The 64,838-nt window shown below is 36.4% G+C and overlaps 3 protein-coding genes and 1 non-coding gene across 8 annotated transcripts; all 4 read right to left on the minus strand.

Moving 5' to 3' along the window:
- Nucleotides 1-10,346: 10,346 nt before the first annotated feature.
- LOC131165321 (uncharacterized) lies at nucleotides 10,347-13,808 on the minus strand. Of its 2 annotated transcripts, XM_058122992.1 has the most exons (9): nucleotides 13,714-13,808; nucleotides 13,400-13,516; nucleotides 12,966-13,299; nucleotides 12,366-12,798; nucleotides 12,183-12,282; nucleotides 12,026-12,085; nucleotides 11,715-11,798; nucleotides 11,142-11,249; nucleotides 10,362-11,055 (listed from the first exon to the last, which is right to left on the minus strand). In XM_058122992.1, exons 1-9 carry the CDS (start codon nucleotides 13,780-13,782, stop codon nucleotides 10,747-10,749), a joined length of 1,614 nt encoding a protein of 537 aa, XP_057978975.1. In that variant the 5' UTR covers nucleotides 13,783-13,808; the 3' UTR covers nucleotides 10,362-10,746. The 2 variants fall into 2 exon arrangements, with proteins under 2 accessions (XP_057978976.1, XP_057978975.1); XM_058122993.1 differs by lacking the exon at nucleotides 11,715-11,798 and having other exon boundaries at nucleotides 10,347-11,055.
- Nucleotides 13,809-14,233: 425 nt separating this feature from the next.
- On the minus strand, nucleotides 14,234-14,306 carry TRNAK-UUU (transfer RNA lysine (anticodon UUU)). Its single transcript has one exon. It is a non-coding gene; the product is annotated as a tRNA-Lys (tRNA).
- Nucleotides 14,307-16,232: 1,926 nt separating this feature from the next.
- Nucleotides 16,233-23,014, minus strand: LOC131165322 (serine/arginine-rich SC35-like splicing factor SCL30). 3 transcript variants are annotated; one of them, XM_058122996.1, is made up of 9 exons: nucleotides 22,822-22,958; nucleotides 22,109-22,271; nucleotides 21,867-21,944; nucleotides 20,115-20,279; nucleotides 19,946-19,986; nucleotides 17,427-17,505; nucleotides 16,921-17,112; nucleotides 16,520-16,645; nucleotides 16,295-16,409 (listed from the first exon to the last, which is right to left on the minus strand). In XM_058122996.1, exons 2-8 carry the CDS (start codon nucleotides 22,261-22,263, stop codon nucleotides 16,528-16,530), a joined length of 828 nt encoding a protein of 275 aa, XP_057978979.1. In that variant the 5' UTR covers nucleotides 22,264-22,271; nucleotides 22,822-22,958; the 3' UTR covers nucleotides 16,295-16,409; nucleotides 16,520-16,527. The 3 variants fall into 3 exon arrangements, with proteins under 3 accessions (XP_057978978.1, XP_057978977.1, XP_057978979.1); XM_058122995.1 differs by having other exon boundaries at nucleotides 16,233-16,645; nucleotides 22,876-23,014; XM_058122994.1 differs by having other exon boundaries at nucleotides 16,233-16,645.
- Nucleotides 23,015-41,667: 18,653 nt separating this feature from the next.
- Nucleotides 41,668-54,716, minus strand: LOC131165324 (uncharacterized). 2 transcript variants are annotated; one of them, XR_009139538.1, is made up of 11 exons: nucleotides 54,447-54,679; nucleotides 54,256-54,331; nucleotides 54,013-54,110; nucleotides 53,002-53,103; nucleotides 52,742-52,828; nucleotides 47,602-47,718; nucleotides 44,687-44,790; nucleotides 42,935-43,074; nucleotides 42,654-42,790; nucleotides 42,175-42,532; nucleotides 41,668-42,053 (listed from the first exon to the last, which is right to left on the minus strand). XR_009139538.1 is itself a non-coding variant. In XM_058122997.1 (10 exons), the coding sequence occupies exons 1-10, from the start codon at nucleotides 54,630-54,632 to the stop codon at nucleotides 42,356-42,358; spliced, it is 1,224 nt and encodes a 407-aa protein (XP_057978980.1). In that variant the 5' UTR covers nucleotides 54,633-54,716; the 3' UTR covers nucleotides 41,668-42,355. The 2 variants fall into 2 exon arrangements, 1 of the variants encoding a protein (XP_057978980.1); XM_058122997.1 differs by having other exon boundaries at nucleotides 41,668-42,532; nucleotides 54,447-54,716.
- Nucleotides 54,717-64,838: the final 10,122 nt, after the last annotated feature.

Here is a 64,838-nt window from a genome sequence, read left to right on the forward strand (position 1 = left end):
TCTGGACACCCCCTCGCCTCGTTATGTCTCTTCCGTGCCAATTCGACAAGCCCACACCTCTCAGTCTAAGGCGGCAGAGATGTTTTCGCTACAGTAATGGCCTTCTGCGTCATGTGGTGCCACATCTCCTCTTTGGCTTGGCTATGCCCCCCTTTTATAAAAAAAAAAAAAAATTCTGTAAACCCTAAAAAAAACTTCCTTTTGATTTTATTTTTCTTTTTATTTTCTTTTTTTTGCTTTTACTATTATGGTAATAATGAAAATAGTAATAGTAATAATAATTATAATATAATAATAATATAATAAGAATAAAATCAATAAGGTAATAATAATATATAATAATAATAAATAATTGTAGTAAAAGTAAAAATAATAAAGATACTATCAATAAAATAATAATAATAAGACTAGTAATAATAATAATACTAATAGTAATAGTAAAAATGACAATAATAAAATAATAATAATAATAATTATAGCAAAAAATAAAAATAAAAATAAAAATTAAGTAATAATAACAATGTAAATAATAATAATAATAATAATAATAATAATAATAATAATAATAATAATAATAATAATAATCATAATAATCTTATCGGGCCTGGGTAAAAATGGGGTGTCTACAGTTGGCATGCGGAGGTTTTTATATTGCCTAAATGTAAATCATGATATGACGTTGGCAGGTCGAGGAGCTTGTTCTACTAATGTATGACAGGTAGGTCATGGGGATTGGATACTGGTGAATAATGGTGCCTGTGTGGGTCATGTTATATACACTGTGTGGGTAGTGGTGCCTGTGTGGGCCACGTTATATCCTGTGTGGATAATGGCGTCTGTGTGAGCCATATTATATACCCTATGTAGGTAGTGGTGCCTGTGTGGGTCACGTTATATCCTGTGTGGATAATGGCGCCTGTGTGGGCCATGTTATGTACCCTATGTCGGTAATGGTGCCTATGTGGGCCACATGTAGATAAGAAGTACGTAGGTGCCTGTGTGGGCCACGTACTGACATGTACGCAATTGCTCTGTGTGGGCCACGTACTAAGGACATTGGAAGATGAAGTATGAGATGCATGATTCCTGTGTGGATGTGTTGTGCGCATGTGAATTTAATTATAGCATAAAAATAATGGCATAACATATTGTGAATGCATGTGTGTGCATGCGGCGAGGTAAACATACCACCGGGGGCTTGCTGAGAAAGGTAAGTACTCTGCTAGGTAGTTTCTTGGTATCGGTGCAAAGGGATGCTACTTGTATGGGCGGGTAGACATCTTGATCCTCGGAAACCTTCGCCTTTAAAATAATAAAGATGTGTGTACTTGCGGCGAGGTAATACTTCACCTAAGGGCTTACTGAGTAAAGTGAGTGCTTTGGTAGGTAGTTTTTAGTACCAGAGCAGAGGAAAGTTACTTGTATAGGCGGGTAATCTTCCTTATCCTTGGGGACTTTCGCCTGCATAAAAATTATGTACTTGTGCATATTGAATGTGTGTGTGATATTGGATGTCGGGAATGTTATTAATGGTACATTTTCTCAGTTGTTATTGATGTTATATGAGAATAAGTTTATTTTGAGATATAAATATTAAAACTCATTTGTTACACACTGTTATAATTTATTCCACCCTTACTGAGAGGTGTCTCACCCTAGTGGATTAACAATTTTTCAGGTTCTTCTGGAGACTGGGTTTGAAGGCCTAGGCTGGGATTGTTTGTGATAGTTTCTTTTTGGGGTATTGTGAGATACTAATATATGTATAAATATATTTGTACGGAATTACGTTTTAAATGCTGGTTGTGGATACAGATATTTGGATGTTGTAGTGTTGGTTTTTGGTTGTTATATAGAACTCTGGTATTTATTTGAGGTTATTTATTCATGCGTCGCTGCGTGTATGTTAATTATGGTATCAAATACAAGTGATTGGAACACATGGCACTCAGGCCCCACTTGGCGGGTCGGGGTGTCACACATTGCATGGACAAATTGCTTCAATTTAGGGCTCGACCCAGTATAGAAATAGTTGACCAATCACCATGATTAAAATCCATGATAAGGACACATGTTAACCAGTTCTGTAAATCTCTCCCAGCTTGCATGAAATGTCTCATCAACTCTCTGCATGAATTGACTAATTTGTTCCTTCAAAAATTGAGTTCTCTGTAAGGGAAAAAATTTATACAAAAATTCTTTTTGCATGTCAAACCAGCTAGCAATAGAATTTGGCCTAAGAGAGTTAAACCATGTCTTAACTTTTTATTTCAATAAAAAAGGAAACAAACGCAATCTAATTGTCTCATTAGTCACAGCCCTATCCATGAATGTAGTACATGCAAATTTAAAATCAGTTAAATGCTGATATGAATTTTCAAATTTTATCCCATAAAACTGAGGTATCACAAATATCATTACATGCTTGATATTAAAATTATGTACATTCTCAGGTAATATGGTGCAAGATGGTTGTGTGGTTCAGTGTGGGATGCAAATAATCCTTAAGTGTCCTAAGAACTTGTTCAGTTATGTTATCGGTAGGAAAAGGATTTTCTAAACCAATCTCAGAAACCATGATCAAAGTTAAAATCCAATTCAACTTCTTTTGATGATGTTAAATAGCTTCTTGACAATGTTAATGTGGGATATGGGAAGAGCTTCCTTATTTAAATATCATGTGGCACTTCGTTATTTAGCTTAATAGATGGGATGCATAGTGCCTGTGATGCTGAATTTGGGGATTTTAGAGCAAGTTCCCCAAAACTAAATGTTGAATTATATAGTACAGGTTGGCTTTGATGTGGTGGTGCTGCTTTTCTTTTTATATTGGAATATCGTGCATTGAAATCAATGAGGGGCCGTTGTCTAAGCTTCCAGCAATGTGTTTGCTATCTTCTACTTTTGACCAAAGTGTTTTGTCAAACACTATAGTTAAATTTTGATGGTTACGTTGGTTGGGTCATTGTTCCTTGTGAGTTTTTACTCTGGAGCATCTCCAAAAGGTTAAGATTTTAGATTTGAATTTTTAGGTTTTGAATTTTGGTTTGCCCATAGAATAACCGGTGGTGGCACTTGTACAAACCATAGAATAACCAGTGGTGGCACCTGTACTGCATTGAGGCAAAAAATGGAGCAGAGGGTGAAACAGAGTGCTGGAAGAAAAAATGAGACTCAAGCAAGAAAATGAGAATACTTCTTCTTATTCCACACATAAATACAATGCTATAAATGCTGTATTTATAACCAGATAAAAAAGAAAGATCAAGAAGAAAAATAGAAGAAGAAAGAAAAGAAGAAACAGAAAGATAAACAGAAAAACAGAATATAGCAAACTAACTAAAAAACTAAGGTTCTGTAATAGTCCCCCTCAAGATGATGTGTAGATATTCTGCACATTCATCTTGGATAAAAGTACTTCAAAAATCTTAGAGCCTAAAGGCTTGGTCATCAAATCTGCAACCTGATAAGCAGAAGGAACATGTAGAGTGGTAATAAGACCTTTTTGTAATTTCTCATGAACCAAATGACAGTCAATTTCAATATGTTTCGTACGTTCATGATAGACTGGATTGGCTGCTATATGAAGAGCTGCTTGGTTATCACAGAATAAAAGAGCTGGTTGATGATGTTGGTGATGCAAGTCAACAAGTAAAGCTTTGATCCAGATGATTTCGCAGACTGTAAATGCCACGGATCTATATTCAGTCTCTGCTGAAGATCGTGAGATTGTGTGTTGCTTCTTAGATTTCCAAGATACAAGAGAATCCCCAATAAAAATGCAATAGCCACTTATTGATCTTCGAGTATCAAGACAACTTGCCCAGTCTGAATCTGAAAAAGCTTTAATATGAACCTTTGATGAAGAAGGAAAAAATAAACCTTGTCCAGGAGCTAATTTAAGATATCTCAAAATTCTCATAGCAGCTTGTAAATGGGGCAATCGAGGGTTATCTAGAAATTGACTAAGATGATTGACAGCAAAAGTAATGTCAGGTCTGGTGTGAGTCAAATACAATAATCTGCCAATGAGTCTTCTATAAGCAGAAACATCATCTATTAATTCACCATCATCTTTAGATAACTTTGTATGAGTATCCATAGGAAATAGAACTGGTTTAGCAGCAAGTAAACCAGACTCTGAAATGAGTTCCAAGGAATATTTTCTTTGAGATAAAGAAATACCCTTATGTGATCTAACTATTTCCAAACCAAGAAAAAACTTTAATGGCCCCAAATCCTTCAACTTGAACTCAGCACTCAGAGAACTTTTAACCTTCTCAAGAGCAACTGTATCACTACCAGCAAGTAGGATATCATCAACATAAAGCAACAAGACAACAAAAGAACCTCCTTCTTGCTTGGTAAACAAAGAATAATCAGCCTTTGATTGTGAGAAACCTATTGTAAACAACACAGGAGTGAATTTGGAGTTCCATTGTCTTGAAACTTGCTTCAAGCCATATAAAGATCTTTGCAATTTACATACCCTTTTGTCCCCCTTGCTGAGATAACCTGGAGGAGGCTTCATAAAAACTTCCTCATCTAATTCCCCATATAGGAATGCATTATTAACATCTAGATGAAAGATATGCCAATTATATATTGCAGCAAGTGATAAAACACATCTCACAGTGACCATCTTTGCAACAGGTGAGAAAGTCTCAAAATAATCTAAGCCTTCCATTTGAGTATAACCTTTGGCAACAAGTTGTGCCTTGTGTCTCTCTATTGAACCATCAGAGTTATATTTAGTTTTATATACCCACTTACAACCTATAGGAGTTTTATTAGGTGGCAGTGTAGTAAGAACCCAAGTGTTATTCATTTCTAAAGCAGATAATTCTGCAGACATAGCAGCTTTCCAATGAGCATGTTGAATAGCTTGGTGATAAAATGAAGGTTTAAAATCAAAAGAAATAGCAATAGAAAAAACTCTATGTGAATCAGATAATTTAGAGTAAGAAAGGACATCAGATATACTATGTTTATTACCTGAAACAGGAGTAGGATCTCTGGTAAAGGATTGAGAAGTAGAAGTAGCTAGGTTGCAATGATAGGATTGCAGATAACCAGGCATTCTGTGCTGTCGAGTTGATTTTCTCAAAGGTGGAAATTGATTTTCATCATGTAAAAAATCTATATTAAGTGGAACAACTGGAAAAGGAGGAGAAATTACTGAATGCAATGGTTCAGAATGAGTTATATTCTCACTATAATCTGAAACTGGTTTTGGAAGAACTAAAGAACTTTCTGAAGTGATATTTGACTGAGAAGAAATGTCATGTCCAAAAAACTTATTGAAACCATATACAAAAGGAAATATTGATTCATGAAAAATGACATCTCTAGAAACAAAGAATGTTTGCTGTTCCAAATCATAAAGTTTGTAGCCATTTATGCCAAATGGGTATCCTATAAACATACATCTTCTTGCCCTTGGAGAAAATTTTGATCTGTTTTTGGTAAATGTTGATGCATAACATAAGCAACCAAAAACTTTTAAATGATTATATGCTGGAACTGAGTTGTATAAAATTTCATGCGGAGATTTGTTATTCAAAATGAAAGATGGAATTCTATTAATAAGATAAGTTGCAGTAAGTACACATTCTCCCCAGAAAATTAAAGGTATGTTTGATTGAAATTTTAATGCTCTTGCTACATTTAATATATGCTGATGTTTTCTCTCAACTATAGAATTTTGTTGAGGGGTTTCTACACATGATGCTTGATGTAAAATTCCTTTTAATTGAAAAAAATTTGTCATTTTGAATTCTAAACCATTGTCAGATCTTACATATCTAATTTTTATCTGAAATTGTGTTTCAACTTGATTGTAAAAAGCAATAAAAATATGTTGAACTTCAGATTTTGTTTTCATTAAGTAGATCCAAGTAAATCTAGAATGATCATCCACTAAGGTAAGAAAATATCTAGAACCATTATGAGTTGGAACAGGAAAAGACCCCCATATATCAGCATGCACAAGATTGAAAGAAAAACTTTTATTATATGAATGAATCTCAAAAGGAAGCCTTTTCTATTTGGCTAGAGGACAAACTGTACAATGATCAACAAGTTTGTCTGAAAAACTAATATCTGATACATTTCTTGAAAGAAAAAACAATCGAGACATAGAAGGATGTCCTAATCTACTATGCCAGATTTTAGAATTTGTGACAGAATTCACAATCTTTGATTTTGGTGAAAACTCAACAGCATGAACACTTGATTGCTGTAATATGTATAACCCAACAGATTTCCTAGCAATCCCAATCATCTTCCATGGGGTAAATTCCTGAATAAAACAAACATCAGGTAAGAAAATAACAGTGCATTTCTGAGATAGAACAAGCTTGCTAACCGAAAGCAAATTATAAGAGAAAGATGGTACACAAAGTACATCTTTGAAGATTAAATTTTCAGATAATTTGACTATACCAAGATGAGTGACTGGTACAGTATTTCCATTTGGAAGTATAAAAGTGGTATTTAAAGATTTTGTTATGGAAGTAAAAAAATTAATGGAATGAACAATGTGATCTGTAACACCAGTGTCTACAATCCAATGATTCTGAGATATTGATGAATAACTTGAAGAAAAACTTGAAAGAACCATACCTTGAGTGTTGTTTTGTGAAGGAATATTAGAAACAACATTGGCTGCTTGATGATGGATGATTTCATTAGATTGTGAGTGGATTAAGGCTAACAATTTCTGACAATCCTCTTGAGAGAAAGGCAACTTATTATGAGATTCAAAGGTTGTATCAATAGATTGGCTTGTGGCTTGATTAATTTATGGAGACTTTCCTTTCTGCCGAGAAGTAAATTTAAATCCTGGAGGATAGCCATGTATCTTGTAACATGTTGACTTGATTGGTCACACCCAGTTTTGATTATGACAAATACTCTTGGTACTAATGGTTGTACTGAGAATTGTATGCAGGATCACCTTGTGCGCGCTTTGGGACTAAAAGACTTATTATGATGGCGTGCGGTGTTCGTGCCGATGAATGAAGAATCTTGTGCTACATTTGTATTTATTTTTCAGTTTCTTCATTCTGGGATGTAATTTTATTATGGACTGTGCACTCATATGGCTTGTAATAATTTGCATCATGCATGATAAGTAGGTATGCTCAAATTGACCTTAGATTGACCATAGGACCTCCAAATAACATGAAAAACCTTTTTCATAAAATTCCTAACTTATACAAAGGTTTTTAAATGGTTTTAAAGTTAAAAGAAGGCAAACACTAATTTTTTTCAAAGGGGTCGGTCAACCGGCCAATCCACCAAATGTTAGAAATGAGAAATTTTCTCACTCGATTGGATCTCATATCAAACCATGTTCAAAATGAAAATTGTGAAATTTTACCATAGCTTGAGTTTGATACCAAGAACGTCCAAATTGGAGTTACATAGAAAAAGTTATAGCCAAAACACTGAAACGTGTCCGTAAGAGAAAAACTCCCTTCATGTTTCTTTCGTCTCATTGATGGACATTTTTCTCAATCCAAAAGTCATTATCTTAAAATATGTTCAACATAAAAGTTGTGGAATTTTATCTTACCTTTCTATTGGTATCAATAACATCTAATTTGGAGTTGTATAGGAAAAGTTATAACCAAAACACTGAAGAGTGTCTGTGTAGAAAAGTAGAGGCCGGTCGACCGAGCCCTTACAGTTCATTTGTCCCCGGTCAACCGAACCACCTGGGAGTCAATATTTTGACCTCCCAGTCGACCAATCCTTCACTACGGTCGACCGAAACTCGCTGATTTGAGCCCCGGTCGACCGAGCCTTCACTACGGTCGACCGAAACTACTTTTGGTCAACATTTTAACTACCCGGTCGATCGAAACTTGTAGTTCAAAAGGCCCTGGTCTACCGAAACCCTCCTGAGTCAACATTTGACCATCTGGTCGACCGACAACCTTTGTACTACAACTACCTGGTCGACCGAAGGGTCCTTAGGAGAATTTTCAGCGGTCTGGTCGACCGAGCCAAACAGTTCAAAATGTCCTGGTCGACCGAAACTCGGAAAATTGGCAAATCGCCCTCTCCGGTCGACCGAGCCTTTCAGTTCAAAAGTTCCCTGGTCGACCGAGCCAATTGAGTCCTGGTCGACCGAAACATTTTTGGTCGACCGGACCTCTCGGGTTGCCTTGATTTTTTACCGCAGTTAATATTTTTTAAACAGGGTTAAAATGCTTTAAACATCATTAATCTTTCTTAATAATGCCCAATAGGTCCCCAACGGTCAAAAATACCTCCTTGCCTATATATACCCATTCATTTATCATTATTAGTAGGGATTAGCAAACTTGATTAGGGCAAAACTCTCTCAACTCTTAAAACCCTATATTAGCCAAAAACTTCTTGCAAACACTCACATACTGTTCAATCTTTATTTCTCTAAGCATTGTGAGTATTTCTATAAGGCTGTTGTGCGTAATCTTTCTAACTAATACTCTCTTTTGGTATAAAGGTTGATTGATTTTATTTGAGAGTATAGCCTAAAATTCTTCCACGGATTTAATTTGATAAATCTTGTGTGGGAAGACTTTGAGGGTTGTGGTTCTTGCATTGTTGTTGCAAGATACCTAAACCTAGATTTTGTGTGAAAAATCCTTTTGTGAAAAGCTAATCTTTCAAACAACTCCATTGTGCTTTAGAAATTGAAATATCATATTGAGTTTGTTTGATTTATCTTGCTTAGCATATTTGAAACCCAAATATGATTTTGTGATATTCGAATATTGAGTTTCAAATCTTGCTTAGATACACACTCTAGATCTTGATTGATTATCATACTTGATTGAGTGTTTAGCACACATTAGAGCACTGAGCATATCTACATATCATTCGTGCTTGCTTTATTGATTGAGCTGTATTGGTGCACACATCTGCTTTTCTAGAAGCATATTTCCGTGTACAAATTTTATACACTTTGGTTGTATTTCCAAGCACGGGCCTGAAGAGGGAGACTAGCCCTGGAATAGTCCCGGATTGGCTTAGACCCGGTTAGGAAAGCTAGGTGCGTCGTCCTGTTAAGGCGTGTAGGTTGAGGTCAGCCCCGCTAATTGACCTGGTTAAGGTTGAGGTCAGCCCTGTGTTAATTTGACCTGATTGTAAACGGTGCCGCTCCACCCTTAAGTGAGCTGTTAGTGGAATCCTCCTGCTTGCGAGCTAGAGGCGGGGACGTAGGCACAGTTGGCCGAACCCTGATAATATATCGTGCATGTTCTTTACATTTCCGCAATTTACTTACTGCACGTGTATGTTATATTGTAAATGATTAGATTTACATTTGCATAGACAGACCCTAGGTTAAGTAATACTGCTTATCTGGTTTAACCTAGGTGATAATTTTTAAATACCCAATTCACCCCTCCTCTTGGCATTGCACCAAAGCTAACATAACACTTATCAACCGTATGATTGTTCAATCCACAATGAGTGCAAAATAATTTGGCTCTCCTTTGCTGCTGATTTCCAGGAACAAATTTGTAACCTGATGAATTTGCTTCTTGCATTTTACTCATGAAAGCAACATTGTCAATTACTCCAGTTTTGCTGATTTCTCTTTATTTCTCTTCTTAAACCATTAAGGAAAAAACTTTGTCTATTCCTGGTAAAGGTTCCATCATCAAAATCTGCCCTCTAACATGAGAAAAAACTTCATTCAATCCCATCAAGAACTGAATAACATGTTGTTTATCTTGATATTTCAAAAACTCCCAAATAGCATCACAAGTACAGGTTCTTAAAACACCATAAGAACAAGTGGGAATTTAGTTATAATCAGCCAATTCATCTCATAAAGACTTGAATTTTGTATAGTAATCTCTTACCGACATATCTTCTTGAGTTAGTATTGATAAATCTTTCTAAAGTTAGAAAATTCTTGGCCCATTTCCCTGTGTAAATCTGTTCTTGAGATCTTGCCACATATCTTTGGCTGTTCTGGAGCAAATGATGCTGGCTCCAATTTCTCTTGACACTGAGCTGATGATTCAAGAAGACACCATATTATTGCATCTTTCCCATAAAGCAATCAAAGCATCTGCTATTGATGGTTGAGTTATTGTACCATTCACAAACCCAATTTTATTCTTTGCCTTCAAAGCCATCATCATGGATCTGCTCCATGTATGATAATTCTCCCCAATAAGGACATTTGAAACTAGCATTGTACCTGGAGAATCACTGCAAGTGGTACGGATTTTTTTCAATTGTATTATTCATTGAAATAGAAGAAGTGGACATGGCCGTGGCTCTTTTCAGTTTTCTTGCTCTGATACCATGAAACAGAGTGCTGGAAGAAAAAATGAGACTCAAGCAAGAAAATGAGAATACTTCTTCTTATTCCACACGTAAATACAATGCTATACATGTTGTATTTATAACCAGATAAAAAAGAAAGATCAAGAAGAAAAATAGAAGAAGAAAGAAAAGAAGAAACAGAAAGATAAACAGAAAAACAGAATATAGCAAACTAACTAAAAAACTAAGGTTCTGTAATAGAGGGTAAAGATGTGTTGTTGAGTTTATAATACAGTGGTGTATCAACAGTTGAGTAGATTCTGGCCTCATGAGAACTTTATTGGCACAATAATATCGCAGATTGCATCACCATGTCGTTGCAGTTTCGACGAGTACTTAGTTCCCAGGTTTCAGGAGATTCTTTATGTCAACAATTGTGTTTCAGTATGTTCTTGTCTCCCTTTATTTTACTTACGAGGGCAGCAAATAGCGGAATTCGGACTCATAAGGCTGAATTTCTACCATTTTTGATATAGAAGATTTAATTCCTCCATTGAGGCACTCCACCATTAGTCTTTTTAGTGAACCAGAATGTGGCAATTGGCTGTAAATCCACTCCAGTAGAGATTCCATGCCATCCGCAAAGTCGTGCATGTGCCACTGTAGAAGTTTGGGCACTAGAATCTTTTTCTTGCTTGTAACCCCTACTGAAGCTTCCAGGTACTCCACTTTTGCTCTTTCGAGTTCATTCACCACTTCGTCCGGAGTGTAAACCCTCAACTACACATCACTTAGTTAAGCTTACTTTAGGAATGGGTGGGACTAAATGAAATAGTGACTTTCAATTACAAGAGCAATACACTTACTGCTGGCGAAGACCGGCTGCCTCGACAAAGCGCAAATGTCACATTTGGTTCTGGATATCCCAGTCCGAAGGTGTGTCTCAGCAGCATTTCCTTCTCATCCAAAGGGCCCTAGGAAGTTAGACGCTCATTTGTTAGTTCAACTGAAATGAGAGCTACGGTTGTACCAGACATTTGCATAACAGCATGTTAACCTAGATTTGTGCCTTAGATTTCATTTTATAGAATTTATCCCAGTTATTTATCCCGGTTGAAATCAAGATAAGATCTGCAATTTATAAAATGCCTTTTTCCAAAATTATGTTCGAGTACTATATAATATATTTGTATAGATGTATTTTGATATTTTGTTCTAATAAGCTGCATCTTCTCAAACAAAAGGGCAAAAATAAAAGATCTTGTAAAGCCAAGGACGCGGCATGAAAAAAAGAAAAGAAAAAGCGTGTGTGGGTGTGTGTGAGAGAGAGAGATTTTATTTTGTTGGAAGTCCAAAGATTTTTAATTTTGTTGGGGAGTCGCAACCTAGGTGCATGCAAAGAGATGTAACACATCTGGTTGGAAATCCTTGTAGCTCACATGGTTTGAATCACATGGATGCCGGAGAATGAAATGCTCGATAGCCAGAACATTCAATACTACGCCACCAACATTCAATACAGCCTGAGTCAAGAGTCACGATAGTGCCATTAGTAGAGTCAAACTGGAAAAGGCTTTATATGATATCAGTAGAGTCAGTTCAGACCTGCAAATGCATGTCAAAGGATGGTATTCCAATGGTGGGCAAAAAAGTATGAAGTTCTGGAGTTAGTTTTGTTCTTATTTCTTCCCATGATTCCTTAAATCATTATTTTGAATTACAGGAAACTCTGTGCCAGCCACTGACATACCTTGTTCATGAGAACTAGCAGTTTCTCTTCCGTGGCAGGCTGCCCATGTTGTAGAAATGCCTGAAATTCAATAACAAGTTTACACAGTTGAAAGTGCCATAAATACATAGTATATTCCCATTTTTCACTTAAATGTGGCTTAGACATCTTACAGTACATGCATTATGCAAGCATTGTATATGTTGATCCAAAATGCCAGCTTCTGCTTGTAGGTCAGGAAAGTCAAATCCACATTGCAGAGTTTAAGCATCAACTCCCTGTTGAAAATATCATTTAGGAACTCCCACCCCAGGTTTAGCTGTGAAAAATATTTGCTTTTGATTGGGAACCAGACAGCTACCTCAATTTTTCGATTGCTGGAAAACATTCGGAAATACTGGCATCGTCCAGTGAGCAGCTTCTTGTGATCTGGACAAAGTTCTTATATGGGCCAATGTCCCTGACAGCACCCTCCAAGTACGAAAATATGCCATAGGGGTCAAGATTGGATGCATTGCTATCCACGTGAAATGCAGGTGCTTTACGGTTGGTTGAGGTCTTTGACCTGAGCCCCCTTGATTTCATGCAGGAGAGGGTGTGCTTTGAACCATTCATTGCTCCTTCGTTCTCTGGTAATGCCTGCGGGTTGAGTCTTAGAAATATGGCTATTAAGCTTTTGATGAGTTCTTCTGAGAGGTGATTTGGTTTCTGAGCACTCCTTTCCTCGTCAAAATAACTCTGGTTTCCGTGGCTTCTGCTGCAGTTGTATTTCCTTGCTTTTCCAGCCATGTCTTCTGTTCGCCACACCACAAATCGAGGAACAACACAATTAGATGAAGAGCACTTTGGATATGACATTTGTAAGATAGCTCATTTTATCAGCAAAAGTTTTTGAAGGACAATAGAATACGGAAAGAAAGCAAAAGCAGGTACTTCCTGGAGACGGGTGGGGGATTCACACCATTAGATGTTATGGAACACATCATTTGGAATTCTGATGGAGAAGGCAGAGGGGCTTTCCCTTCCCTTTTCACTTTGTACTTTCTGAATTCTTCATGCAATACTGAATCCAAATGCTGTTTGATTTTTTCATTCGGCTCATCTGTTTGGTTTTGGAGTTGGCGTAGCAAGTGTCTTTCTTCTTGCTGTACTGTATGCTGCTGCTGCTGCTGGGCTTCCCACAGTTTGGTGTGTTTCTTCTGTTGGTATAAGCCCAATTTGAGCTTCTCCACTTTTGACTCCAGCCAAACTATCTCTTCCTCCACCATTGCCAGCTCTGTGAGAAGCACCTGAACCTGCATCGCATACAGTTTTTGTGATCAATGCTATTAAAGAACATGCATGTGCATATACATGCACATAAGTAGGAGCAGGCACGCGTCTGTGATGTATCACCTGGAGTGGAAGAAAAGAAGAAAGACAAGGTTGACATAGAAAGGGGCCATGCAGGGCACAATGCAAAACCCTGTTCAGTTTCTGCTGCTCTTCTAATTCTGCTTGCAGTTTCGCCACCTGAAAAATTATATAATAAAAAACAGTGTGAAGGCAAAACTATATACATGCATAATTCTGTGGCATTCCCCATGTCCTGAAGATACGTTTTTAACTGGCAAAGTGAAGATAAAAAGTAAAAACTCATTCAGAAACGGAATGAGGAAATTAAGGATGGATGAGCAAATGCATAATAGGGGTGCTATAATTTTACTCACCTCTTCCTGGAGGTTGAGTGTTTTCTTGTGCTCTTCAGTGGGTTGCATCAGAAAGTCTTCGAACTTCATTATTTTTCAGAAAGAAGAGGAAGCATAAAAAATGCATGCACTGATTCTTCAATTTAATAAGTCTCTCATAACAATGCAATGCATGGTCATTAATAGAGAATGCATTGCACCGGGAACATTAATTGTCTTTATTAATTGAGAGAGAGAGAGAGAGAGGGGCGGGGGCGGTGGCGGTGGCGGTGGGCATTGGGATGGTCATATCACATGAAGTCAGAACTCAGCAGCAGCTAGTGGTGGGTTGGCGAAGGCGGGTAGCACATGAACCGTGAAAATAGCCCAAAAACTTTCAAGGGAAGGAAAGATGAGAGGCTTAATAATGCTCCCCTGCAACATGTTAAGGTTTATATCAATCACGGGTCCAACCGAACCCATCTTCTCAAATATACTTATTATTTTATAAAGAAAAGAGGGAAAAACCACAAGATGAAAAGAATTCTTATACGGATGCGAACGCCGTCTGTGGGAATCGAACCCACGACCACGTGGTTAAAAGCCACGCGCTCTACCGGCTGAGCTAAGACGGCTTAATATCTATAATAACTTAAAAAGGAGGATTTTTGGAGCATTTCCATCTGTCCATATATATATATTATATTTTTTTATTTAATTGACTCATTGAATATTTTCCCTTTATCTCTCTCTTCGTTCATGTAACCAAAGCCTTTTCATTTCTCAAGATGAGCCTTCTCCACTTTCCCACACCAGTTTTTCCAATTCCACCATGAAATTCTCCCCAACAACTCTTTTCATTTCCCAACAAATTCACATTTCTATCTATAAATAGCTTTCCGTTCTCACCCTTCCGGCATCATGATTTCTCAAATGAATTTGATTAAAAATATTGCCACCAAATGAAGTTGTCATTATCAATTGTTAAATATTTGCTTGACCATTGTTAGTTGAGATGTCTTGAACATCTTACTGAGTTCTATAATTAAGTAAAAAAACTATTAACGATGAAAATGAACATTTTTTTAATTTAATTTTTAATTTATGTTAGTTTTATAGATGTAGAGGTTGCTGTTTTATAATTTTCAGTTTCTATTTCTAATTTTTGTTTTAATTACTCTAATTTTTGAGAGTGATAACCAAATGGCCCTTGAGTTATTTAGATGAGATTTAAATTCATTATTAAAATTCTATACATTTTCTACACTCCTAATAGTAGGCGTAATGACCATAAAATTAAGATAAAATACACTAATATTTTATGAGGTATGTAAAAAAAATTCATATGCCATGTTTGGTTTGTTAATGGAATGAGAGTATTAAAAAGAATAGAATGAAAATTTGAATAAAAAAAATAACAAAATCAAGTCATAGTGTTCATTCTATTTTTTTGTGTCAAAAATATAGTTTAAAGTTTGAAGACCACCTCATATTCATATTTGTATAATAACACTTCCATCCCTTATGTTAATCTTTTCTTACGAAAATAATCAACTAAATATAAAATAAGAGACTAAGACATAAATTCAACAGCAAATTACTTCTTTTCCCAGGCATACATGTTCCTTTCAATTTTTAAGGAGGCTAATTTTATATTGATTGGTGCTTCCATTTTTATTGCAAATATTTTATTCTTATTTTTTAATGGCCTCACATTGGAAGTTCTTCAAACTAATATTGGGTTACTCGGCAAATCGAAAAACAGATTACTTATTTTAACAAATTCTATCATATTCAGGAATTACTATTGCCTTACCTACGAACCACCTTTGACTTACTGCTATGTTTTTGATCTTCAAATGCTAAGTCTCGATTAATGAATCACTTACAGAATCAGACTTAAACACCGCTTGAACCACCCAAAAAACCTAATTAATTAAAATTTGTTTGGCAGGCCAGAAAATGATGCATTTGCCAGGAAAAAGATTGACATGTTATAGAAAGAAATCCGAAGGTTTTGGACCTCGTTGATAAGTGTTTCCAAATTTGATGTCCAATCAATCCACTCTAAAATGGTAATATCAATCCATAATGAGCCTGTTCACATCACACGCACAAGCCTGTTAACCACCCCGCATGCGATGATGAGATAATACAAGGTTCACAACACAATGATGATTGGATGGAAAGAGACGAGGAATTAAGGTTTGATCTATCTGCACAACTTGCAGTCTCGAATAACCATGTGTAGCTTACTGCAAACCCCTAATACAAAAACACTGTAAGCACAATAAAGAATGGTTAGAAGTCTCAATGTTAAAATACTAGGACTGCAGTTTTGTTCTTGCTTGGGATGGCTCGAAGCTCCAATGCAATAATGCTTTAAACGACACCGAACAGGGTAATACAAAAAGAGTTTCAGGACCCAAAGTGGAGCTAGGATAAAGTTCCAAAACATTTGTGAGATCCGATCCGATCTCAACCCCCAACCCCCCCATGGTGACATGAAAAATTTACGAGAATATGAATGCATGACAAATCACAAGCTCCCCATACCACGGTAATAAAGAACAGACAACTAGAACTTGTATTAATTATCCATACAACATCAGAGCACAGTAGATTTGAGGTGAATTCAAAACAGTTAAGAAAACAGACTGAGCAGTTCTGGGTTCAAAGCATCATAATTTGAATTCTAGCAAACTAGATTGCACTGAAGATACTGAGATAATTTCCACCTGCAAGACCAAAGCAAAAACATTAAAAAAATATAATACTTAAAAGACTATGATCAATTAATGAACAAGGAAAAAACAAATAAGAAAAGGCCCTTTGCATCATTTCTTGCCTTCTAGCTTATCTGCTCCGCCTTGGAGACAAGTCAGCAGACCTGGATCTGGATCCAGATGGAGATCTTGAGCCCCGCCCAGATGGTGATCTCCAGCGTGCTTCCTCCGAATCATATGCAGATTTCCTGCAATTGTATTTGACAAATGCACAGGCAGCGAATGGAATAATTAAAACAAATCATAATTGATAACTGCGCAGGCAGTGAAAGGAATAATTAACACAATCTTTAATCAGATGATAAAATAAAATTTAGAAAAATTAAAAACCAACTTCTTAAGGTTCACCCTGCAACTCCTGGGCTCAAAAGTTCAAACAAAAACCAATGCTTAGGCATGAAGCAAAAACCCAAGCAAAAACCCATCTCAAGAACTTGAAAATGAGAGAACAGCTTCAACATACTCGCCATAACCATTGCCAGTATGATTTTGAGCAGCTGCACCATCATCATCATAACCAGGAGAATATGACCTGCGAATACGATCACTGTCTCGCTTCTGGGGTAAGTCTCTGGACGATCTTGGGTGGTCTCCACGCCTTCGATCTGGGGAAATGGAATAATCACCCCGCCGTCTTGGAGCAGGAGAATATGATCTGAGAAAATCAAATTCCAAAAAGTAAATTTTGCTTTAGTAGCAATTAACAGAATGAGACTTACAAGGGACAGTTTCCCCACATAAGATTTAAGAGACCAATTGCAAGATGTCATATTAGCACTTGGGCCCACGCAAATGAGAGATATAGTTTAAAGTTCCACCGATGTGAATTCCACATCACTTTTATAATTCCAAACATTAAAGTATAGCATCTTGTTATCGGTGTGTTCAAAATTCTAAGTAGCGAGGAACCAGCCATTTTAATTATTTCTCTACTGGAGCTAATGACGTTTCATAATCTTGATAGCTCACCTCGAGCGACGTCGATTTCTGGAGCCCGAAGGATAGCGTGGAGAGCGTGAACGAGAAATTGAACGGGATCGAGAACGTCCTGCAACCAAGAATATATAATTTAATTTAAACAGCTAATGATATAAGTGAATTTTTGAACAGAATAAAAAGAAATAAAAATAAACAAAAATAAATCTCTTGAGCCTTTCAATCTATGGAGCAAACAAACTTGCACTTTCAAATTAACATACACTATTTGTAGAAGCACCTTAGTGGACATCTTTAAAATTTAAATAAACCTCAACATTCCTCAAAAAAACAATATACTGAACTTATGCATAATCTAGAATTCATCAGTTTTTTGCTCAGTGACAATCATTCACCTGCATGGATAATGTCTCTTCCACTAATTCACTAACTAATAGTCGAAACTTTTCACTTGCACTTTCAAGTTAACATATACTATTTGTAGAAGCACCTTAGTGGACATCTTTAAAATTTAAATAACCTCAACATTCCTCGAAAAAACAATATACTGAACTTATGCCTAATCTAGAATTCATCAGGTTTTTGCTCAGTGACAATCATTCACCTGCATGGACAATGTCTCTTTCACTAATTCACTAACTAATAGTCGAAACTTTTCACTTGCACTTTCAAGTTAACATATACTATTTGTAGAAGCACCTTAGTGGACATCTTTAAATTTAAATAACCTCAACATTCCTCGAAAAAACAATATACTGAACTTATGCCTAATCTAGGATTCATCAGTTTTTTGCTCAGTGACAATCATTCACCTGCATGGATAATGTCTCTTCCACTAATTCACTAACTAATAGTCGAAACTTTTCAGACTCCCCACCCCCCAACCCTTAAATGTCTTCTTTACTATCTTGTCTTTTTACTATCTTTCCATTTTCTTAATAACAAAATACAAATTGCAACTTTATAAACAAAAAATATCCTTGTCACTTTTAATATAAAATCAAACAAGAAATTTAATAATAAAAAAAAGGTGGATCCCAGAAAAAGAATACTACAAGCAGCATTCAGAAAGGAATAAGAAAACACAGGTTACACAGTGACAACCAAAGCATCTCTATTCCATAGCTGGATGAGGGAAATCCAGAGCACCATCTGTAGTTGCATTCAATCAAATAGCAGCAGCAAACCCAAATCGCCGTTGTCAGCTCTGACAATATGACCTGTCCTACTCGTAAATCTCAGCGTCAAACCTTCATTTTTATTGATTCTTAAGATGCTTCTTTCCAGATCAAAGACCTAATTGCTGAACCAATCACTAGCTCAAAGTGATCGGCATGCTTGAAACCCCCCTAAACCATGAAAGCTATGGTGAACATATGCTAATTGCAAGCATTGATCATGATCATTTCTTCAATAATAGATCGAACACAAAACAGTAAAAGTGCAACCTATCAAGATGCTAGAAGCAGCAAAACCTCAAGTCACAATCCCTCAAGAAATTAAACTGGCTTCAAAGGAATGAATACAACTGAGAATCGGTGCATCAAAAATATGACCACCACATGCAAAACTAACTAGAAAATTGTGGCCACCTGAATGCCATGACTCAATCAGGTGTTACTTCCCCAAAAACATATCAAAATGTCCAAAAAAAATTTTCAAGGAAAAAATAAATAAAAGCAGATTAGATTGAAAAGCAATGCCCTCAAGCAGATGCAAGCATGCATAAAACAGTCTATAGAAGATAATGGAGAAGTACTTCATAAAACAGTCTATAGCAGATTAGATGATGTAATGCATAGAGTGAAAGTAGGTTGGTTAAAATAGATACGTACTTCAAGTGTCTTCTGTGATCATAAAATAACCTTAAAATTGAAAAGAAAGTTTTATAGGACAGCTATAAGACTAGGTATGCTATATGGATCGGACTGTTGGGCGACGAAAAAACATAATATCCAAAAAATAAAAATTGCCGAGATGAGAATACTTAGATGGATGAGTGGTATAACATTGAAAGATAAATTAAGGAATAAACATATTCACGGTCAGTTAAGTGTAGCTCCTATAAAAAATAAGATAAGGGAAAGACGACTCAGATGGTATGAACACTTGCAACATAGACCACAGTGTACCAATGAGGAAGAGAGAATTAGTTACTGTGGGGGCCAGAAGAGATAGGGGTAGACCTAAAATAACTTGGGAGGAAATAGTGAGTAAGGATTTAATATCCCTAAATTTGTCAAAAGAAATTATTTATGATCGCATAAATTGGCGGAAAAGGATTCATATAGCCGATCTCACCTAGTGGGGCTTAAAGCTTGATTTTGTTGTTTATAAAACAATCGATGCCCTAAATTTATTCCCAACCATCAAGCAAAAAATTATAACATGAAAATGATGTACCAGAAGGAATAAATGCATAATAGAAACCAATTGATTAGGACAAAGTTTCTAACTTGTAACCCATTCTAACACTAGACTGTTCTAAGTTAATATATAATTTTTTTTTTTTTTTTTTTAAATACTCCCTCTATACATACTAATCCACTTACCATAGTAAGATGATCGCCGACCCCCATATCCTGAGGGACCCCTGCAAGATGGTACAACGAACAGAAACATCAAAATAAAAAAAAATTAACATAACAATACAGTCACTTAGAAAGACAGAACCACAACTATTATTTACCTAAACCTAGAAAACTGTTGCATTGTTATTACCTCGTCCTAGTTCTCCTACGCATCTCTTCAGGTCTTTTCCTTGTCTCTGCAGCAACAACCACACTAATCTCCCTTCCAGCAAAAATCTGCCCATTCATGTGATACTGAGCCTCTGTGGCATCATAAGAATCCACAAACTGCACAAATGCAAACCCTCTAGGTTCCCTGAATTGAACACAGATTAAAGTGTCATCAGAAAATATTAAGTTTGACAGAGCACACAATGATTGTGTGAGAAGGGCTGCATATTTATAAAGTTAAAAAAAAAAAATAATCATATCAGTATACTAAGTCCGTAAATTTTGTAATGACTTCCCTTATATATATATACAAATATCAGGTTGAGAGCCCTTCCACATAAGAAGTGGACACCGAGTTCTTATAAAAACAGCTGGAATAGCTTAGTGGCTAACCTTTTCTTTTATAGTCAAGTATGAAAGGCAACTTCAAAAGATGAAAGAGACTTGAAAATTCTTCACATGCTTGTAACTACATGAAGCACTTGAAATCAACGTTGCCCCAATCTAAAATCTTCTCGTGTCTTCAATTGATGAACAAACAATCTTCTTCCTTATAGGTTGTGTAATTATCTAGTTTCTCTTCATAAAGGAACATTCTTCTTTTGAATTGTATGAAAAGCAACTTCAAAAGATGAAAGTGCCTTGAAAATTCTTCACATGCTTGTAAATATATGAAGCACTTGAAACCAACGTTGCCCCAATCTAAACTCTCCTTGTGTAGGCTTCAATTGATCAACAATCTTCTTCCTTATTGATTGTGTAATTACCTAAATTCGCTTCATAATGGAACACCTCTTTTGAATAGTACTCTTAACACCCTTGTGATAACAATATGTTAACCAATCACAAACCACAGGCCTTCAACAAATGTGGGGCTTGGGCTTGTTTTAACTTCAAACCAACACACCCCCTGACAAACCAGTTCAAAACAAATCTCACCATGAAAAGAAGGATACATGCTCAATAAATACTTTAAATCAATCTCAACTTATGAACCAAAATAAAATGTCACAATATCACCAAGTCTCAACATATGAACTCTGCAAGTTCAATATTTTAATATTCATTATGGACTAGACCAATTTGGGGGCCCACAGAAGAATGTCAAAAGGGAAGAAAAATAGTATTATGAGGACTGGAAGAATGACCTATGATCATTTATAATAGTTCAACTACTTATACTCCCAATTAAAGCTATTGTTCAAATAAGATGATCATTAAGCTCTCAAGCATAACACATCTATAGGATTGTTCAAGCCAAGTTGCTTGAAACACAAACTAGAGAGCAACATCAAAAACTTGCTTGATACAAGTGAGGTAGGCACTCCACGTTTAGCATCATAAACTCACGTTTCAAGCTCAATTGCTTAAAAAACCCAAGCTTGAGCAACACTAAATACTAATCCAGCTTTATACAAGTGAAGCAGGTACTGCAAATTGAGTATCATAAGTCATATCCTCTTACTGATAGGCTCAAACAGAAATGGTTTTTTAGAATGATATACGATAATATAGACATAAGATGCAGAAAGAATTGGAAGAAAATTTGGAAAAGGTTATAATTAGTAGGGTAAATGTAGGAGCAGTCAATTTTAAATTAGATTACTGAACAAGATCGATTAAGCTCATCAAAAAGCTTGGCTAAAGCCACTCACGCTTGAGCCAAGTTTAAGCACAATCAATGTTCAATGGTAAGACAGATAAGAACAGATAATTCCAACAAAAAGCTCACCCTGTGTAATAGTCCTTCGGAAGATAAACATCCCTAACTACTCCAAACCTTTCAAAGGGAACTCGAAGTTCTTCTGGTCTGCAACATGCATAATATTGAAGATCAACAGGACACAGGCAAGACCCAGATACAAAAATGATTAAAAAAACAAAAATAATTTTGGGAAAAACAAACAAACACAAAGCCCAAGCGACAGCTCCATCAAAACGTAAACCAGATTACAACCATGGTCAAATACTTACCGGCAATCCAAAGGGATGTTTCGGACTAAAAGGCTTCCATGATTCTGCTCCTTATGTCTTCCGTACCCACCATACCCCCTCCTTGGGGGACTTCTTCCACGGTTACCATATCCTCTCCTTGGAGGGCTATAGTATGGCGGGCTATACCTCCGCATAATGCAGCCTACACCAAAAATCAACATTTACTTTAATTCTCAACAAAGGCTTTAGCAGACTAGGAAATAGAATTTGCCAATCCAACGCTACATGCAGGAGGGGGGGGGCAAAATTTTTCTTCTTTTTATAGCAACTGTAAATAAAGCAATTAACTCAGTCGTACCAAACGCAAAACAAACAAAGTTCTTCACCATAAACAGAGCAAATAAAAGCCAGGAGAAACCCAAATGCTAGCGACAGCTCTAAAGAGGCAACATGTTCCTATAAAACTATAGGTGCCTAAAACTCCTCGGAACTTCATAAGCCTCTTCACGTGCACCGACAAGTGACAACACTAATAAAATATTCTACTAACCCCTTTTTTTCTGCTTGGGATGCACAAGATTTATTACAAGAAGAAGATGAACGGCAACAAAAACAAACAAAGAACAAAATAAAATTACGAAAAAATAAACTTAAATAAAAACCGATTGCTCGTATCCACCATATTCCGAACGAATATAATCAAGAAAATTAATCAGAACACCAGAACTAATTAGGCAAGTCAGAGAGATTACCAGAAAAACTATGCCTCGGAAGCAGAAATCGAATCACGAAGAGAGAGAGATTACCAGAAACACAATGCCTCGGAAGCAGAAAATCGAATCGCGAAGAAGACTTCTGATCAAAGCAACCCGTTGACGGATGTATTTATGGGTATGAACCCTAGACTTCGAATTGTTTAATGGGCCGGGCCTAATGGAATCGGTGTGAGACTTGCGATGGGCCTTTGTAACGTTTGGATTGGGCTTGGTTCGGCTCGATCCGTATGAAGATTCAAAATATAATTGAGGACAGTTCGCTTTCACGGTGAAAAATTATATTATATCATAGTACTTCTAAAAGCATAAAGTTAAAATTTTGATAGTCTTAGATAACAAAAATTAAAATACTAAATTTACCCTTCATGTTTAATTCATAAAAAACTAAATTTCATCCATGTCTTAAATTCTAAATGTAAAGTTCATTTATCTTTTTTTCCTACTATTCATTTTCTTTTTTGACCATCTGTCTTCTTCTCTAGTAATTAATGTCTTCCGCTAACTATTTAGTTGAATCCTATAATTATATGGTAGTCCAAATTTCACCAATGGAATTTCAAGCATGCCAGATTTATGATTTGTTGGCTTGTTAAATAATTATTTTTAAGGTGATCTTTTTGGAAATATGAGAGAGGGAGGCAAAAGGTTCTGCATGCATCATCCTCTCTCAGAGTGGGGTAAGGCTCAATATCACGCCCTGTTAATTTTGATTTATATTTTTATCTAAAATTTTGATAAACGGATCAATACTATGTCGGTTTAAAGGTGAACCCTTTATAAAGGGTGAGTGTGTAAAGTAGGGTTGTGGATCGAGTCACAGATAGGTTGGCTTCAAGCAACCCGGAATCATTGGAAGGCAAGGAAGAAGAGTCGCATACATTCTGCCGTGAGTGGTGATTCGTTCAATCAACGAAGACTTTTTCAAAGTCTATGGTGCTCCAAACCAATGGAGTCATGAGTTTAAGGAAGAACATAAAGATTCCGAGCAAGTTAAAGTCACAATGTATAGTAAGGCTTACGTTTTGTCTTATGGATTTATTATGTACTCTCTCTCTCTCTCTGTAATGACCCGGAGTATAATGGTATTTAAATAATAATTAAAAAGAGGAAAATGGGAATAGAAAAGAGGGTGCAATGGACTTTGTCGATGAACGCTGAGCGTTCGTCGATGATGCGGCAATTGGACTCATCAACGAGGGTATGTCAATGAGAAAATATCGAGGAGGGTTTTGGCAATTCTAAATTTCGTCGATGAGGGGTGAAGGTTCGTCGATGAAACTCTTCAGGGACTCGTTGACGAGGTGATGTGTCTCGTCGACGAATCCGGCTTTATAAATAGTGCAAAAACTCGATTTTACGTAAAAGAAAATTAGAAAATCACTCCTTCTCTCTCTCTTTATGGTTTCTCTCTCCTCTCTCTTCGATTTCGGCTCCGTCGTTCGTTCGATCGAGGATCTGAGGCCACCACGACGCTCCTTAGGAAGTTTTCTCCAAATCTGCCGGAGCGGATCGTTGGTGGGAGCGAGTTGAAATTCATCCCTAAGTTAAGGAAAGACATTTTATTTAGAATTTGGTCTTCCCGTAGTTATAGGAAAGGTTATTCATGGAGAAATGCTGAAGTTTAGTTTTGTGAGTTGTTGGTTTCAGGGTGTCGCTTGGGGAACCCTACGGGTGCAAAACGAGTAGGTTTTTAGGGGGTTTCTTCTCAGTGTCAAGTAAGGGAATAAATTAAAGCAGTTAATTTTTCATTCAAATTAGTATTATTTATCAACAAATTAATTTTCAAGAAAGCATACGATATATTTGAATATTATTAAGAAAATGCATATTTGGAAAAATATTGTTGTTATACAAGAAATGTAATTTTAGAATGAAATGTATGATTTTACTCAACATTGTGTGACATGAACATTATTTTACGTGACAAGTATTATGTTATAGCAATTTTACGAGTAAAGCATGTTTTCAGAGATTATGAAATAATACAGTACATTATGATTTTGAAAATACATGATAATTGATTTATTTTTTCAGAATGGTATTTATGAAATGTTCAGCATGAGACCGTTTTTATGAAATGTTTGGTGCGAGGCCGTATTTACGAAATAATCGGCGCGAGACCGTATTTATGAAATTATAGAAAATGCTACCAATTCCTTTATGTTAAACGTTGTATTATCATGTATTATATGTTATCAGAACCTGGATATTAGTTTAGTTCAATTTAGGAGCATGGTACCGTAACTACATAGATCAAATATCTAGGTTTAGATTGGTGCTAACCACCCCACGAGGAGGTGGGAGATAGATAGTCGATGTGACTTTCAGTGTAGAGTTGTAGACGTCCACCTGGCAGTCTGGATCAGGGTGTGGCGGGTTCATCGTATTTACAAACATTTTTGACTCGGCAGTGGTCGGCCAGCCATTGTTGAGTCCCGCCTTCGGGCTGCACAACCCGTCATGGGGGGTAATACATGACATCAGGTAGCTATTCATCCTAGATATGTTTTCAATATTATCAACTATACCAAACATTTTATGAACTATATGATTCATTAGAAAATACGAAAGTATATGATTATTCAATATGTTATGATGAATGTTTACAGATATATGAAATGTACTGTATATGTATAATTGCATTGAATGTTCATATTGTCACACAACTGTATTTAGTTTATTTTCCCTTACTGAGAAGTGTCTCACCCCTGAACTTAAATAATTTTTAGGAAACCTAGGAGGACCGGTGGATCGAGGCCGTCGTTGAGATAGTGTAGTTCTACCCTGTTAGGAGGGTAAGTTTTTTATCTAAGAGCCATAGATTGTTGTGGTGGGTTTCTAGATATGAATATATTTTGTATTTTTGGAGATTATATATAAACACAGATATTTGGGAATGTAATTAACTCTGGTATTTGGATTTTTATGGTTATGAAAATGTGATTTAAATTTACTGCTGCTTAGGTTTCCATTGTGTATGACAGGTATCCCTGATACCCACAGGTTCAGGTTGACGTTGTTACTAATTATGTTTTATTATATGAATATTTAAGCAGGTAGTTACAGTTTGGTGTCAGATTCAGGTTGCTAGGTTCTGTAAACTCTAGAATGCAGTAGTAATAATACCAGAGTATAGGATAAGGGAATTTGAGGTCTGATTTTGTAGTTTAGATGCAGGACTTCCATGGTGGTTTGTGTGATTTTCCTAGGGTGACGATTTCAGGAAAGTCATGGTAAACTATCATTGGGTTGGGTATCTAGGTTGCAGGATTGAACCTTGATTTAAGATCAAGAGAGATGAATTAATTAGGAGTATATATTATATTGGTTAGGTGATATGTATAGTGAAAGGATTTTGAGTTAAGTTATTTATTTTTCAGGATGGACCCTGGTGGCAGTAGTGCCCATGCCAGTGGGAATGAGAGTGCTGGACCCTCAGGCACTATGGGTAGAGATTCAGATGCAGCTTTACGCAGCGTGGTACAGCAAGTCATGGCCGAAATTGCCAGAAGCTCGAGGGAACAAGGTGCTCCATCAGCAGGCCACGGTAGCTCGATAGAAAAATTCATAAAGATAAATCCTCCGGCTTTCTCAGGGGGAACAGATGCAGTCGCTGAAAATTGGGTGCAGGAGATAGAGAAAATACTTGCAATGCTACAGAACATACAGTAGAAGCTTACGCAGTAGAAAATGTATAATCATATACATATCATCATATCATACATCACAATGTGTATTACAATACCAGAGTTACTACAATCACTGTATCCCAGTATATACATCCCAAAAATCATATCTAGAGACATTTTCCACAAAATCTAACTGTCCCTACAAAAAGAATTTTACCCTTCAAAAAGGGCAAATATCCAGCACTAGGTCAGCGGGGCTTTTCCCGCTCGCCTATCAAGGGCTCCTGAAAAGTTTGTAAAATTTAGGGGTGAGACACCTCTCAGTAAGGGAAATAAACTAATACTAGTGTGTGGCAACATGAGTATTCTGTGTTCAACATATATCATACATAACATGTTCAGTACTGTTTATCAAATCTGGGAAAACTTATATATAAATCAAAACATGGCAGAACATACTGCATTTTCATAACATATCTCATCTCATAATAATAATAACATAAAAGAATCCTGGTAGGTTAGCTGGCTATTGTCATGTATTACCCCCACATGACTGGATTGTGTGGCCCGAAGGTGGGACCTGACAATGGTTGGCCGACACTATCAAGTCAAACAGTAGTCTGTAGGTCCGATGGGTCTGCCAGACCTGGTCCGTACACCAGGAGCGATCAGCACACTTCTTATAAACCACATCGACCATCCAATCTCACACTACTCCGTACAGCAGCGTTAACACAAATATCATGATCACGAAGATCATAGACACATAGCAACGGTACCGTGCAAGTGCTAGTTTAGACCAAGCTAACCAGGTTCTGATATCATATACATATACTAAAATCGCGATACATGGATATCTCATATCAAGAATTATCAAATCAATCATATCATTTTTCACATATACATATTTCATGAAAATCATCGGCCCGTACGCCAGAATTACACATTTTATCATAGTTCGGCCCGTACACCGGCAAATCATAGCACAGCCCGTATGTTGGCAAATTACATCCACATAGCACGGCCCGTACGCCGGCAAATCACAGTCACATAGCACGACCCGTACGCTGGCAAATCATATAAAAATCTCGGCCCGTATGCCGATTTTCCGTCATAAAAATTCATATCATCCACATTCCCAGAAAACAGTATTTCACAACATTTTTACTCATGCCACAAACGGATTTTCACATATTCAATCATACGATCATTTTCACAGTCTTTTGCAAATATAACATATATATATATATATAAATATATTTATTTTCCATAAATCAGATGCTAAATATATATATATATACAAGTATTTTCTCAAAACAAAACTAGCATAGTTTATCCCCTTACCTGATTCCTGAAATGCCCCTAAGAAAATTTCTCCTACACCTATAGGGTTCTCAACTCAATACCCTGAAAATGAAAACTCACAGAATTAAAGTTCAGTATTTTCGTACGTACAACATTTTTTATAACTACCACTAAGTCAAATTCGGTTTAAAAAGTCTTACCTCAACTTTGGGATGATTCCCAATATTCCCAATCAACACCCCTAGAAACGAAAACTCCTAGCATTAAACTTTAATATTTCAACGCGTATATCACTTTCTTCAACTATCAAAATCCAAATATTGAGTATAAAGTCTTACCCTGGATTTAGAATGAAATCCAACTTCGTTTCCCTGATAATCTGCTCCGGCAGATTTGCAGAGAACTTTGTCAGGAGCATCGTGGTGGCTTCGATTTGTCGATCCGGCGTAAAACTATCCCGGAATTGAAGAGAGAGAGAGAGAGAGAGAGAGAGAGAGAGAGAGAGAGAGAGCGAGCGAGAGAGAGAGCGAGTTGTAGGAGAGAGAGAGAGAGAGAGAATTGTTCAAAATTAAAGCAAGCTTTCTGAAGAAGCTTGTGCAATCATATATATATATATACCTTTAACTTCTATATATTACATATATATCATAATAACTTATTTATATATATATATATATATATTTTCCTTATCATACTATTCATTTTACTTGTTAATTTAATTTATTTATTTTATTTTATTATTTTATTATTATTTTTAAATTTTATTTTTCCCGGTTACTACATTCGTCCCCCCTTAAAAGAATTTTGTCCTCGAAATTCCTCAACATAACCACATGGAATACGTCTTGGATCCTGGACAACACCGGAGGTAAAGCTAGTCTATAAGCTACTAGTCCCACTTTATCTAGAATCTCAAATGGACCGATAAACCTAGGACTAAGTTTACCCTTCTTCCCAAAGCGCATAACTCCTTTTATTTGAGCTATCTTCAAAAATACATGATCACCCACATCAAACTCTAAATTCCTGTGGCGATGGTCAGCATAACTTTTCTGTCGGCTTTGAGCTACACTAATCCTGTCTCTGATAAGTCAAACCTTATCACGCGCTTGCTGCACAAGTTATGGCCCCACTACTCCCTGCTCACCCACTTCATCCCAAAACAAAGGAGAACGGCATCTCCTACCGTACAGAACCTCAAATTGTGCCATGTCAATGCTAGACTGATAACTGTTATTATATGCGAACTCTACCAACGACATGAACTGAGTCCAACTACCCCCAAAGTCTAGTACACACGCTCTGAGCATGTCCTCTAATATCTGTATTGTCCTCTCAGTCTACCCGTCTGATTGAGGATGGAATGTCGTACTAAACGATAACTGAGACCCCAGAGCCTCCTACAGACTCCTCCAAAATCGTGATGTGAATCGTGGGTTTCAATCCGACACAATCGATACTGGCACCCCATGAGAACGTACTATCTCTTGAATGTAAATCTCCGCTAAACAGTTGATGGAGTAGCTGATCTTGATAGGTATAAAGTGAGCAGTCTTAGTCAAACGGTCAACAATCACCCAAATGGCATTCTAACCATGTAATGCCGTCAGCAGTCCTGACACAAAGTCCATCGATATATGATGCCACTTCCACTCTAGGATGAATAACGGTTGCAACTGCCCTGCTGGCCTCTGGTGCTCAGCCTTTACCTGCTGGCACGTCAAACACTGGGCTGCATACTCGGCGATTTCTCTCTTCATGCCACTCTACCAAAATGTTTCATGCAAGTCTCTATACATCTTCGTACAACCAGGATGAACGGTATACAAAGATCTGTGAGCTTCTTCTAAAATAATCTTTCTAATCTCAGTATCGGCAGGAACGCATAATCTGGAACGGAACCGCAAAACTCTGTCATCTGCAATACTGAAATCCTCCTCCTGACCCATCTACACTCTGCATATCACCTCTGCTAATACTGGATCTTCCTTTTGAGCGGCTTTAATTCTTTCTTACAGAGTAGGCTGTACCACTAGATTGGCAATACATACTGGGAAATCACTCTCTACTAACTTTATGCCAAGTCTCTCCAGATCCATTATGATCGGATGCTGGATCCTCATAGCCGCCAACACTGGCTCCCTGGATTTCCTGCTCAACGCATCAGCTACCACGTTCGCTTTCCCTGAGTGATAACTGATGGTACAATCAAAATCCTTAATCAGCTCCAACCACCTTCTTTGCCTCATATTCAGTTCCTTCTACATGAAGAAATACTTTAAACTCTTGTGGTCGGAAAAAATCTCACACTGTTCGTCGTACAGGTAATGCCTCCAAATTTTCAATGCGTATACTACTACAGCCAATTCAAGATCATGTCTAGGATAGTTCTTCTCATATTCTTTCAACTGCCTGGACGCATACGCAACTACCCTGCCATGCTGCATCAATACACAGCCACGTCATTTCAAGGACGCATCGTTATAAATGACATACCCCTCACCCCCAAATGGGATAACCAAAATTGGTGTTGTGACTAACATCTGCTTCAGCTCTTGAAAACTCTACTCACAGCAGTCGTCCCACTCAAATATGACATTCTTCCTCATCAGTCGTGTCAAGGGTCCTGACAAAGCTGAGAATCCCTCAACGAAACAACGGTAATATCCAGCTAGTCCCAAGAAACTCCTGATCTCCTGGACATTTCTCGTTCTAGCCTAATTCACTATTGCCTCAATCTTACTAGAATCCATAGAAATACCATCTCTAGATACAACATGCCCCAAAAACACGATCTTCTCTAGCCAAAATTCACATTTACTGAACTTGGCATACAACTTCTTTTCCCGAAGTGTCTGCAAAACCTGCCTTAAGTGCGTCTCATGCTCCTCATAGCTCCTCGAATAAACCAATACATCATCAATAAAAATAACAACAAACTGGTCTAGGTATCGGTGGAAGACTCTATTCATCAAGTCCATAAATACCGCAGGAGCATTCGTCAATCCAAATGGCATAACGAGAAACTCGTAATGCCCGTACCGGGTCCTGAAGGTCGTCTTTAAGATGTCTTCTGCTTTCACCTTTACCTGATGGTAGCCGGAAATAAGGTCAATCTTCGAATACACCCATGTACCTTGGAGCTAGTCAAACAAATCGTCGATACGGGGTAGAGGATACTTGTTCTTGATTGTTACTTTATTGATCTCCCTGTAATCTATACACATCCTTATAGTCTCGTCCTTATTCTTCACAAATAGAATAGGAGCTCCCCATGGATATACACTGGGTCGTATAATGCCCTTATCAAACATATCTTGCAACTGATTTTTCAATTCTGCCAACTCTACTGGCGCCATTTGATACGGTACTTTAGAAGTTGGCGTTGTACCAGAAGGTAGATCGATAGGAAAATCTACCTCACAATCGGGTGGCAAGCCTGGTAACTCGTCTGGAAAAACATCTGTAAACTCTTTTACTACAGGCGTGCTAGCAAGTTTCAATTCATTCTCTGGCATCTCCTTCACAACAGCCACAAACCCCTAACACCCACTCAGTAATAGTCTCCTTGCTTGAATAGCTGAAACTAGCTTAGGCGGGGATTGTACTTGCAACCCTACGAACTTAAATTCTGCTTCCCCCGGAGATCTGAATATCACTTCTCGTGCACAACAATCTATGCTGGAAAAATTAGCTGCTAGCCAATCCATGCCAAATATAACATCAAACCCGTGCATGTCCAGCACAATAAAATCAGCAGACAAAGTCTTCCCTTGAATACCAACTGGACAATCTCGAAGTACCCTACTACATCTTACTACCGACCCAGTCGATGTAGATACCAACAGTTCAACATCTAATGATTGTGTTTCAGCCCCACATAATTTAACACACCCCAAAGATACAAACGAGTGTGTAACTCCTGAATCAAATAATGCAATAACTTTTAAAGAAAGCATAATGACCATACATGTCACTACGTCACCTGACGTCTCAGCCTCACTCGGCGTCAGAGTAAACACCCTAGCTGGTGCCGTATTCCTCTGCTGACTCCCACGTGGTGCCTGATAACCTCCCCGATATGGTCTAGGAGCTGGAACTGCATCTGGTGGGGTAGGGCAGTACCATGTGGCCCGATCTACCACAGCGATAGCACACCGGGTTTGCATTCGGTGGGGTAGGACAATCTCGCATTATGCCCCGATCTACCGCAGCGATAGCACACTACACCACCAGCTCGACACTCTCACCAGTGCCTCCTACCACAAATCTGACAAACTGGAGGATCCTGCCCTGTCTGCACCTCGCGTCCTCCCGTCTCTTGTCTCCGTCCTCTACCATGGTTACCTCTCCTCCACTGACCCGACCTGTGACCCTGCTGGTAGCTCATAGATGCAGATCTCTTCCTTTGTTCCTGCTCATCCGCATCAAGACGCTGACCAATCTCTGCCAAGGCCGCCCTGTCAACCAACTCAGCAAAGTCCTGGATTCGCAACACCACCACCTGCCTAAATATACTCCGCCTCAAGCCTCTCTTAAACTACCTCGCCTTCTTCACCTCATCAGGAACAATGTATGGGGCGAATCGAGAGAGCTCGATAAAACGTGTTGCATACTGCTGGATAGATAGCTGTCATTGCTTTAGACTCAGGAACTCTTCTACCTTAGCCTCCCTCACAGTAGCTGGAAAATACCTGTCAAAGAACAGATCTTTAAACTGGTCCCATGTCATAGCTATTGGGGTCACCCTCTACTGCTCCAATAGTCGCACCGCAGTCCACCACCTCTCAGCCTCTCTTGTCAATCTATAAGTGGCAAAGAGGACCCTCTGTTCCTCAGTATACTGCAGTACAGTCAAGATTTTCTCAGTCTCCTATACCCAGTTCTCAGCGGCTACAGGATCAACTCTGCCTGAGAACGCTGGAGGATTTATCTTCGTGAACTTCTCTATGGTGCACCCATGGCCTACAGATGGACCACTCTGCTCCCTCGAACTCCTAGCGATCTCAGCCATAACCTACTAAGCCACGCTACGTAATACCACGTCAGAGTCGGTCCCAACTGCACCTGATGGTCTTGCTCCATCACTATCACTCGCATGGGCACTATTTTCTTCTAGATCCATCCTGTAAAATAGCAGTTACAATTCAGTAATCCTATCCTCATAATTTACCCACCTATCCTCACCACTTATCTCAACATTTTTAACTCATTTCTAATCCTCAGTCCTACATTTTAGGAGCACAACCCGACAATAGCTTACTATGGTTTTCCTGAAATCGTCACCCCAGGAAAAACACAGAAACTATCACGAAAGTCTTGCCTCTAGACTGTAGAACAACCTCAATCATTTCCTAAACTCTGGTATGTTTTCGTTGCATTCTAGAGTCTATAGAACCTAACAACCTAGGCTCTGATACCAAGCTGTCACGACCTGCTCATTTTCCACAAATTTTTTTTTAATAATAATATCATCATAAAATCAATACCACACATCTCACATTCTAGCTCAGCAAGTCACAATCCACCTGGACCCGTGGGTACCCGGGATACATCAGAACATACAGCGAAAGCCTACGCAGCAGAAAATTTATAATCATATATCACAATGTGTATCACAACACTAGAGTTACTACAATCACTGTATCCCAGTATATACATCTCAAAAATCATATCTAGGGACATTTTCCACAAAATCTAACTATCCCTACAAAAAGAATTTTACCCTTCAAAAAGGGCAAATATCCAACACTAGGTCAGCGGGGCTTTTCCCGCTCGCCTATCAGGGGCTCTCGAAAAGTTTGTAAAATTTAGGGCTGTGACACCTCTCAATAAGGGAAATAAACTAATACTAGTATGTGGCAACATGAGTATTCTGTGTTCAACATATATCATATATAACATGTTCAGTACTGTTTATCAAATTTGGGAAAACTTATATATAAATCAAAACATGGCAGAACATACTACATTTTCATAACATATCTCATCTCATAATAATAATAACATAAAAGAATCCTGGTAGGTTAGCTGGCTATTGTCATGTATTACCCCCACATGACTGGGTTGTGTGGCCCGAAAGCAGGACCTGACAATGGTTGGCCGACACTGCCAAGTCAAACAATAGTTTGTGGGTCCGATGGGTCTGCCAAACCTGGTCCGTACACTAGGGGCGATCAGCACACTTCTTATAAACCACATCGACCATCCAATCTCACACTACTCCGTACAGCGGCGTTAACATAAATATCATGATCACGAAGACCATGGACACATAGCAACGGTACCGTGCAAGTGCTAGCCTAGACCAAGCTAACCAAGTTCTGATATCATATACATATACTAAAATCGCGATACATGGATATCTCATATCAATAATTATCAAATCAATCATATCATTTTTCACATATACACATTTCATGAAATCATCGGCCCGTACGCCAAAATTACACATTTTATCATAGTTCGGCCCGTACGCCGGCAAATCATAGCACAGCCCGTACGCTGGCAAATCACATCCACATAGCATAGCCCGTACGCCGGCAAATCACAGTCACATAGCATGGCCCGTACGCCGAAAAATCATATAAAAATCTCGACCCATATGCCGATTTTTCATCATAAAAATTCATATCATCCACATTCCTAGAAAACAGTATTTCACAACATTTTACTCATGCCATACAAACGGATTTTCACATATTCAATTATACGATCATTTTCACAATCTTTTGCAAATATAACACACACACACACACACACATATATATATATTTATTTTCCATAAATCAGATGCTAAATATATATATACAAGTATTTTCTCAAAACAAAACTAGCGTAGTTTATCCCTTTACCTGATTTCTGAAATACCCCTAAGAAAATTTCCCCTGCACCTGTAGGGTTCTCAACTCAACACCCTGAAAATGAAAACTCGCAAAATTAAAGTTCAGTATTTTCGTACGTACAACATTTTCTATAACTACCACTAAGTCAAATTCGGTTTAAAAGGCCTTACCTCAACTTAGGGATGATTCCCTACGTTCCCAATCAACACCCCTAGAAACGAAAACTCCCAGTATTAAACTTTAATATTTCAACGCGTATATCACTTTCTTCAACTGTCAAAAATCCAAATATTGAGTATAAAGTCTTACCCTGGATTTGGGATGAAATCCAACTTCGTTTCCCTGACAATCCGCTCTGACAGATTTGCAGAGAACTTTGCCAGGAGCGTCGTGGTGGTTTCGGTTTGTCAATCCGGCAATAAACTGGCCTGAAATCGAAGAGAGAGAGAGAGAGAGAGAGAGAGAGAGTCGTAGGAGAGAGAGAGAATTGTTCAAAATTAAAGCAAAGTTCCTAGAGAAGCTTGTGCAATCATATATATATATATATATATATTTATATATTTATATAATAATAATTACTAATTAAAGTAAAGCTTCTTGGAGAAGCTTGTACCACTTTATATATATATATATATTTTTTCCTTATCATACTTGTCACGACCTACTCATTTTTCCACGTATTTTTTTTTTCAATAATAATATCATCATAAAATCAATACTACAAATCCCACAATCCAACTCAGCAGGTCACCATCCACCTGGACTCGTGGGTACTAGGGATATAACAAAATATACAGCAGAAGCCTACGCAGCAGAAAGTATAAAATCATATACATCTCATCATAATGTGCATAACATATACCAGAGTACTACAACTACTAACTCTCAGTATATACAATCCAAAAATAAATCTAGGGACAATTCCCTCAAAATCTAACTGTCCCTACCAAAACTTACCCTTCTCAGAAGGCAGATAAACAACACTAATTCTGTGGGGCTTTTTCCGCTCTCCTATCCAGGGCTCTTGAAAAGTTAATGAAATTTAGGGGTTAGACACCTCTCAGTAAGGGAAATAAACTAACACTAGCGTGTGACAACATGAGTATATCGTATTCTACATATACCATACATAACATATTCAATACTGCTTATCAAATCTGGGAAAACATATGTATTATCAAAACATGGCAAAACATACTGCATTTTCATAAACATTTCTCATCTCATATCATAATAATAATAATAACATAAAAACCATCCTGGTAGGTTAGCTGACTGTTGTCATGTATTACCCCTACATGACTAGGTTGTGTGGCCTGAAGGTAGGACCTGACAATGGTTGGCCGACCACTGCCAAGTCGATAGTCTAGTTTGTAGGTCCGATGGGTCTACCCAGACTGGTCCGTACACCAGGGACGATAATAGCACACTCCTCGAACATAACCAGATCGACCATCCAATCTCACACCACTCCGTACAGCGGTGTTAACACAGATATCATGATCACAAGGATCATGGACACATAGCAACGGTACCGTGCAAGTGCTAGCCTAAACCAAGCCAACCAGGTTCTGATATCATATACATATACTAAAATCGTGATACATAGATATCTCATATCATTCATTTTCACATCGATCATATCATTTACATATATATATATATATATATATATATATGTGTGTGTGTGTGTGTGTGTGTGTGTGTACCATGAAAATCATCGGCCCGTACGCCGGTATTACACATTTTAACATAGCACGGCCCGTACGTCGGCAAATCACATAGCACAGCCCATACGATGGCAAACCACATAGCACGGCCCGTACGCCGGCAAATCACATCCATATATATATATATATGTAAAACATCTCGGCCCATACGCCGGTTTTCCATCATAAAAATCCATATCATTCACATTCCCAGAAAACAGCATTTCACAATATTTTTATTCATGCCACACAGTAAATTTTCCACATATTCAACATACGATCATTTTCACAGTATTTTGCAAATATAAGACATATATATATATATATATATATATATATATAATCATATACATTTTCCATAAATCAAATGATAACTATATATATATATATAAGCATTTTCCAAAACAATACTAGTTTAGTTTATCCCCTTACCTAATTCCTGGAAAGCCCCTAATAAAACTACTCCGCACCCGCAGGGTTCCTAACTCAACACTCAAAAATGAAAAATCCCAAAATTAAAGTTCAGTATTTCGAAGCATACAATTTTTTCCTCAACTGCCAAAAATCCAAATATTGGGTAGAAAGTTTTCACCCAAAAGCATTCAAGTTTAACACTGAGGGGTTCCCTGACCAATACTCCAAAACTGAAAACCTCCAATATTAAACTACAGTATTTTCATGCGCACAACATTTCTTATAACTAGCGCAAGACTAAATATGACTTAAAAAGTCTTACCTCAACTCTGGGATGATTTTCAACTAACTTTCTCCCACGATCCGCTCCAGCAGATTTGGAGAGAACTCTGCCAGGAGCGTTGTGGTGACTTCGAATCATTGATCCGGCGTAAAAATAGCCTAAAAACGAAGAGAGAGAGAGAGAGAGAGAGAGAGAGAGAGAGAGAGTGAGCAGAAGGGGGGGGAGAGAGAGCGTTGGCTTCTTTAAGAAGCCAAATTATCCGGATTTTCGTATATATATAAAATAGAGGATTTCGTCGACGAGTTCATTCTTTGTCGACGAGTCCTTCACAAATTTCGTGAACGAAGCCCTGTATTCGTCGACGAAATTCAGGCTGCCTCAGAACCCCTCTCGGTATTTTCTCGTCGACGAGCCCCTGTGTTCATCGACAAATTCTCTTAAGCCTTCGTCGACAAATCCCCTGTATTCGTCGACAAAGTCTTGCTGTTTCCTCCCCTTTTTTCCGTTAGTCCTTCCAAAGTTCAATATCGTCGACGAACTCCTTCTGTTTTCGGTTCCCACATCCCTTTTTCTTTTATTCTTTAACTCCCATTTTATTCAGGTCGTTACAATACTATTCATTTTATTTGTTAATTTAATTAATTTATTTTATTTTATTATTTTATTATTTTTATTTTTATTATTTAAATTTTATTTTTTTCGGTTACAACAGTTTATCAATTATGAATAATAAGTTTTAAACTACTGTGTGGCTTGAGAATATAGATATAGTACAGAAACATACTTTACAGTATTTTTCAGAATTATATTTTATAGAATATACAGACAGTGGATATGTTTAATAGCAATTACAGAATATCATGATTATACAGTTTACAGTATCATAACATACAGAATTACAGTTAATTTCAGAAATACAGTTGATATAGATACAGTTTACTACAGCATCATGGTTAATACAGTTATTACAGAATCATGGTAAAACTGATAGTTGTATATAGAGACGTATTATATAGTATCAGACCCTGATGGACCATTACAGATATAGTTTACAGAGCACAGTATCGTTGCTATATACAGAATAGAGTGCAACCACTTATTTAGATAATATGTGGTAGGTAGGTTGATCGTGCCCACGTGTAAACAGGCTCCTCATCATATATGGGTTGAGGAGGGCTAATCAAACTGATGGAGTATAGTGGTTTACCCTAGTCGGCCAGCCAGGTTAGATCCCGCCTACGGGCTGCACAACCCTGTTATGAGGGGTTAAATCATGACATACAGTTATCCATCCAAGGAAGTTTTCAGTTATTATTATGTATGTATAGTTTCACAGAAATAGGGAATATATGTGTATATTTTAAAAGTTTTATGTATGGAAACCTAAAACATAGATATGTTAAGCAACATGGTAAAAAGTGATGGTTTATATTACTTGTACTGTATTTACAGATTCAGTTATATATGATTGTATAGAAACATATTTTCATAGTATTGTAACTCATTTGCCACACACTAGCAATAACATATTTCGTCTTACTGAGCGTCGTCTCATCCCATTAAATTATTATTTTTCAGGTAATCCAGCTAGGCGAGCAGATCAAGCTCGCAGGTAGAGGGGCTTGAGTACCACCCTATCAATAGAGTGAGAATTTTTGGGAGTATTTCTGTATAGCCCTAACCTAGTTGAGGGTATTTTGGGAAACAATCATATATGTATAGTTTAGGAACACTATTGCTCTCTGGTATTGTACATATTTATATATGGCAGTGGTTATGTGATTTTAGTTTCTTACTGTTTAGGTGGATGATTAGTTTTATGTATGAAGGTATCAGAGCAATGGAATTTCACAATAATTATTATTATAGAGAGAAAAAAAAATACTTAGTTAATTTAGCAGGTCGTTACACACGTGTCCCCGTCGACGATCCTAATAAGCCACTTCGTCGATGAACGCGAACGTTCGTCGACGAGGACCTACTGTGACCCCCTTCTTAATTTCCTTTTTCTCCCTCTTTATTATTTAATCATTATAATTTCTTTGAGTCTCTACGGTAAGAGTCACTATCAAATAGATTACTTATAATGAAGGAAGAATGAAGTTCAAGTCCAAGACATCATGTGGGCCTCACATGATTTTGTGGGCCTCGCACAACTTCAGGCCCCCTATGGTCTTGTGGGCCCCGCACAGTTTTAAGACTCATATGGGTCCCACACAACTCCAATAGTTCTCACATAATCTTATGGGCCCTACACAGTTTCGGGATTCATATGAACCCCACACAATCTTGTGGGCCCCATATGCATTGGATGTAGGAATGATCATGCGAGATTTATGAAGTGTATACAAGGACACTGATGTAGGACGTAACTGGTCAACCTATGTCCTACGGTTCAACTCTCACATAAGCACTTACACTCAAAACACACTTCAGTTCGTAACTCTTTGTAGGTACATATGGATTACGTGAAAACTTTCGGTGTATGAAGATACAGTTGATATGTCGAAGCAAGTTCGATCCGAGACTCGTGTGGGCCCCACCCGATCATGTGGGCCTCACATAAGATACCTATATTATTATTATTATTATTATTATTATTATTATTATTATTATTATTATATATTTCTACAAATTATATCAGTCAAAACATTATTTTATGTATATGTACTTATTTACGTGTACAATTAGTGTTTACCCTATTTATTGTACTTATTTACGTGTATAATTAGTGTTTACCTTATTTATCTTATGAAATTCCATTTTGACCAAACTAACCTCTAGGGAGCAACTAAATCGCAATGGTTTTTGAACACTCGTTAAGATAAGGTTTTTCTTAGACATCAAACATGGAATCAAAGATTCTACAGAAAAGCACCTCTGTATTGATATTGACCATTATTATTATTATTATTATTATTATTATACTCTACTCATATATACATTTTTGGGACCATCACATGAATGTATCCTAACTGCTACATATTTGATTAATCGTACCCCGTTAGTGTCTCTACACCATCAAACTTCGTATGGACTTCTTTTTCATAAAACCCCCACTTATAAGCATCTTCATGTTTTTGGTTGTCTATGCTATGCACATACTTTGAACGTTCATCGTGACAAATTTTCGCCACGAACCTATCCATGCATCTTCCTTGGTTATTCTCTTAGTCACTCCACCTATCGTGATGTTCGGTTTGTTGAGATTGTCTTTCCTTATGCTGACCCTACAACCTATAACCTCACAGACACTCCACCCATTTTCCCTACTGTCCCTATTAACCCCAATCCTATCTTCACTGAATTTCATTACCAAGATTATTTTCCTAACCCAAACCCAGACAGTCCAACAAATAGTCCCACCGATAGTCCCTCTCTTGAACCCGTTGAAACCAACACCACCCCCCCCCCCCCCCCCGCCCCAACCGTCTCTTCTTGGCCACACCGCCAAATCACTCGTCCCTCCTACCTTCAAGACTATATATGCTCAGATCCCCCAGAGTCTTCACGTTCTAATTCCGCTCCATGTACTTTCTCAAGTACAATTCATTCTTTACCTAATTTTCTCTCTTATCGTTTTTAAGTCCTAACCACTTTGCTTTAATAGTTACAGGGATAAATTAGATATAACTATGAGAGTATTTTAAAATAATTGTGGGGAGTAAAAAGGAATATTTTGTAATAATCATTGATAATTATAAAGATAAATTTGATATTTTTGAAAGATGATACCAAAAGAAAATTTCCTTTTATAGTATTAGAGATAAAAAAAAAGACTAAAATTAAAAGTAGAAATTAAAAACTAAAAACTTAGACGTATCATTGTCGTGAAAACACCTTCCTTGTTCCATCTTGTAGTTCAAGAGCATCTCCATTCCCCACGTCATACTACCCCCTACTTTTCGTGTGTGCTACGTAATGCCTTTATATGGCTTCATTTCTCCATCAATCTCGTATCTTCTTTCTCATTCTCTTGCATGTTGTATCTCTTGCTATTCTAAGCTTAGTGAATTTTCAAAATAAATTGTCTAGTTGATATTGTTCTGCTCATATAAAAGATATTATTAAAAAATTATTTTCTCAAAATGAGATTTTGGAAAATTAATTTCTTGTCTGTCATATTATTGAAATAACACTAATTCTTATAGTTAGTTTCTCCTAAAATTGCATTTTTTTCTTATAGTGTCGAGGAATTAAATTTTTAGTTTCAAATATAAACTTATATGAATTTGAACAAAATGCAATATAAAATTATACTAAATTTTATTCAAATTTGTACTTTCAAATTCAAAATTTAAAATTCATATCCTCAAACATCACTTGAACAACAATAGCAATGTCCCTTCAAGGGGCACCGCTCATCTCAGTAAGTGTGGCCCAACCAACAAAGCCCATTGCCTCTGCAAGAGATTCCTTATCTCCAATGAATCCAAAACGCTACCACATTTTACAGCAACTGGAGAATCAGATTCAGCAATAACGGTAGGCCTACACAATGACCATTATATTCTCACCGGATTTTATCTTCCGAACCAAGCATAAAAAGTATTGACAAGAATTGAAACCACCCTACCCTGTACTAATTTTGAGCAAAGCATTACTTCATCAATTCACGACAAAATAACATACGTGTGTTTATAGGATTATGTTCAAACCTTAAATTTAGAATTATGTTAACTCAAACGAAAATATGGCACAAAATATATTAAATCTCATCAAATTCTAAACAAACCTCAATTCAAACCTCAAATTTTTCTTTCAGTAGAGTTCCTCCAAAATTGCTGCTGAATGTTCCAATTGACATCAAACAAAACTTAGCATCATGATCATGGCACCGGGGTGAACTTTACATCCTTGCTATGTAATTATTTGCACAAGAACTCAAATGAACCAGACCGGGATCCCAGTGATGGCATGCCTACCAAAACCCTTACCTCCACACCTTCAACAAGCATCATGGTGTAATATACAAAGTCGAAGCCTCTTAACCGAGTTTCATAAATTTTAAGCCCAACATTTCCTGTTACAAAGCAAAAACCAAGAGAAGAAAGTAGAAGGCCCACCCACCTTCTTTTAGTACCCCGCATTGGAACATTCCATGAGAAATTCACCATCACCAGCAGCAGTTCAGTGGAAAATACCATCATTTTTCAGTATCTCCAACATCTCAGCCTCCCTTATACAGAAGTTAAATTTCTGGAGGAAACACGGCAGCCACTGCCGCAAACATGCCATTCAGTAGGGGGGATGGCTGCATGACAAGAGTGGTGATAATATAATGCGGTGAGTTGGTATAGGCTAACCACTGAAAAGCTCCTGGCATTAACAAGGAACTGGGATTTTTAAATGGTTTTGAACACTGGCAGGTTCATCAAGCAATGGGCTCTTCTGGAACTCATTTCTTAACTGTCCACAAGCTGCACTTGCATCAAGGCCTCGTGTCTGACGTACACTGACAGTTATTTTACGGGACTCCAAAGCACCTGCAAATGCTAATACCTGCCAAGTATAAACATATTTCAACACAATGAATCAAATGATGATGCGTATTCATGACACTGTGATCTTAAAACCAAGAAAAAAAATATTGAATCATCAATCAGAAATGACATGAGCAGACCGCTTTTTTGTAAGGACGCCGAAACTCAGACCCTTCAATTGGATTAAAAGGTATCAGGTTCACATGATAACCATGTCCCCATTCATGGAGTAGCTTGGCAAGTTCTACAGCATGCTCCACTTCATCATTGACCCCAGCTGCAAAGAAAGAAATTCACTTTCATATGATAATTAATGTTATTAACTTCTAAAATACTAATGCAGGGAAAAGAGTCTCCCTCCCTTTTTTTTGCAGGCATAGTATGTTGAAGACAAGAATTTATTATGATAAACCTTCAGTACCTAAAAGTGTATACTCAAAGGATACTCGTCGACTAGTTTCCAGAAAATAGTCCCTGCAATCCTTCATAATTGCATGCAGAGGGTAGGATTTTGCACTTGGCACAATCATTTCCCTAAGTTTCTGGTTTGGAGCATGTAAGCTGAAAGCACAGAAAGAATTAATGTAACACAAGTATGAAGTAAAATTTTTAAAGACTAAATAACGTTTAGGTGCAGCTGGTAAGCACTGACAGATAATGTCAGATTGAACTTTTTAAGATAATATGGTGACAATATGAAGAGCAGCAAACAAGGAAAGATGATATTGCTTCTAGATAACCCATTAGTCAACACAGCATCGAAAACTAAGGATATTAAACTACTCAGAAATTTTAATTGACAAAAAGAACTTAATTATAGATAAATTATGAGCTTCTCATTCATCAGAGATTCAGGGGTCAGATATCTCTTCATAAAGAATGAAAGGGTTAGAGAACACAATCAATTTTTAAAATTTGAATGATGAAAAAAAAAAAAAATTGGAGAGCTCGAAGATACAAAGATTCCCAAAGTATTGCAGATTTCACTTTCTCCTATTGCTCATCAGCATAAACAGCATGAAACAGAGAGCTCCCAATTTTTTTTGACTGGTGGACCCTACATATTTTAAATGAATGATTTTATTTAAACATTAAAAAAAATGTGATTTTTGAAAATGTTCCCAAACAAATTTACATGTGCACCTAATTCCGATTGGACAAAAGTTTAAATTTGAATGCTTGAGATTTTTCATAATAGCTAAAAGAAAGTGACTTTCCTTCTCTTTTGAAATTAGATTCTTTATCTTCCCTTTTCATTAGTGAGGTGTTTCAAAAATTCAAACTTGGAATCCAAAAATTAGAAAACCATGTTCATTATATCTCTCTTACATACACCCTCTCTATTTCATGCGTGTGTTTTTTTCTGTCCCTTATTGCTCTACAATATTGATTTTTAATTAGCAATATGGAAATTAATTTTTAAAGACTGCATTTTTATTGCTTAACAGAATGCGTGAATTATTTGGGCATATTATATTGACTTCTTAATTGGGCCTTTGAAGGTAACTCGTATTAGAGACATTGGAAAGCAGTTCTATATTTTCCTTGCAAGAGTGGTTACCTACAACACTACGACAAGTAAAGCAACATTAATTACAATTTTCAAGGCCTTCTTGCTCCTATGTTGAAGAGTGTCAAACATAGATATTATATATTTGTTACTCTCTCTTCTTCTATCTCAATAATCTTGAAATATAGTTTTTCAGTAGTCAAGTGAATTCAAGCGGATTTTACTTGAGTTGACCATGTAAAGAACTTTTAGATAAATTCTGCAGTTTATTTGTTATTATCCTTCATATTCTTATTGAAATTACTTGTTGGGTCCATGGATCGTTGCCCGAGACTTTAAGAGCTTGATTGTGGTCATTATAGCTAATGTATGCTTAGACCGAATGTCCATGTACCATATACCCAAGAAGTTGCTTGGGGAGTGGACATAGGTCAAGAACACCAATCCATAATAATATCGACATGTGTGTATGGTTTACTCGTTTATGCTTGTGCAAGTTAATTATGATTGAATTGTTAAAAGATCACTTTTTTAAATTAAACACTCCCCCCTTCCTCCTTCAGTGCCTAACCAAGCTAACATACTAGAGATAACAAACCACATTTTAACTAGTCTACAGAACTATTTGACCGATATTTTTTTCCCCTATTCAAGATAGCATACCTGACAGCCAATGTGGACTGAAGTTTGTGAGAAGCCAGCTTTCTTATTGTGTTGGGAACCCCAACAGTGGAAATTGTAATCATTCTTTGCCCAATTTGCACATCCTTGAACAAAAAGACAGAGCTATTCTGTGAACTTCAGTATGAAACTAGAATGCTGAAGTTTGTAACATCATAAAAAAAAAAAATCGTCTCAACAATATTAAGAGGCAATTAGTTGAAAAAAAATACACTAGTCTTTAAAATTCAAACCACCACCAGATAAATTAAATAATGGAAAACATAAATAAAAGAGTAACAAGAACTTGTATCAGAAAATAGGTGTCTAGAATATGTAGGTCCACATAATAAGATATCTAGCCAATCTTCTCACAACAGATAACCTGACAATATAACTATGATAATAACTAGTTCATTCGCAGTTTCCTACCATCGACAACAAGAAGTTTAAGATTGCGTGTTCCCATTCCCACGTGGCTAATGTATCAAGGAAAATAGTAAATTGCCATTAAGAGCTATTTCCTCAATTGATTTAAAGGAATTTCCTAATAAAAAAGCACTCTTTTTTTCCTGCTTTTCTGAGGTGGCATATGTATGACAGAAAAAAATAAAAAAAGTATAGCATCATAGTGAATTCCCTCTACATGGACACACTCCTGATGATAGTGGTTTAAATATATATATATATATATATGCATATATTTGGCTGATGTCGGCTGGGGGCCCGGGGGGGGGGGAGAGGAGGACTGGTTTACCAAAAATATTAAGAAAAGAAAAACAAAACGCTACAGGAACACATGCCATTATGGAAAGACCTAAAAATTGAATTGGTTGTTCCAGATAATGTTATAAAATGCAAAGGCATAAGGTGAGGTATTTTAACCCTTAAGAGGCGAGGCATAAGTCTTTTGAGAATTTTATTTTTAGATAAAAATATGTAATATATTACTATATTTTTAAAAAAACAAAAAAAAACAAAAACACAAATATAATGCAAATAAAAATTAAATATATTTTGCAAACTACTCAAAAATTGCCATCTTGAATTCATGATGCAAATCATGGCAAGAGATAGCTATACTATCACAAAGTTCAAATTGTTTCCATGGTCTAAGATAAACCTCTTAGTTATTTTGGAACGGCTGAGTTTCAAGAGTTAGAAATCAACTCATATTATACAACAACACCAAGCCCTACGTCCCACTCTGTGGGATCGGCTATATATTTACTTTTCCACCAATTTATGCAATCATGGACCATTTCTTTTGACAGATTCAGGGATATTAAATTCTTACTCACTATCTCCTCCCAAGTTATTTTAGGTCTACCCCTACGCCTTCTACTGCCCCCCCACAGTATCTAACTCACTATTCCTTAATGGCGCACTATGTGGCCTACGTTGCAATTTTTCATACCATCTCAGTCGTCCCTCCCTTATCTCATCTTCTATAGGGGCTACACCTAACTTGCCGCAAATATGTTCATTCCTTAATTTATCTTTCAATATTATACCACTCATTCATCTAAGCATTCTCATCTCGGCAACTTTTACTTTTTGGATATTCTATTTTTTCGTCGCTCAACATTCTGATCCATATAGCATAGCTAGTCTTATAGCTATCTTATAAAACTTCCCTTTTAATTTTAAGGGTAGTTTACGATCACAGAGCACACTTGAAGCACTTCTCCATTTTACCCAACCTGCTTTAATTTTATGCATTACGTCATCTTCAATTTCTCCTTCAGCTTGCATAATAGATCCAAGGTATCGAAATCTACAAGTACTATTTATTTCTTCATCATCAAGTTTAACTTTGTCTCCAATATTCCTCCTATCATTACTAAAATTACACTTCATATACTCTGTCTTATTTCTACTTATCCTAAGGCCTCTAGATTCCAAAGCTTCTCTCCATAATTCTAATTCAGCCTCTTCTCCGTCCATAATTTCATCAATTAATACAATATCATCTGCAAACAACATACACCATGGAACCTCCTTTTGAATACTCTTAGTCAATTGGTCCATTACGAAAACAAAAAGATAAGGACTACAAGCAGATCCTTGATGTATACCTATGATGATCGGAAATTCTCTAATTTCTTCATCTATAGTCCTTACACTAGTCATTACTTCATCGTACATATCCTTAATAACATCAATATACCTACTACATACACTTTTTTTTTCTAAAACTCACCATAGAACTTCCCTTGGTATCCTATCATATGCTTTCTCTAGGTCAATAAATATCATATGCAAGTCCCTTTTCTTTTCCCTAAACTTTTCCATTAATCTTCTTAAAAGATATATAGTTTCTATGGTAGATCTCCCAGGCATAAAATCAAATTGATTTTTTAAAACCTTCGTTTCTAACCTTAATCTTTGCTCATCTACCCTTTCCCATAATTTCATCGTACGACTCATAAGTTTAATTTCACGATAGTTATTACAATTTTAAATATCTCCTTTATTTTTGTATACAGGTATTAAAGTGTTTTTCTTCCATTTATTTGACATTTTCTTAATTTTTATAATTGTATAAAATTAATTAGTTAGCCATATAATTCCGTTATCCCCTAAGCATTTCCAAACTTCAATTTGGATGTTATCTGGTCCTATAGCTTTCCCCTTAACTTGAGGCAAGTCTCAAATGAGCCTTTTAAAAACATTGGCTCCAAACATAACTTTGTAGCAAGAACACTTTCATACAAATAAATAAATAAAAATGAAGCCATAATAAGTTAAACCTTAAAAGAATCTATAAAATTTTATGTTCCACAACCCCAAGTAAATCTTAGAAGCAAAATCTAACGTGTATAAAAACAGGTTAACATGTAAAAGTAATAACAATAATAATAATTAAACGGATGAGTAGATCCACAAACTAGATGACAAAAAGGTCATAAATGCACCTTATTCAAGCATCGATGCGCTTCAAGAACCGATTTCAAGTTCAACATTGGCTCACCCATTCCCATGAACACAACATTTGTCACCCTATGCTTGAAAAGTTCCTCTATGGCCAAGACCTGTATGTGTAGAATGCAAAATCACACATTGATATACTAAACATGTTGAATAAATTAGTAGCAGCACATTAGAATGTATTTTTGTTTTTGTTTGTTCCCTAGTTTGTAGGAGTTGGTTAACATGATGTTAGTGGTGCCTAAGAGTTGTTTTGCATGATGTTAATGGTGCCTAAGAGTTGTTTAGCATGATGTTAGTGGTGCCTTAGAGTTGTTTAGCATGATGTTAGTGGTTCCTATTTTTGTGCTTGTAACCGTTTGTTTTTTAACCTATATAATGGCCATTTCCTTATCAATGAAGAGTGGAGTTTCAGTCCAACTCTGTTTTCCCCTTGTTTTTAAATTTATAGTTTTCTTCTTCCATTTTACATCAGTGGTATCAGAGCAAGGTTAGAGTTCCACAATGGCTTCTGAAACTTTTGTGCAACCAACCATTCCATGCTTTGATGGTCACTATGACCATAAGAGCATGCTTACGGAGAATTTTTTGAGATCCAAAGAATATTGGACAGTTGTTGATTCTAGAGTAGTAGAACCAGCAGCAAATGTTGTACTGACAGATGCATAGAAGGTGGAGTTTAAAGGGCAGAAGTTAAAGGATCTCAAAGAAAAGAATTATCTCTTCCAGGCAATTGATCGTTCCATCCTGGAAACCATTCTATGTAAAGAAACTTCCAAGCAGATATGGGACTCTATGAAGAAGAAGTATGAGGGGACAACAAAGGCAAGAAGGGCACAGTTGCAAGCACTTCGAGGTGATTTTAAAACTTTACACATGAAGTCTGTAGAATCGGTGACAGATTACTTCTCTTGGGCGATGGCAATCACAAATAATATGAGAATCCATGGCGACAAAATAGCATATGTCACTATCATTGAGAAGATTCTTCATTCGATGAAAACAAAATTCAACCATGTTGTTTGTTCGATTGAGGAATCTAAAGACATTGACAGTATGTCCATTGATGAATTGCAGAGTTCTTTGTTGGTTCATAGGCAGAAAATGAATCAGCAAGACAAGGAGGAGCAAGTGTTACAAGCCTCGACATCAAAAGGAGGTGGTCAAGGACGAGGAAGAGACAGCAATGATGGTAGGAACTCAAATCAAAAATCTAAAGATTCTGATTCTCGAGGGAGAGGAAAAGGCCATGACAACAATAACAATCATTCAACGTCAAAGTCAACAGACAAATCAAGAGCTAAATGCTATAGGTGTCACAAGTTTGGCCACTACAAGTCAAAGTGTCGTACTAATCTAAGGAGAGATGGTGGAAAGCCATCCAATTTTGCTAAGAAGGAAGAAGAAGTGTCTTTGTAGATGGTTTGTCACGTGAAGGAGGAAACCCACAAGAAATTCTTGTGGTACTTAAACACTAGCTACAGCAACCATATAAGTGGAGAGAAGTTTGTATTTTCTGAATTGGATAAAGCTTTTCGTGATGTTGTGAAGTTCGGTAATGGCTCTACAGTCTCTGTTATGGGAAAGGAAAAGGTAGCAATTCAAACCAATAGAAATTCTATTCAAACTATTTCTAAAGTTCTTTTTGTTCCAGATTTGAGAACAAATTTACTCAGTGTTGGTCAGCTACAAGAAATGGGATATGGAATCTCTATAAAAAATGGAGTCTGCAGAATTGAAGATGAGAAGTTGCGCTTGATTGTTCAAGTCAACATGACAGCCAATAGAATGTTTCCATTGTATCTCCATAACACCGATCACTCATGTCTTTCTGCAAGATTGGAAGAGAAGGAATGGCTATGGCATTTTCGCTATGGGCATCTTAACTTTGGCGGGTTTAAGACTTTACAACAGAAAAATATGGTGACGGGTCTTCCTCAAATTACAGCTCCTTCTGAAGTTTGTGAAAAATGCGTTGTTAGCAAACAACACCATAATCAATTCCCACATGGGAAATCATGGAGGGCAAAGGCTGCCCTGAAGCTTGTTCATTCCAACATTTGCGGGCCAATAACTCCATGCTCTAATGGAGGTAAGAGATATATACTTACCTTCATTGATGATTTTGGTCGCAAAAGTTGGGTTTATTTTTTGCAAGAGAAGTCTGAAGCCTTTCTAGCCTTCAAAAGCTATAAAGTGCTAGTTAAGAAAGAATTTGGCAATGCCATAAAAATTCTTCGCACAGATCGTGGTGGAGAATATAACTCACATGAATTTGCAAGTTTCTGTGAGACTCATGGAATCAAGCGGCAGCTTACAACAACTTATACGCCCCAACAGAATGGCATTTGTGAAAGGAAGAATCGCACTATTCTAAATATGGTGCGAAGTCTTTTAATAAGGAATTGTATTCTAAAAAGCTTCTGGCCGGAAGCTATTATCTGAAGCATTCATATATTGAATAGAAGTCAAACAAATGCTATTCAAAATAAGACACCAGAGGAAGCATGGAGCAGACGACAACCAGCTGTTGATCACTTCAGAATTTTTGGGTGTGTTGCATATGCCTATATTCCAAATCAGAAGAGGAAGAAGCTGGATGAAAAGAGAGAAAAATGTATTTTTCTTGGTATTTGTGATCAGTCAAAAGCTTATAAGCTTTACAATCTTAACACTAAGAAAATACTTATCAGTCGAGACGTCGTTTTTGATGAAGATCAAATCTAGGAATTGAGCAAAAATGTAGTTGGAGAGCCAATTCCAACTAGTTTTGATGGAGAAGATGGTGATGAAGCAAACCGGCCACAGCAACACCTTGCGCCAACAACTGATGCATTTGAGAATCCTCAAAATGAAACTCCTGTGGCCTCTGAAGTCACTCCAACAACACCAGAAGTAGTAGCTGAATCATGTTCTCAGCGTGTTCGAAGGAGGCCAGCATGGATGTCAGATTATGAGGTAACTAGAATTGATCAATCTGAAGACCCACTCACTCATTTTGCTCTATTTTTAGATTGTGATCCTACAGTGTTTGAAAGTGCTGTCAAAGAATCAAAATGGCGGAAGGCTATGGATACTAAAATTGCAGCCATCGAAAAGAATGATACTTGGGAGTTATCTGATCTTCTAGAATGGCACAAAACAATTAGTGTGAAGTGAGTCTACAAGACAAAACTGAAGGAGAATGGTGAAATCAACAAGTACAAGGCACACTTGGTGGCCAAGGGCTATAAGCAAGAGTGTGGTGTTGATTATAAAAAAGTCTTTGCTCCAATTGCAAGGCATGACACAATCAAATTGGTGATTGCATTAGCAGCTCAGAACTCATGGCCTATTTTCCAGCTGGACGTAAAGTCGGCATTCCTCCATGGAGATTTGAAGGGACCGGTATTTATCGATCAACCTCCTATTTATGTGAAATCTAGAAATGAGCATAAAGTATATAGACTAAAGAAGGCTCTATATGGATTAAAACAAGCCCCACGAGCTTGGTATAATCGTATAGAAACTTATTTTTTGAAGGAAGGATTTCAAAAATGTCCTTATGAACATATACTTTTCACAAAAGTTGAGGATGGAGGGAAAATGCCCATTGTTTGCTTATATGTAAATGATCTAATCTATACTGGAAGTATTACAGTCATGTTTGATAGCTTTAAGAAATCCGTGATAGCTGAATTTGAAATGTCTGATCTTGGCATGATGCATTACTTTCTTGGCATAGAAGTGTTGCAGTCCTCTACTGACATTCTTATTTCTCAAAAGAAGTATGTGGAAGAAACCTTGGACAGGTTTTAGATGAAGAATTGTAATCCTGTGAATACACCTTCTGAGTTTAGTTTGAAGCTAAACAAGGATGATGGAGGAAAGAAGGTTAACAGTACTCTTTACAAGAAGATTGTGGGGAGCTTAATGTATTTGACTGCAACAAGGCCTGATATAATGCATGTTGTAAGTGTCATTAGTAGATACATGGAGTGTCCAACAGAGATTCATCTTTTGGCTGCAAAAAGAATTCTTAGGTACTTGCAAGGTACTAAAGAGTTTGGGTTGTTCTTCAAAAAGGGAGAAAAGTCAGATTTGTTTGGCTTTACAGATAGTAATTATGCAAGAGATTTTGATGATCAAAAAAACACATCTGAATATGTTTTCATGTTGGGAACAAGAGTTGTTTCATGGTCATCAAAGAAGCAGCCAATTGTCACATTGTCAACCACTGAAGCTGAATTTGTTGCAGCAACAGCTTGTGCTTGTCAAGCTATTTGGCTAAAGAAGATTCTTGAAGAGCTGCAATTCAAAGAAGATGGGCCTACTCTCATTTATTGTGACAACGGTTCAGCAATAAAGCTCTCAAACAATCCTATTCTACATGGTTGAAGCAAGCATATAGATGTGAAGTATCATTTCTTGAGAGATCTCACGAATGATGGAGTTATTAATTTGGTTTACTGCAGAAGTGAAGACCAGATTATTGATATTCTAACAAAGCCTCTCAAATTTCCAGCATTTCAGAAGCTCAGGGAGTTACTTGGTGTTTGCAGTTCAAAGGACTTTGTCTGAGGGATGGCGCTTCAAAGTTTGAGTCTTATTAAACTGATGTTATGTATGGAACATCAGTTTAAGGAAGGGTTTGTTGAATAAATTATAGCAGCACATTAGAATGTGTTTTTGTTTCTGTTTATTGCCTAATTTTTAGGAGTTGGTTAGCATGATGTTAGTGGTGCCTAAGAGTTGTTTAGCATGATGTTAGTGGTGCATAGGAGTTGTTTAGCATGATGTTAGGGGTTCCTATTTTTGTGCTTGTAACCGTTTGTTTTTTAGCCTATATAATGGTCATTTCCTTATCAATGAAGTGTGGAGTTTCAGTCCAATTATGTTTTCCCCTTGTTTTTAAATTTATAATTTTCTCCTTCCATTTTACATCAAAACAAACTTAAGCTTATTAGAATATATTAATGCTGTCAAATTTTAAATAAATAAAATAATAAATCAAACCAACATATTTTATCTGCTCATGTAGAATATTAAACAAATTTAATCTCACCTAGCCGGCAAATTTTCAAACCGTTCAACATAAACAGGACCTCGCATTCCTAGGCTTAAAAAAAATGAAAATGTATGACAGACCTGCTCAACAATTTCATGCCTTTTAAGGTTCCTTGAGTACCCACCCTTGCCAGTAGCACAAAATGAGCAACGTAATGGGCAGCCAACCTGAATCACAGCAAAATTGAACAGAAGAGACTTAAGTGAAATGATTTTTTAAAAGATTTTTTTTTAACAAAAACATGGTACCTGTTACTGAGTGCAAAAAATACAATTTCTTAGACCAATACCAGTAATCATACAGAAGATCACACCGATCAATCCACTAGCCAGAAATTCACCTGTGATGAAACGCAAGCAGTAAGGCGTAATGAACCTTTGTCGTCTTCAACTGGTATGCCAACAGTTTCCACCAGTCTATTGTCCTCTAGTTTTATTAGTAGCTGCAAGAGGAATGCTGATCAGAAGATGATAGCAGAGAGAAATAATCATGAAACGTAGACAAAAAGGAAGAGGAATGGAGGGGAAGAGGAATGACCGAATGGAGATTTTTGTAAAAGAAAATGAACAACTGATCAGATGTTGTTTCCAGTTAAGATACATTTGCCAGACACAGGACTTTTTGAATCTTCATCTGCAGGACTTCCTATGAACAATTTATCATGCCTTGAAAAGTTGACTTCCATGTAGGAGGTCTCAACAGTTCCAGCTTGGGAGTTTTATGTTGGTTGTCTCCGGTCCTAACCTTGGGAAGGGTTGGAAAAGGGAGACCAGTTACATCCTGTTGTTCAGCTTCACACTAATGGCCCTATGATGGGCAAGGGAGAAAAAGAAAAACAATACTTTGACATGCCATGAAAAGTTAACGTGGGAAATAATGCTAGACTTGCATTTTCTACTTATACACATTCATTGAATGTGGGACGTCAATGCAAGGGATGTCCTCTAAGATTTCTAAAATGACACCCTCCAATTTCTTACTGACGTTTATGATGATGGCACCATGTTGTGTTTTGACGTCAGTCTAAAGAATGGCTATATGACTTTGAAATGCTGAGGGGAAAAATGAAGTTATTCCATTTTGACAATGTGCAGAAAGGTACTGAGTTTATCGACAGCAAAATGGCATTGGAATTCATGTGCAAATTGAGAATAATGTTCAGAATGTAGAGTGACTTACATTTGAATATATATATATAGTGGCCATGTCAGGAAAAAAATAAATCACAATAACCACAGAGAACTTTTTTTAAATTCAGTGACCAAATGTGCGTTTATCTCTAAGGATTATTAAACTTAAAAAAAAAAAAGTTAAAACTAATTACTTTGTTTTATTTTATTTTGGATTTTACCTTAATAGTACCATCAGCAGCAGTGACGGCACGGTGGACGGGTGAGCGCCCAATCCTCCATCCCGCTTCTTGAAGAGCATTCCTAAATGCCTGAGGCACTATCCTCCAAAATTCAAAAACCAACAAAATATGAAAAATTACAACAGAAACAACAGACACCAAAAAAACTGCAAAACCCAAAACAAGGGCATCAAATATAAGAAGCAAAAAATTAAAAGAAAAGAGAGAACGAATAATGCTCACAGTGACTGAAATCTTGAATATTTTTAGCCTTTCTCTTGTACAGAAGATGATGCAGTTGTTTCCCCCTATAGCTTCGCTACATACATGCGTACATATATATTATTTGAACATATCAATTTTATAAATAATACATATATATATATATATATCAATTTTACGAGAGAGAGAGAGAGAGAGAGTAGGTGTGCTACCTGTCCAAAGTCGAGAGCGAGCTGCTGAAGCTCTGGCTCGGACATGCCGAGGAGCACGTGCGAATCAGCGTGCAAGGGTCGCGAGAGAGAGGGGACGGTAATGGCGCCAGAGGCTACGGTGGTGAAGGACCGAGAGCGCATCGCTCGTGCGATAGGGAATGAGCACGCGAGCTGAAGGAGCGCCATTGGCAATGGCGATGAGCTAAAACCTCGCTAGGCCGAGGCGAACGGAGTAAGGATGACAATCGACTCTTAAAAACCTCATCTTCTGACGAAAAGACGATAATAACCCTAGTTGCAAGGATTTCACAGAAAAAAGGGCAGCTAACGTGATGGGGGGGACAAATGGAAAAAAAATTTATTATAATTATTTTACTTAATACACTTAAATTTTAATTTACTTAATTGGCTTTATTATTATTTTTAAAAATTTATATATTTTTTCTTTTTAATTATATTTAAATTAAAAATCATAAAACTTACTTTTAAATTTTTTGACAAACAATTAAAAATCAACCATACAAACAAAAAATTGATAACAGAAATGAACACATTTTTATAATTTATTTTTTTATCGTAGAGAAAGAAAAACAGAAAATAAGAAATAACAACGATACCAAACAAATCTTCAATTTTTCTTTAGTGATATTTTTTAAATAATATTAACTAAATATTTTGATTCTTTAGAAACGTATCAGTCACAAAAACTATGAAAATAAAAATTAAAACTGAAAATTGGCAAATCAAAATTTGAAAATCAACGATTTAATTCCCATTTTGTTTCATTTATCCTATTGTAGCATTTTAAAAATAAAATTAACTGAAAATATGACTATTTAGGGATGTATCACTCTCAAAAATTATGAAACTAAAAATCAAAACTTAAAATTAAGAATTTTAAATATAAACTAAAAATTTAAAATTAATAATATATCTGATTAATATTTTGAAAATTAAAATAAATTAAAAAACTTAAGTACACCAACTTTTGTCTTTAAATTAAAAAATATTTTTAAAAACATTAAAATAAAAAAATTGCAAAATAATATAAAATTTAAATTGTATAATAAAATAAAATTATTATAATTGTTTTACCTAATTGCTATATTTCAAAATTCACTTACAATAACAACCTTATAATACATGACAATTAAAAAATAGTAAAATATTTTATAACTAACTTTTATTATTTTTAATTTTTTTAAAAATTATAAATATTTTTGTATTTTAATTACATTTATATTCATATTTTAGACACCACAATTTGTTTATGGCTCATATAACAAAATTTAATAAGATTTTATTTCATAAAATGGAAAAATATAGGGAAATGAGCTTTACATGAAAATAAAAATAAAAATAAAAAAAAGGAACACACATGAAAGAATGCGCCGTTATGAAATCAATAATAAAGATTGATTGATATATTTTAAATTTGATTGATATGTTTTTAAATTGATTGATCAAGTTTAAATGTTGATTTATCAATCAAATTCAATGTTGATCGATGCTCTCGAGCTTATAAATATAAGCTTTCTAAGAGGGATAGGACACACATAAAAGAATAAGTCATTAGGAAATTAATAATAAAGATTGATCAGTTTTTAATTTGATTGATCTGTTTTTTTATATATATATTTTATTTGTAGTGACTCGAAGAATAATAGCATTTTAATAATAATAGGGAGAGAAAATAGATATAGAAACAGAAGGAGTTCGTCGACGACATTGCATTTTGGAGATAATATTAAATAATCAAAATTTCAAGAAATTGCCCAACTTCGTTGATGAACACAGGGTCTCATCGACGAAGGTCTTCAGAATTTCGTCAATAAACACAGGGCTTCGTCGACGAGAAAATACCGAGAGACGGTTTGGGCTGCTCTGAATTTCGTCGACGAACACAGGGTCTCATCGACTAATTTTGTGAAGGGCTAGTCGACGAGGTGATGTGTCTCGTCGACGAACCTATCCCTATAAATAGTGGAAACCCGGGATTTTTTACCATTTTTCACCGAGCTCTCTCTCTCTATGTCTCCCTCTCCCTTCTCTCTTCGATTCCGGCCTCATAAGTCGCCGGATCAATGATCCGAAGCTACCACGACACTCCTGGCGGAGTTCTCTACGAATCTGCCGGAGCGGATCGTCAGGAAAGCGAAGTTGGATTTCATCCCAAATTTAGGGTAAGGACTTTTATCCAATTTTTGACTTCCTGACAGTTATAGGAAATGATGTAGGCAGAAAAATACTGATGTTTAGTTCTAGCAAATATCGTTTTCAGGGTATTGTATAGGAGGCTCTACAGGTATCGGGCTAGAGTACAGTAGGGGCTTTTCAAGTTAAGGTAAGGGAAATATGCTATGCTAGGAAATTTCTAAATATTATACAGTGTATTATTTACGAAAATTATGTATTAATTATGGTGTGGCTTGTGAATATGTATGTAGTACGGGGATATGTTTTACGAGTTGTAGTTTCATGATTTTTATGAATTTCAGTACCATGATTTTACGGATTGAAGTACTATGATTATGTGAATATCAGTACCATGATTATACGAATCTCAGTACCATGATTATACAAATTCCAGTATTACGAATATGCAGTTTCATGTTATGATTATTTAGATTTTAGTACATTTTGCAGCATCATGATTATTATGATTACTTCAGAATCATGGTAAATCATATATATATATACATATATATGTATAGAAAAATATTATATCATATCAGACCCTGTTGGACTTGCAGCTATAGAGCACGGTACCGTTGCTACAGATATTATGTTATTTTATGAGTGCAACCACCTATTCAGATAATATGTGATACAGTCGACCACCTAGGCCCTTGAAGAGGTTAGGCTCCCCATCCAGATATGGGTTGAGGTGGACAGGTCGACTGACAGAGTTCGGTGATTTATTTTTGGTTGGGCAGCCAAGGTAAATCCAACCTACGGGCCGCACAACCTTATCATGAGGGGCATGTCATGACACAGATAGCCACAAGGAACAGTTTTAGTTACTATTACTTACGTATTGATTTACAGAAATGGAGATCCTACTTATATACATTAGAAGTATTTTGAATTATAACCATAATACTGATATGTCAAGCAATAGGGAAAATGGGTGGTGTACTTTATTATTTGTCTTGTACTTTTGTACTCAGTTATTCATGTTTATATGAAACAGATTTCATGATATATATATATATATATATATATATATATAATAGCTTATTTTCCACACACTAGTAATAGCATATTTCTTCTTACTAAGCGTTGGCTCATCCCAGTGTTGAAATATTTTTCAGGTGAGGCGAGCAGACCAGGCTCGCAAATAGAGGGGCATCTGTAGTGCCCTATCAGAGAGTGAGTATCATTTTAGGAATGTTTTTGTAAACCCTAGCTAGCTGAGGGTATTTTTTTTTTGGGAAATAAATACATGTACATATTTTGGAAACATGTAGTACTCTGATATTATGTGGTATTGTATATAATGGTTTATGGTTGTGTTTGTATGATTTCTACTTCCTGCTGCTTAGGTTAATACTATGGTATCAGAGTATGTTATATGCTATTATGAAAAAAAAAAAATCAATCAATTTAATAAGTAGGTCGTTACATTATTGATTAAGTTTAAATGTTAATTTATCAATCAAATTCAATGTTGATCAAATGCTCCCAGACCTATAAATAGAGGCTTTCTGAGAGGAACATTCACACATTCATAGAGAGAGACACACACAAGCACAAAGAGAAATCATACGGACAATTGTGAAAAAATCAAAGAGTTTTGATCAAGGGTGAGCTATAGAGTTCGGGAGTTGGAGATATCGTGAAAGAAATAAGCTTGTTGAAATTCAAAAGTCAGAATTTGAGTTTTGAGGGTTGCAGACATAATCAAAAAAAAAAAATTGAAGGACTGATATTGAATCTGAAGACTGAAGGATTTGAAGACTAAGGTTGGTTTCGTCTTTGTTTTTGTACTTAATTTTGTTTTTAAATTGCACAATTTTTTTAAGATCCGGTGATTTGAATTGCCAAATTTTATTTTGAAATCGATCCAAATCTGACCCATTGGATTGGACTCGACATATTCATCAAGACCTTAGATAACAATCACAACAACAAAACCAAGCCTTAGTCCCACTAAGTGGGGTCGGCTATATAAATCATTTTCCGTCAATTTATGCGATCATGGACCATTTCTTTTGATAGATTCAATGATATTAAATCCCTACTCATCACCTCCTTTCAAATTATTTTAGGTTTACCCCTACCCCTTCTATTGCCCCACACAGTAACTAAGTCATTATTTCTCACAGGTGCACTATGTGGCCTACGTTACAAGTGTTCATATCATCTGAGTCGTCCCTCCCTTATCTTATCTTCTATAGGAGTTACACCTAACTTACCACGAATATGTTAATTCCTTAATTTATCTTTCAATGTTATACCTCTCATCCATCCAAGCATTCTCATCTTGGCAACTTTGAGAGAAGATGACACATGCAGAATCTTCTTCCTCCCTCTCTCAATTTTCTAAAAAGATTACCTTAAAACCAATTGTCCAATAGACCATAAATTTGAGATGCTTAGAATTCTAACAGTGAAACTCCAACTACCACATAATTATAAGATTCAACTAAATAGTGAGGTCATTAATTAATAGAGAAGAAAACAAATAATCAAAAAAGAAGATGAATGTATTCTACATTATAGAATATGGGTGTGACGCCCCGATTTTCGTACATTCTTTTTTCAATACTAAATAAATAATTTACACGTCATAAACAACATCTATAAATCGACCACGTCAACAATCGTACTACCATTTGTACGACCCGACTCGCATCGGGTACCGGGTAAAAAGTCATTTTATTTATAAAACTTAACAGCAGAAGACAGTGTATTTATATCATTCAGAATACAATATCCAAAGTGTCTACATACACACATATACATCATTATTACAAACTTAAAAACTACTCAACACTAGGGGAATTACACCTCTCCTAGTCCAGAAACTCACCCTGTGTGTCAGGGTCTCAACTCCCAATGGTCACAGATCTCTATCGCCTGACCTATCTCTGGCCCCTGAAAAATTTAAATAATTTGGGTGAAACACATCTCAGTAAGAAGGAATAAATTATTCACAATTTGTGGCCATATGAGTTCAGTTATAACATGTTTTACTTTTCAAACCATCGTTTCATTTGAGAAAATACACTGATATACACATTCTCATACTCATATAGATATACAATACAAGCTTTTATAAGTTTTAAAACCATTTCTTAAATTCAGTAATTTCAACACATAAATATCCGCAAAGTTCCCAAGAATAGGGAAGATTACCTGCCCATACAGGTAGCTTCCCTCTGCCCTAACACGTTATGTACTTAGGTATGACCACATCTGATACCTATCAGGGCACTCACCTTACTCAGTAAGCCCTTAGGCGGAGAGTTTTATTTCGTCTCAATTATTTATATTATTAACTCACGCGGTTCCATTTCTCAACTTTATCATTCTTTATTTCTCAATTTCCATTCTTTATTTCATTTCTTATTTTAACCAATTTTATCATTCTTTCACTTTCCATTTTCATTTTACTTTCCGGCTCATGAATATCCTTGGTATCAAATACCAACATCGCATCTGTAACTCATGGCCACCCTGAGGATCTTTCTATCAACGCCATGCTTGTGGCGACCTGCTTAATTTCCACACTGTTTTTTTTTTAAATAAAATCAATATCACATATCTCATAACCCAACTCAACCAATCATAATCCACCTGGACCCGTGGGTATCAGGGATACATCAGAACACAAGCGGAAGCCTAAGCAGCAGGAAATATATATATTCACAATGTTGTAAATACAAAACATCCATCATTTTACCACAAATACCAGAGCCACCACATTCATCGTATTTCCATATATACATCTAAAAAATAAGACCTAGGGACATTTCCCCAAAAATCTAACTGTCCCTACAAATTACCCTTCAAAAAGGGCAGATACACGACACTAGTTCAGCGGGGCTTTTCCCGCTCTCCTATCTGGGGCTCCTGAAAAGTTTTTGAAATTTAGGGGTGAGACACCTCTTAGTAAGGGAAATAAACTAATACCAGTGTGTGACAACATGAGTATTCCGTGTTCTACATATACCATACATAACATATTTTATCACTGTTTTGTCAAATCTGAGAAAACATATATATATATATATATATATATATCAACATATGGTAGAACATACTGGGTTTTCATAAACATATCTCATCTCATACAATAATAATAACATAAAAATAATCCTGGTAGGTTAGTTGGTTGTTGTCATGTATTACGCTCACATGATTGGGTTGTGTGGCCCGAAGGCGGGACCTGACAATGGTTGGCCGACCACTACCAAGTCAAACAGTAGTCTGTACGTCCGATGGGTCTGCTAGACCTGGTCCGTACACCATGGGCGATCACAGCACACTTCTTTAATAACCACATCGACCATCCAATCTCACACCACTCCGTACAGCGGCGTTAACACAAATATCATGATCACGAAGACCATAAACACATAGCAACGGTACCGTGCAAGTGTTAGCCTAGACCAAGCCAACCAGGTTCTGATATCATATAGCATATACTAAAACTGTGATACATAGATATTTCATATCATTTATTTCCACATCAATCATATCATTTTGCATATATACATATATCATGAAAATCATCGGCCCATACGTTGGTATTACACATTTTATCATAGCACGACCCGTACGCCGGCAATCACATCATAGCATAGCCGTACGCTGGAAAATCACAACATAGCATGGCCCGTACGCCGGCAACCACAAATATAAAATCTCGACCCATACGCCGATTTTTCCATTATAAAACCCATATCATATTCTCATCCCAAAAAACAATATTTCACAACATTTATACTCATGCCACACTGAACTGATTTTCCGCATATTCAACATATCGTTATTTCAACAGTATTTTACCAAAAACATAAATCATAGATTCGTATAAACATATTTATTTTTCAGAAAAAAAGATGCTATACATATATACATACATTTTCTCAAAAGGACTAGCTTAGTTTATCCCCTTACCTGACTACAGAGAAAGCCCTCAAAACAATCTAATCTAACTCCCGTAGGATTTCCTGACCAATACCCTGAAAATGAAAACTCACAGTATTAAAGTTCAGTATTTCTGTACGTACAACATTTTCTATAACTACCACAAAGTCAAATTTGACTTAAAAAGTCTTACCTCAACTTAGGGATGATTTCCAACTTCGTTTTCCCAACGATCTGCTCCGGTAAACTCGTAAAGAACTTTGCCAGGAGCGTCGTGGTAGCTTCAAATCTTCGATCCGGTGAGAAACGAGCCCAAAATCGAAGAGAGAGAGAGAGAGAGAGAGAGAGAGAGAGAGAGAAAACCGAAGAGGAGAGAGAGAGGTAAAACTTAGCTTCTTTAGGAAGTCAAAATCTGGATTTTCATATTTATAGAACAGGGGATTTCGTCGACGAGACACGTCACCTCGTCGATGAACGAGTCCTTCATTAAATTCGTCGATGAGACCCTGTATTCGTCGACGAAATTCAGGCTGCCCCCAGAACTTCTCTCGGTATTTTCTCGTCGACAAAGTCTTATGTTCGTCGACGAATTTTATTATGCACTCGTTGACGAGGCCCTGTATTCGTCGACGAAGTCTACGGCCTCCTTCTGTTTCTGTTTCTATTTCTCTCCCTCTTATTATTAAAATCATATTATTCTTTGGGTCATTACAATGCTTCCCCCCATGATCAAAGTTGTGCGGTCCGAAGGCTGGATCTAATCGCAGTTGGCCGACCCAGTTAGATCAAAGTATCGTACCACATATCGTGTTTGTAGTACGACTAGCCGGCCTATAACCCTGATTCGGACTTAGGGGGCCAAACAACCCTACAAAATGGCTCAGTCGACTGTCACGCCATATGCTCCAAGAGTTCGTGTGGTTGCACTAACACCACTAACAACGGTACAGTGCTCAATATCACAACCATCCATCAGGGTTCACTACCGCATACCCGCAATCATTATGTGGTATTGGTATTCCATCAATCATATTCTAGTATATCACAATTCAGTTCTATATAAATATTTTCATCGTTTTCTATGCACATTTCATCATCTCGTAATTAACATATATCATATTTCACGTATTTTTCACTTTTTCCCAAAATACTCATATCAATAATTTGTACAAACTCATTTCTCATGCAAATAATTTCCACTCACAAATAAATACCATATTACATTATTTTTTAATATTAGAAATTCACAAAATCTTATTTTTCAGGTAAAACATTTATACTCACATATAAATACCATATTTCATTATTTTTCACTAATCACATCAATAATTTTCATTTCAATATTTTCTCAGAAATTACTCATCATTATATTTTACACTCAAAAATATCACAATTTAAAATTACTCAAATGCTACACAATTTATTTGATATTTATATCATAATAATTTTCAGATAAAATATCATGTGTTCGTTTTCACATATTAACTCAAATAGTAATTCTAAAAATACTATTATAATTTATTCCTCTTACCTGACTTACTAAGAGACTTGTTAACACGTAGATTCTACGCCCTTGGCGCTCAAAACTCAAATCCTGAAATTCACATTTTTCCTAGATTAATTAACTCATTTCCCCCAAAACAATACTCAACTAACCTTCCCTAAACTTCATATGTAATAACCCAAGAAAAAAAAATGAATAATAATAATAATAGTTAGTATTAAAAAAAAGAAAGTGTTTCTCTGTTAGGATCCTTGATTCCATGTTTGATGCCTAAGAAAGACCTTGTCTAAGCGAGTGCTCAGAGACCATTGCGGCTCAGTCGCTCCCTGGAGGTCGGCCTGGTCAAAATGGAATTTCATAGGATAAACAGGGTAGACACTGTTTATATACGTAAATAAGTACATAAAATAATGTTTTGACTGACATAATTTGTAGAAATATATGATAAAATAATAATAATGTAAGTATCATATGCGGGGCCCACAAGACTGTGTGGAGCCCACATAAGTCCCGAAGCCGTATGGAGGTTTACACGAGTCTCAAAGCTATTTAGGATGCATAAAATCGTATAAGAATTATTCGAGTTACGTAGGATCCATTCGGGTCTCGAAGTTGTGTGGGGCCCACAAGACCGTGTGGGGCCCACATGAGTTTTCAAAATTCAAATTTAATTCTTGTTCAAAAATAAATAATAAAATAAATAAATACTCAAAATAGTTTAAAAGTAATAACAATGATAATAATAATAATAATAATGATTAAGAAAAATAATAAAATAATAAAATAATTAATTAACTAATTGATTAATTAATTAGGTAAGTGATTAATTAAAAATTTATTTAATGGGAATGGTGGCAAGCACTCCCACATGGCCTCCATCCCCATCCCATACTCAACCCATACCTTGCCCATCCCTTGCCCATTCTTTAATTTTAAAAAAATTATAATTTCACCCATCTCCCCACACTTTCATAAATTCCATTTCTTCCCCAAAATTTTTCTATAAATAGGGAGCTCTCAACCTTCATTTTTCACAACAATTTTCTAAGGAAGAGAAGGATTAGTGAGTGAAAGAATTTGTGGTGGAGTGAGAATTTTGAGTAAGTTCTCACTCACCCACTCTTTCCGATCTCATATCTTAAAGATAGTTATTGTGTTCGTAGCACACGGTAAAAGAAGAAGGTAAGTAAATTTTGATTATGTTAGTTTCTTTTTATTTTAAATTCATACCCGAGCTTATTTTGTACGTAAATTTTAATTATGTTACTTAGTTCCACAAAATTTCCATGAGTTTATTTTTACGCATATTTAATTATACCAGTTCTATCTTTAATATACTTGCATCTATTTTTGGGTTAAGAAATGTTCCAATCCCTTTGGGTAAATTTTCAGCATTTCTTTCTATTCAAAAATAAAATTATATATATTTTTAACACAAAAATTGTGTGGCATGAGTTTATTTCTACGTTACATTTTTTTATGTAAATATGAGTAAAGATGAGATTTTCACGATATTATTTTAAATTGCATAAATTATAATAAGATGATTTTCAAACCCCTTATGGCAACGAAAGTTCAAAGTTACAGATGCTCGGTACCGCAGCTTAAAGTTTATACGGATCAGAGTGCACCCACACTGTTTACAGAGTGGTTATTTATGTTAGTGGATTTCTCCTGAGTGCACACCTGGTTCCGGACCAGGACTTAATAAGGAAAATCTCACTTAAAGTTTACGTACGTTGATTTAGTTTGGTCGGCCAGCCAGCTAAGTCCAGTCTTCGGACCGCACA

This window comes from Malania oleifera, chromosome 10 (assembly GCF_029873635.1).
Source record: "Malania oleifera isolate guangnan ecotype guangnan chromosome 10, ASM2987363v1, whole genome shotgun sequence".
Lineage (NCBI taxonomy): Eukaryota > Viridiplantae > Streptophyta > Magnoliopsida > Santalales > Ximeniaceae > Malania > Malania oleifera.

Bases quoted from the DNA above. Each gene is read 5' to 3' on its own strand.
- LOC131165321 (XM_058122992.1), bottom strand. From the start codon at position 13,782: ATGAAGTTCGAAGACTTTCTGATGCAACCCACTGAAGAGCACAAGAAA. The intron at 13,300-13,399 runs GTGATACATCAC...TATGCGATGCAG, and splicing joins CTTCTTTTCTTCCACTCCAG to GTTCAGGTGCTTCTCACAGA. The intron at 12,283-12,365 runs GTAGCTGTCTGG...TATTTTCAACAG, and splicing joins CCAGCAATCGAAAAATTGAG to GGAGTTGATGCTTAAACTCT.
- LOC131165324 (XM_058122997.1), bottom strand. From the start codon at position 54,632: ATGGCGCTCCTTCAGCTCGCGTGCTCATTCCCTATCGCACGAGCGATG. The intron at 53,104-54,012 runs GTAAAATCCAAA...TTCCTCTTGCAG, and splicing joins CTGCTGATGGTACTATTAAG to CTACTAATAAAACTAGAGGA. The intron at 44,791-47,601 runs GTGCATTTATGA...TTTTTGTTCAAG, and splicing joins CGCATCGATGCTTGAATAAG to GATGTGCAAATTGGGCAAAG.
- LOC131165322 (XM_058122995.1), bottom strand. From the start codon at position 22,263: ATGCGGAGGTATAGCCCGCCATACTATAGCCCTCCAAGGAGAGGATAT. The intron at 17,506-19,945 runs GTAAGTGGATTA...TCTTGGTTGCAG, and splicing joins TCGGCGATCATCTTACTATG to GACGTTCTCGATCCCGTTCA. The intron at 16,646-16,920 runs GTATGTTGAAGC...ATACAATTGCAG, and splicing joins ACTGGCAATGGTTATGGCGA to GAAATCTGCATATGATTCGG.